Source organism: Misgurnus anguillicaudatus, chromosome 22, assembly GCF_027580225.2.
Source record: "Misgurnus anguillicaudatus chromosome 22, ASM2758022v2, whole genome shotgun sequence".
In the NCBI taxonomy this organism is placed as follows: Eukaryota; Metazoa; Chordata; class Actinopteri; order Cypriniformes; family Cobitidae; genus Misgurnus; species Misgurnus anguillicaudatus.
In genome coordinates this window covers 38,051,973-38,112,920 of record NC_073358.2, presented here as the reverse complement: position 1 = coordinate 38,112,920, position 60,948 = coordinate 38,051,973, and the positions used below count along the sequence as shown (strand labels likewise).

At 36.6% G+C, this 60,948-nt stretch overlaps 7 protein-coding genes across 14 annotated transcripts; 4 read left to right on the top strand and 3 right to left on the bottom strand.

Moving 5' to 3' along the window:
- Positions 1–663: 663 nt before the first annotated feature.
- Positions 664–3,370, bottom strand: LOC129440004 (phospholipid scramblase 1). Its single transcript, XM_073860730.1, has 7 exons — positions 3,255–3,370; positions 2,636–2,715; positions 2,464–2,506; positions 2,154–2,374; positions 1,332–1,493; positions 952–1,110; positions 664–845 (listed from the first exon to the last, which is right to left on the bottom strand). The coding sequence occupies exons 2-7, from the start codon at positions 2,693–2,695 to the stop codon at positions 786–788; spliced, it is 705 nt and encodes a 234-aa protein (XP_073716831.1). The 5' UTR covers positions 2,696–2,715; positions 3,255–3,370; the 3' UTR covers positions 664–785.
- A 1,366-nt stretch (positions 3,371–4,736) lies between these two features.
- phf23a (PHD finger protein 23a) lies at positions 4,737–19,232 on the bottom strand. 3 transcript variants are annotated; one of them, XM_073860729.1, is made up of 6 exons: positions 18,461–19,232; positions 17,854–17,885; positions 17,589–17,681; positions 17,195–17,233; positions 15,781–16,306; positions 4,737–5,057 (listed from the first exon to the last, which is right to left on the bottom strand). In XM_073860729.1, the coding sequence occupies exons 1-6, from the start codon at positions 18,486–18,488 to the stop codon at positions 4,864–4,866; spliced, it is 912 nt and encodes a 303-aa protein (XP_073716830.1). In that variant the 5' UTR covers positions 18,489–19,232; the 3' UTR covers positions 4,737–4,863. The 3 variants fall into 3 exon arrangements, with proteins under 3 accessions (XP_073716830.1, XP_073716829.1, XP_055054998.2); XM_073860728.1 differs by lacking the exon at positions 4,737–5,057 and adding an exon at positions 15,334–15,654 and having other exon boundaries at positions 18,461–19,207; XM_055199023.2 differs by lacking the exons at positions 4,737–5,057; positions 17,195–17,233 and adding an exon at positions 15,334–15,654 and having other exon boundaries at positions 18,461–19,196.
- On the bottom strand, positions 6,550–13,963 carry LOC141348945 (phospholipid scramblase 2-like). Its single transcript, XM_055199027.2, has 7 exons — positions 13,863–13,963; positions 12,994–13,082; positions 12,832–12,865; positions 12,520–12,740; positions 7,295–7,456; positions 6,915–7,073; positions 6,550–6,811 (listed from the first exon to the last, which is right to left on the bottom strand). The coding sequence occupies exons 2-7, from the start codon at positions 13,051–13,053 to the stop codon at positions 6,752–6,754; spliced, it is 696 nt and encodes a 231-aa protein (XP_055055002.2). The 5' UTR covers positions 13,054–13,082; positions 13,863–13,963; the 3' UTR covers positions 6,550–6,751.
- A 153-nt stretch (positions 19,233–19,385) lies between the features above and the next one.
- On the top strand, positions 19,386–29,172 carry atp6v1aa (ATPase H+ transporting V1 subunit Aa). Its single transcript, XM_073860727.1, has 15 exons — positions 19,386–19,541; positions 20,492–20,589; positions 20,802–20,930; positions 21,233–21,447; positions 21,551–21,688; positions 21,944–22,095; positions 22,755–22,917; positions 23,120–23,228; positions 23,319–23,441; positions 23,551–23,665; positions 24,688–24,751; positions 24,877–25,080; positions 25,240–25,334; positions 28,017–28,195; positions 28,429–29,172. Exons 2-15 carry the CDS (start codon positions 20,508–20,510, stop codon positions 28,512–28,514), a joined length of 1,854 nt encoding a protein of 617 aa, XP_073716828.1. The 5' UTR covers positions 19,386–19,541; positions 20,492–20,507; the 3' UTR covers positions 28,515–29,172.
- A 10,474-nt stretch (positions 29,173–39,646) lies between these two features.
- On the top strand, positions 39,647–50,502 carry zdhhc23a (zDHHC palmitoyltransferase 23a). 4 transcript variants are annotated; one of them, XM_055199031.2, is made up of 6 exons: positions 39,647–40,231; positions 40,568–40,802; positions 42,047–42,194; positions 45,075–45,728; positions 48,300–48,467; positions 48,596–48,832. In XM_055199031.2, the coding sequence occupies exons 3-6, from the start codon at positions 42,073–42,075 to the stop codon at positions 48,678–48,680; spliced, it is 1,029 nt and encodes a 342-aa protein (XP_055055006.2). In that variant the 5' UTR covers positions 39,647–40,231; positions 40,568–40,802; positions 42,047–42,072; the 3' UTR covers positions 48,681–48,832. The 4 variants fall into 4 exon arrangements, with proteins under 4 accessions (XP_055055006.2, XP_073716657.1, XP_055055004.2 ...); XM_073860556.1 differs by lacking the exon at positions 40,568–40,802 and adding an exon at positions 41,301–41,655 and having other exon boundaries at positions 39,652–40,231; positions 48,591–50,502; XM_055199029.2 differs by having other exon boundaries at positions 39,652–40,231; positions 48,591–50,502.
- A 178-nt stretch (positions 50,503–50,680) lies between these two features.
- On the top strand, positions 50,681–55,831 carry LOC129440007 (uncharacterized). 2 transcript variants are annotated; one of them, XM_055199032.2, is made up of 4 exons: positions 50,681–51,972; positions 52,383–52,700; positions 54,369–54,466; positions 54,851–55,831. In XM_055199032.2, exons 1-4 carry the CDS (start codon positions 51,894–51,896, stop codon positions 54,989–54,991), a joined length of 636 nt encoding a protein of 211 aa, XP_055055007.2. In that variant the 5' UTR covers positions 50,681–51,893; the 3' UTR covers positions 54,992–55,831. The 2 variants fall into 2 exon arrangements, with proteins under 2 accessions (XP_055055007.2, XP_055055008.2); XM_055199033.2 differs by having other exon boundaries at positions 51,720–51,972; positions 54,905–55,831.
- Positions 55,832–57,444: 1,613 nt separating this feature from the next.
- Positions 57,445–60,096, top strand: ctsll (cathepsin L, like). 2 transcript variants are annotated; one of them, XM_055199034.2, is made up of 8 exons: positions 57,445–57,567; positions 57,779–57,902; positions 58,029–58,151; positions 58,281–58,433; positions 58,522–58,746; positions 58,913–59,081; positions 59,212–59,329; positions 59,409–60,096. In XM_055199034.2, coding segments are annotated over exons 1-8 (1,014 nt in total). In that variant the 5' UTR covers positions 57,445–57,565; the 3' UTR covers positions 59,509–60,096. The 2 variants fall into 2 exon arrangements, with proteins under 2 accessions (XP_055055009.1, XP_073716536.1); XM_073860435.1 differs by lacking the exon at positions 57,445–57,567.
- Positions 60,097–60,948: the final 852 nt, after the last annotated feature.

Genomic DNA, 60,948 nt, shown 5'->3' with positions numbered 1-60,948 from the left:
TGGATAAAATGGACTTTCCCTGCATCTCTTAAAGTGCTGCTTAAGAGCAATAATATGGAATGAGCTGCAGTAAAGAATTTATGTCTACCATCCTTTCAAGCACAATATAAATGTATCAGTATTAAACCTTTTTATTAATTAAACCATATAAGGACTGTGTGGGAATCTTTGGGTTAATTGTTTTGTCTTCTTGATGAAGTATAATGTCTATTAGGGGGAAATTATTATTGAACTCTCTGTTGAGTCCCTATAACTGCTGAGAATAGCGTAGTCTGATTTTAAAAAGATGCTAATAGGCAAAATAATATAGAAAAAGCTATTTTTTATGTATTGTAGTTGATAAGGATGACAAAAGAAAGACTCATGACCAAATTGATACAATTGATTTAATTGATACTATGATCAAAACATACAATTACTGTGGAAGTAAGATCATATGTCCTAAAACTACAAAATACTAAACTTAAATTCACAATCAGAAGGCATTTTCGAGGGCAAAATTAGTCTAGTAATGCTTTATTTAATATATATATATATATATATATATATATATATATATATATATATATATATATATATATATATATATATATATATATATATATATATATATATATATATATATATATATATATAAACATTTGTTGAGACCACTCTGTTGTTGAGACCACTCTGTAAAATACAAATACATACAAGTGCTAACACTTACACACTAGACAAATACACTAGAGTAAATTTAATTTAAATTGTTAAGCAGTTGAATCTTGTGCTTTTTTGCATCACTATCAGCCAAACACACTGCATCGTTGGCCAGAGTCACCGGTGCTCTCAAAGAACATGTAGTCCTGCAGGACAAAACAAAACAACAATAAAATTACATTCATTATGACATTTAAAACAATCTATATGTAATCAGGACTGGATTTATTAATGTACTTATTTCTAACTCACTATAAGGAAACATGCCCCCATCAGAACTGCTTTCATCCTCACATCCAGGTCCATGGGAAAGTTAATGCCGAAATTATCACTATCAGTCAGTCCTTCTTTTATCAGGCCACTCCACTGTTTACTAATACGACCTACAGGATGTCCATCCTTGCCTTGAACCTGCATCAGAGATTAGACAGGTACACATAACCTTTGGTCAAACACTTTTCCATGGAAACCGCAATTTTATGGCTGACTAAGATTTACCTTTTCTTTATAAACACATATATTATTTGTAATCAGTTGCATACTTTCATTGCAAATCGTAATATTATATTATTTAATAATGATATATTAAGCTGTATTTTAAGATTAAATTTTTCAAAAACACAGATACATACTTCAAAATCCACATCCCCACAGCAGCTGATGGCACACAAAGGCCCCTCAATGGACAGCACTTTTGTTTTGGACATGTCATAGATGGAGAATTTGGGCTTAAACATGTGCCAGTCTTGACTGATGTAGCCGATTGTATTGCCTGGTGGAGCCTGCACCTCCAACTCTTCAGTCATCATACCAAGACAAAAAAAAAAAAGACCAGGAGAAAGGTTAGTTTGTGCTTTACAATTATGACCACAATCGCAAGATAATGTATAATGTCTTGAACTATACTTAAAGTGGACATTTTAAAAGACTTAGATCTTTGGTGACCCCAGAGTAAATATGTGCAGTTTTAGCTCAAAATATCATATAAATAATTTATGATAGCATGTTAAAATTGCCACTTTGTAGGTGTGAGCAAAAATGTGCAAAAATTTTTGGGTGTCCTTTTAAATGCAAATGAGCTGATCTCTGCTGTAAATGGCAGTGCCGTGGTTGGATAGTGCAGATTAATGGGCGGTATTCCCCTTCTGACATCACAAGGAGAGCCAAATTTCAATGACCTATTTTTCACATTCTTGCAGAGAATGGTTAACCAAAACAAAGTTACTGGGTTGTTCTTTTTCACATTTTCTAGGTTAATAAAGCACCAGAGAACCAATTATAGCACTTAAACATGGAAAAAGTCAGCAAAAATAAAGTCAATTCATATGTGTCCCAAAGCAATCAGATGAAGTTAATATTTTGCACTTTAAAATGCACTCATCAGTGGATCCCTTTTATTACAAATACTGCAAATGTTTTCCATTCCAAATGTAAAAAACCCCTCAAATGATTACCTCTTGAAGACAACAGGGGAAACAGCAGGAAGTGCAGCGGAAGGGCCTGATCAAATGAATCACTTCTTGATCCATATTATCTTTTATCTTCAGTTCAAAGCTGCGCAGAGCACCACAGCAATTACGTGTGCAGCAGTCATTACTTTCTTTGGCACTGTAGATCTTCTGACCCATACTGTTCTTTATCTCATACTGGTTATTAGTCTCAAAGCCAATAATGGCTGGAAAAGAGAAATGGATGAGATGTGCATTTTAAGTTATATGGGAACATTTAAATAACATTATCTGGAAAAAAAGATTAATATGATACCCTCAAGGAGCTCAATTTTTTGATGAATTAATATCTGGTCAATCTGTAAAAATGGAGGCAAATATTTCCATTCAATTACATACGTTACAATCATACAATAACAACTGTAGTGTACTGACACATTTTCATCAAATTTTTCTATTTACTAGTTGTTTTTAGATAATGTGCTCACCTGTGTCAGGTATTCCAAACCAGGAGGCACAGCCCCAGCATTAGAATAAGGCTGAGACATGGTAAACGGCACAAAGGAGTCTTAAAAAGGGTCAACAAAAAATGAATACTGCTACACCTTTCATAAATAAAGCAACCTAGGCATACAACACTCTGAACAACCGTTTAATGTACAAAGATCGTATAATAAAATGACAAGCAGAATAATGAGTACTATTGGTTTCCTTAAACCATAAAATCTATTAATCATACACTTCAATGGTAGGGCAAATATCTAATTCAGACCATGTTTTTTTTTCACTCCAATCTTTCACTCCAATTTACCTATACCACACCAAGGTATCAAGGCAGTTAGAGTATTGATAATCCTGTATAAAAACCAATTAAGGCTATACACTATATCTCATATATATAACACATTCCTGTATATACCCGTTCAGAGATTTTGTTTTAAAACCACCTGCTTCTACCAACAAGCATTTTCCTATGGCTTATCCTTTTTGTTAAAATTTGCATGAACTCATTTCTAGTTCCAGGAGAATACGTAAACCGGAGTGTTTAAAATTGATAAACTACATGGTTAACCCAAACACATAATTTTATATTGTATGTACACTTACCTCTCAGTAAGTAGCTTGAAGCCTGTGATAAGAATGATGGCAAATACAACCTTATGGCAGCCAATGCGAAGAGCACACCTACACTGAATCATGTGAAAGGGGTAAAGTATGACTTGCCGCACCTTACTCCTCCCTTTGGTCACTGATCTACCACTAAAGGAGCAACAAACTTGGAATAAACAAACTGAAAAAAGTAACATTAATCCCGCATGATATGACTCTAAGAACATTTATTTTTGGATTTTACTTAATTAAATGATCAGAAAAATATAGCATTTCATCATATTTTAAACATATACACCTGTACATTATATACATTAGGATGAGCAGGACACGTAAACAAAGTAAGAGGAATTACAAATAACCTTTATGTTACACTTGAACTTAAATTGCTTGATAAATGCAAAACATTAAAATAAAACATTAAAAATTTACTACAGTCAAAGGTTAATCTAAGAGCTATCTGTAACAATAAGGGTGAACACTCATCATGTGACATTTCTTAGAAAGTAATAAAATTGATTTGAAGAGCGTTTCTTATACTTGGGCCCCCCATTGCACATTAAACTGCTTATCTATTACTAATTCTGTTAAACAGATAATCAATACTGGTTTGTCAGGTTAGTGAGATACTAAATGCACAATACCAATGGGCTCCCAGGAGGAGGATTAAAAAACGCTGGATTGCAAATCATGTAAAGCCCCGAAAGCCTCCAGAGCCCATCATCACTTTTGACGTTTTTAATACATAATGTAACTAATGTATTACACTTATTATCTGAATAAATCTGTAGGCCAACAGAGATGTCATAAGCCATTCATCCACTTATATTATATACACACACACGTGTGGTCATAGTGTCACTCTAAAAATGGCTGGGTTATTTTTGACCCATAATTGGTAAATATTGGACAGAACATGTGCTGGGTTAGAAATTGACCCAATGCTGGGTTATTTTAACCCAACTGGTGGGGTATTATACCACATGGTTGCATGACAACAACCCAACATTGGGTCATTTTAACCCAGCATGTGTTCGGTCCAACATTTACCCATTATGGGCCAAAAAGACCCATAGAGTTTATACAAGTCAAAATAAGAGCACAAATTTTAACTCTTTGAAAACCATTGTTGGTTTTACATCATAAATCACACCACACATCCGTCAACAGATAACTGAAATAAGTAAATGACCACATGCGAGCCCTTTTTCACTGGAAGTAGAATATAATGCATTTAATACATCATGTAACTAATGTACTGTATGAAGAAAGGATAAAGTATAGTTCATTTGACCAAACCAGAATGTAAAAAGAGAACTTAGTTTTTCCACATACATATCATATACACATATATGAGGTCATAGTAATTTGTGTATAGCCAAACAAACTGCTCATACAGTAGTCAAAATAAGTGCATGCTTTTTAGCAAACCTAGTCAAACCCGACATCATAAACACCACACATCCATCAACACCGAACTAAGAGGGGTATCAGATTTAATTTAATAGAAACTATAATTTATAGTGATGAGACAAGTAAAAAGGGACAGGTGAGAACATCTTATATTCATTTACAAACAAAGGATCTGTACACAATACACGATTTCTCAATGTTCCTTTTTGACCGTGACGGGCCGAGTGTCTCTGCATCTGTGGCAGTAGAAAACATCAGGTACGTTGGACTTCTTAATCTTAGCGCAGGACAGATGGACCCATATGGAGCACTCGTCACACTCGATCATCGGGCGTCCCGCAAAAGGTTTTCCGCAAAAACACGTAATCAAATCCCATGAATCGTCTCCTACAACGATAGAACAAAGTAAGATGTTAGGAAACTTTTTAGCAAACTGGAAACTTTATATTTATAGTTTATATTATTATGCACGCTAGCTATACTAGATAAAATAATACGTTTAAGTAAAAATCCTAAACAGAACCAAGTCAGACACATACCAGACTCCACCATGATATTCTCATCCGTCACCACTCCGTCCCTTTCAAGGAAACTCTTACTGCGTCACTGCGGTGACACTTTGGGGACTCCTCTAGGGGTAAGTGCGTCTGAATGTGTATATCAAATTCAACCAATGATGAGGCTTAACAACAAAGACAAGGTGACACGGGAGCCAGGAAGTATGATTCAGTTATTTATGCATTATATTGTTTGCGGTCACCTATTGTTATGCATATCCACCTGCTGCACTAACTGTAAAACGTCCAATCAAGTGGCAAAATCATTTTAATGGTTGAGCTTAAGATATGCTGAGAAGCGCAAAAAGCATGTGACTGCCCTCTGCTAAACAATTAAAAATTTGAGACTTCAGGTTCATTAAGTTGCAGTCAGAAGCCCTCCATAAAAGGCACTTTAGCATTTTGTGAAGGATTAAAGCTGTAAAATGTAAAGGTGGCCAGAATTTCTAACCCTAATCCACACTCTAAAAATAAACGGTACTAAACATCACCAAAAGTGGTTATTGGCTCGCAATCACAGAGGCACCATTTTAAGTGCCACATAGCACAAAGGGAGGAACCTGTGTAGAAGGTGCTATGTAGAACCATATGTGGTGCTATAGTGGTCCTATATGACCCCCGTGTGGTTCTTCATAGGTGCTAGCATATAGCACTAAAAATGGCTCCTCTATGATTATGAGCCAAGAACCACGTTTAGTGCTATTTAGCACTGTTTGTTTTTAGAGTCCAGTGCTTAACTAGCAAAATTTCAACTTATTCTAATATCTCAAGACAATCTCTGTTCTGGAAGGTTCACCTTGCCTGAATAAGATGGACTTTCCCTGCATTTCTAAAAGTGTTTCTTAAAGGACAATAATCTGGGATGAGGTGCAGTAAAGAATTTACGTCTACCATCTGGCACTCTCATTAAACCCTTTTATTAATTAAACCATAAAATGATTGTGTGGAAATCTTTGGGTTAATTTTTTGTCTCCTTGATGAATTATTATGTAAGTCTACTAGGGGGAAAATATTATTGAACACTCTGTTGAGTCCCTATAACTGCTGAGAATAGCATAGTCTGATTTTTAAATAGCAGCTATTTTTGGCAAATGGGCAAAATAATATACAAAAAGCTATTTTTATGTACTGTAGTTGATAAGAATGACAAAAGAAAGACTATTCATGATCAACATGACAGATCCTCTTTACATTTTTTAATTAATACTATGATCAAAACATACAGTTACTGTGGAAGTAAGATCATATGTCCTAAAACTACAAAATACTTAAATTCCAAGGCATTTTTGAAAGCAAAATGAGTCTAGGAAATGCTTGCTTTAATATATATTATACCGTATATGTTTAAATAAAATATAGGACTAATATTAAACATTTGTTGAGAAAAAAATGTGTGACCACTCTGGGTTCCCACATTTGTAAAATACAAATACATACAAGTGCTAACCACACTAGACAAATACACTAGAGTAAATTTAATTTAAATTGTTAAGCAGTTGAATCTCGTGCTTTTTTGCATCACTATCAGCATAACACACAGATTCGTTGACCAGAGCCACTAGTGCCCTCAAATAACATGTAGTCCTGCAGGACAAAACAAAACAACAATTAAATTACATTCATGATGACATTTAAAACAATCTATATGTAAATAGGACTGGATTTATTAATGTACTTTCTAACTCACTATAAGGAAACATGCCCCCATCAGAACTGCTTTCATCCTCACATCCAGGTCCATGGGAAAGTTAATGCCAAAATTATCACTATCAGTCAGTCCCTCCTTTATATGGCCACTCCACTGTTTACTAATACGACCTACAGGATGTCCATCCTTGCCTTGAACCTGCATCAGAGATTAGACAGGTACACATAACCTTTGGTCAATCACTTTTTCATGGAAACCGCAATTTTATGGCTGACTAATATTTATCTTTTCTTTATAAACAAATATAGTATTTGTAATCAGTTGGATACTTTCATTGCAAATCGTAATATTGTATGATTTAATAATGATATATCAAGCTGTACTTTAACATTAAATTTTTCAAAAACACAGATACATACTTCAAAATCCACATCCCCAGAGCATTTGATGGCCCACAAAGGCCCCTCAATGGACAGCACTTTTGTTTTGGACATGTCATAGATGGAGAATTTGGGCTTAAACATGTGCCAGTCTTGACTGATGTAGCCGATTGTATTGCCTGGTGGAGCCTGCACCTCCATCTTCAGTCATCATACCCAGACAAAAAAAAGACCAGGAGAAAGGTTAGTTTGTCCTTTACAATAATGACCACAATCGCAAGATAATGTATAATGGGGCGGTTTCCCGGACAGGGATTAGACTAGTCCAAGAATAAAAAATAAATGTAAGAGTTGTCCAAACTGAAAACAGCTTGCACTGACATATCTTAAAATACATCAGTTTGTTTTTTTCCTCAAAATGCACGCCAGTACTGTTTTTAGTGAGGCATGTTTGTTAAAACTAGTTATATTTCCTAATTAAACTAAGGCCTAGTCCTGGCTTAAGCTAATCCCTGTCCGCGAAACCACCCCAATAAATTTAACAACTAGTCTTGAAATATACTTAAAGGAACAGTATGTAAGAAATTTATATCAATTATTCATAAAATGTCCCTGATATGTCACTAAACATTAAGAAATCATTTTCATTTCAAATACTTATATCACTGACAACAGTGGTCCAGCCAGGATATTGTCATTTAAAAAGTGGAGTTGCAGCCCTCAACTGATGTGTATGTTGTCATGGTGTGTATTGGCCACGGGCCCGTTTCAGAAAGGTGGTTAAGTGAAAACTCTGAGTTTGTTAACCCCGAAATAAGGGAAACTCTGAGTTTTCCGTTTCAAAAAGGGAGGTAGGTTAAACCTGAGACAGCGGGGTAAGTCAAGCCTGTTTCAGAAGAAGAGGTAACTTATACTCGGAGTCTGTTTCCGGAGTAACATACTCTCTGAACCTAACCTGGTCGGGAGCAGGTTTTATCCTGTAAACTCTGAGTTTCTTGTGGTCTCCTCCCCATTTTTAAAGGAGTAGCGGTGTTTAATCTTGTTAGTTGCTTTAGTACATTCATTCATTGTGCACATTTTTTATCATGTACACTGTAAAAATTTTTTAGCTGTCTTTAAGTTATAATTAAATTGCCAGTGCAAACCATTTTAACTTTCTACTTTATATTTTTATATATTACACTAAACTTTCAACTAAAAAAAATTAAAACAGTAAATTGAAATGACTTGTAAAGCTAATATGATATACTTAGGTGCATAGATCGTCTTAGTGACTAAAATATCATGTACTTTTATAGAGAATCCTGTAGATGATGATGTTGCATTCATTTGTAGAAAGTTAGATTGATGTTGCGAGTGGATTTTGAGACCCGAGTGGTTTTTTGTCATATGCACTTACATTTATGTGAGCAAAATTATTCTTTTTTGCAGTCATTTTAGATATATAAATATCCTTATATGACTAATATCACTTTTTGTGGTGCTCTTACATCTATACAGTTGCCTTGACATGTCTTACGCATCTACTCGTCATTACCGCTGGTCTAGTGGGTAGTGCTGTGTGCAGTGGTTATGGTTAGGGCAGACGTACTGTCGGCGATCGGAGTTCGAATCCTGGCTCGTGAACTTTTGTTTTTATTCATGACAAACATTTGTAAAGTTCGTAGCCTTATATAACAAAGTATTATGCTTAATTTCATTTTTAGCTGAGCTGCTGTCATCTTTTTGTCCATGGGATTGCATCTGCATGTAAATGAATATAATAACGTACAGTCCTCAGTTTATTTACTTCGGATATTTTAACTCTGATGAAAAATTAAATGTACGCATTTACTAGAGTAGCAATTTACAAAAAACAACTCTTTTCTTTAAAATATATGCCCGTAGTTGCTGTACACTTGCAGTAACACTTTCAGTTTTAGTAGTTAAAATGATTAAGACCTCTTTGTCACGTGCTGTTGCCATGGTAAATCGTAATATCTGAGCTCCATTGATGATGGCTTTTCATTGTGGCTGTGCACGCGCTTAACTCAGACTCAACCTACTCAGAGTCGATTGAACTAACTCAGATCAGCTTTTCTGTAACCGAAAACTCAGAGTTTTCTATATCAGAGTAAATCAACTCAGAGATCAAGTTTAAACTCAGAGTTGGTTGAACCTCCTTATTGAAACGGGCCCCACCAGTTGTGTGATTGCAGTACCAGTTTTAGCCACAAGTTTTGTGATTGCAATACCAGTTTTGGCCACAATCCTACACACTGTTCCTTTAAACTAAGGAACAGTATGTAAGAAATGTATATCAATTAATCATAAAATGGCCCTGATATGTCACTAGACATTTAGAAAACATTTTTATTTCAAATACTTATATCACTGACAACAGTAGTCTGGCCAATATATTGTCATTTAAAAAGTGGAGTTGCAGCCCACAACTGATGTTTATGTTGTCATGTTGTGTATTGGCCACCAGGGGTGTATTCCAGAAAGCAGGGTTAATTTACCATCAGATTAACCCTGAACTTTGGGTTGATCAACCCCAAACTTGCTTACTCTGGGTATGTGGGTTCCAAAAAACAGTTTAAGAGTTAGTTCAATCAACCCGCTGAAAGTAACCCAGAGTTAATGCGCGCTCAAGGTAGCAACATAAAGGCATTGTCAATGGATCACAGATTTCACGAGTCACCATGGAAACATCAGAGAACTTAAACGTTTTTAAATGAAAAATAACATTATAAACCAATAGTTTCTGTCAAAATCAAAGTTTTATAACCTTATATAAGTGCGTGATTACAAAACAGATTAAATTAATAAATAAATTAATTAATTAATACAAACCTATTTTACCCCATTTAAGTCCAATATTATATGTGTCTCAACGAAAATACACATAATATTATTTAAATATTATTTAAAAGCCTGTAAAATAATCATAGATTTTATATATGATTTTAAATATATTAATTATATCTACTTAGATATAATTTGACATAATTAAGATTATCTTTTCTCTTACAAAAATTAACAATGGTTTCACTACAGTTAAAAAAAAAAAACATGGTTACCACAACTTTAAACCAATAAAATTATGGTTAATTTTCGTAAGGGCTGTGGCACATAAAGTGCATAAATCTGTCATAAGGCTTATTTACAGTTTTTTTAGATATGATTGTATTGTGTATGCATAAAATGCACTATGATTATATTCACTACTTGTACTACTTGTACTTATTTCAATGACCCTGTTTAGTTTTTGGACTTTCCATTGTATGACACTGTATCGCCATCTTTTTTAACATTTACTTATCTGATAAATGCACCCTCTTTTAATTGTAAAGCTTCCTTACAGTCCTTACAGGTTTTCAATAATTTTGTGTAATGCTTTTCAGTACACTACACTAAAAATGATCATTCATTTGCAATAGAAATGTTACATTAGTGTCAATAGTAACATGTTCTAATATATCCTGTATCATCTAATATAACCAAATATCTCAATTTCCTTTTGGCTCAAAAATGATAGCTCAGGAAAGCACAAAAGGCCAATTTTAAAGAAAAAAAAGATGATTTAGAAAAAGACCAACTATAGATCAAATGTAGAGAGGGGGGTAAGTATCTGAAATGCATGTTTAAGAAATAAATATGATACTATGGAATATATATTTATAATTTTATTTCATTGTGTACATGATCTAACTGATAATAGAAAACTCTGACCACTATGCCATGTCTGTGATTAAATGGTGTTTCACCAAATGAAGGCTGTGCTTCACATGTGGGTCAGTGTTAAATCATGCCTGTGCTTCATGGGTGTCATTCTGTGGGTCAGGTTATATGCACATGCCTATCAGAGACGTCTGTCCCTCATTTTGGGGTAACTTCTGTCCCTCAGTAATTATAATTTTGATAGGCATTATGTGTTTCTATTTGTTATACCTATTTACTGTAACATTGGCATATTGTCACTTAAGTAAAATATGTTATGATTTCTGGCTCAATATTGACAATGCATTTGCACACACAATTTATTAGAACTTTAGATTCATCTCAAATTATCTAGTAAGTGAAAGATGAGTTTTTTTATGAATTGACCAATTTTAAATAGAAATGTACTTGTTAACATTAATTAACTGATGGAAATGTGTTTCATACATCCACTGATATTTGGAGATATATTAGTGATGAACATGATTAAATGTACAGTATTTAGTCCGAACACAAATATGATTTTTTTTTTAATTAATAATGGACATAATTTAATGTACAGTAATTAGTCCAATCACAAATATCAATCCATGTTATTAAAAAAATGTTTCTTTAAAGAAAGTATCATAAATGTTTTAAGACAGCAATTAATATTTGCGACTGTAAATGTAATAAAATAAATGCTTTAATATTGTAATATTATGCAAAATATATGCTTCCACGCCCGCTGCACGCTCATCATAAGTACACGCATGCGCAGACATCCTCCGGAGCCTCGTTTTATTAACTAAAATGAACTTACCCTGCAACATAACCTGCTCCGGAGTAGGTTATCTTCAGAGAGTCAGTTGCTATGGTTACTTACATAACCCGAAAGTTACCTCCTGTTTTTGGAACCGAAAGCAGAGGTTATCCGCTTACTTACTCCTAAACATACCCGGGTAAATCACATAACCTGCTTTCTGGAATACACCCCAGTTGTGTGATTGCAGTACCAGTTTTAGCCACAAGTTTTGTTATTGCAATACCAGTTTTGGCCACAATCCTACATACTGTTCCTTTAAAGGGGACATTTTAAAAGACTTAAATCTTTGGTGAACCCAGAGTAAATATGTGCAGTTTTAGCATAAAATATCATATAGATAATTTATAACAGCATTTTTAAATTGCCACTTTGTAGGTGTGAGCAAAATTTTTGGGTGTCCTTTTAAATGCAAAGGGGCGGTATTCCCCTTCTGACATCACAAGGAGAGCCAAATTTCAATGACCTATTTTTCACATGCTTGCAGAGAATGGTTAACCCAAACAAAGTTACTCGGTTGTTCTTTTTCACATTTTCTAGGTTAATAAAACACCGGAGAACCAATTATAGCACTTAAACATGAAAAAAGTTTTATGATATGTCCACTTTAAAACAAAATTTAAAGCAAAAACAAAGTCAATTTAAATGTGTCCCAAAGCAATCAGACATAGTTAATATTTTGCACTTTTAAATAAACTCATCAGGACCTTTTTTATTACAAATACTGCAAATGTTTTCCATTCCAAATGTAAATGAGTACCTCTTGAAGATAACAGGGGCAACAGCAGGAAGTGCAGCGGAAGGGCCTGATCAAATGCATCACTTCTCGATCCATATTATTTTTTATCTTCAGTTCAAAGCTGCGCAGAGAACCATAGCAATCACGTGCGCAGCAGTCATTAATTTCTTTGGCATTGTAGATGATCTGACCCATGCTGTTCTTTATCTCATACTGGTTATTAGTCTCAAAGCCAATAATAGCTGGAAAAGAGAAATGGATGAGATGTGCATTTTAAGTTATATGGGAACATTATCTGAAAAAAAAAATTATATGTTGACTGATGAACTTTACCCTCAATTTTTTGATGAATTAATATCTGGTCAATCTGTAAAAATTGAGGCAAATATTTCCATTCCATTATATACTTTAACTGCAGTGTACTGATACATTGATTTTACACACATTTTTATCAAAATTTTATATTTAATAGTTGTTTTTGGATGATGTGCTCACCTGTGTCAGGTATTCCAAACCAGGAGGCACAGCCCCAGGATTAGAATAAGGCTGAGACATGGTAAGCTCAGTAAACGGCACAGATGAGTCTTAAAAAGGGTCAACAAAAAATTATAATGCTAAACCTTTCATAAATAAAGCAACCATAGTAGCTATACAACACTCTATACAACAGTTTAATGTACAAAGATCAAATAATAAAATGACAAGCAGCATATATGAGTACTGTTGGTTTCAATTAACCATAAAATCTATTAATCATACACTTCAATGGTAGGGCAAATATCTAATTCAGGTCATGTTTTTATTTAATCCAATCTTATTCACTTTAACTATACCACACCAAGGTATCAAGGCAGTTAGAGTATTGATAATCCTGTATAAAAAACAATTAAGGCTATACACTATGGGGCAGTTTCCCAGACAGGGCTTAAGCCTAGTCCCAGTCTAACTTAAATGTTAGTGTTGTCTTGATCGAAAACTACTTGCTTTGACTTATCTTAATATATCAACGCGAGTGTTGTGTCTCAAGATGCACACCAGTAGTGTTTATTTATAAATTATGATTTTAAAAATGACTTAGAAATATCCTAATTTAACTAAGGCCTAGTCCTGGTTTAAGCTAATCCCTGTCTGGGAAACCACCCCTATATTTCTTTTATATACCACATTCCTGTATATACCTGTTCAGAGATTTTGTTTTAAAACCCCCTGCGATACCAAAAAGCATTTTCCTATGGCTTAACCTTTTTTGTTAAAATTCGCAGGAACTAATTTCTAGTTCCAGGAGAATACATAAACCGGAGAGTTTAAAATTGATATACTACATGGTTAACCCAAACACAATTTTATATTGTATGTACACTTACCTCTCAGTAAGTGGATTGAGGCCTGTGATAAGAATGATGGCAAATACAACCTTATGGCAACGAATGCATAGAGCACACCCACACTGAATCGTGAAAGGGGTAAAGTATGACTTGCCGCACCTTACTCCTCCCTTTGGTCACTGATCTACCACTAAAGGAGCAACAAACTTGAACTAAAAAAGTAACATTAATCCCACATGATATGAATCTAAGAACATTTATTTTCAGGTTTTGCTTAAGTAAATGATCAGAAAAATATAGCATTTCATCATATTTCAAACATATACACCTGTACATTATATACATTAGGATGAGCAAGACACAAAGTATACAAAGTAAGAGGAATTAACCTTTATGTTGCACTTTAACTTGAATTGCAACTTAATAAAAGCAAAACATTAAAATAAACATTAAAAATGAGTATGTTTTACTACAGTCAAAGGTTAATCTAAGAGCTATCTGTAACAATAAGGGTGAACACTCATCATGTGACATTTCTTAGAAAGTAATAAATTGATTTGAAGAGCGGCCCAAAGGTATTGCACATTAAACTGCTTATCTATTACTAATTCTGTTAAACAGATAATCAATACTGGTTTGTCAGGTTAGTGAAATACTAAAAATGCACAATACCAATGGGCTCCCAGTAGGAGGATTAAAAAACGCTGGATTGCAAATCATGTAAAGCCCCAATAGCCTACAGAGCCCATCATCACTTTTGACGTTTTTAATACATAATGTAACTAATGTATTACACTTATTATCTGAATAAATCTGTAGGCCAACAGAGACGTCATAAGCCATTCATCCACTTATATTATATATACACACACATGTGGTCATAGTGTCACTCTAAAAATGGCTGGGTTATTTTTGACCCATAATTGGTAAATATTGGACAGAACACGTGCTGGGCCAGAAATTGACCCAATGCTGGGTTATTTTAACCCAACTGGTGGGGTATTATACCCCATGGTTGCATGACAACAACCCAACATTGGGTCATTTCAACCCAGCATGTGTTCTGTCCAATATTTACCCATTATGGGTCAAAAAGACCCGTTGAGTTTATACAAGTCAAAATAAGAGCACAAATTTTAACTCTTTGAAAACCATTGTTGGTTTTACATTATAAATCACACCACACATCCGTCAACAGAAAACTGAAATAAGTAAATGACCACGTGCGAGCCCTTTTTCACTGGAAGTAGAATATAATGCATTTAATACATCATGTAACTAATGTACTGTATGAAGAAAGGATAAAGTATAGTTCATTTGACCAAACCAGAATGTAAAAAGAGAACTTAGTTTTTCCACATACATATCATATACACATATATGAGGTCATAGTAATTTGTGTATAGCCAAACAAACTGCTCATACAGTAGTCAAAATAAGTGCATGCTTTTTAGCAAACCTAGTCAAACCCGACATCATGAACCACACCACACATCCATCAACACAGAACTATGAGGGGTATCAGATTTAATTTAATAGAAACTATAATTTATAGTGATGAGACAAGTAAAAAGGGACAGGTGAGAACATCTTATATTCATTTACAAACAAAGAATCTGTACACAATACACGATTTCTCAATGTTCCTTTTTGACTGTGGTGGGCCGAGTGTCTCTGCATCTGTGGCAGTAGAAAACATCAGGTACGTTGGACTTCTTAATCTTAGCGCAGGACAGATGGACCCATATGGAGCACTCGTCACACTCGATCATCGGGCGTCCCGCAAAAGGTTTTCCGCAAAAACACGTAATCAAATCCCATGAATCGTCACCTACAACGATAAAACAAAATAAGATGTTTTGGACTTATTAACAGTTTATGTTATTATGCATGCTTGCTATACTAGATAAAATAAGTTTAAATAAAAATCCTAAATATAACTTAGTCAGACACATACCAGACTCCACCATGATATCCTCATCCGTCACCAATGTGTCAGTTTCACAGGAACTCAGGTCTGTTTCTTGATTGGACTCCAGTTTAAGACCCGCCCCCTCCATGTGAACGGACCGTTCGGCTAGCTCCTCCTCCATCCGAAGCCCCTCACTCAAAGGACTTGTGTACATAGTGTGTCTCTCAGCCTTAACCGATCTCTTCGTTTTCTTTAGCCCGGCTTTGTATTGTTTATGTGCTTTTGCCTCTGAGCCACCACATAAGCTTTTTCTCCCCCCACTCAAAGATAAGCGGCTAAGTTTCCTCATTTTCTTTCTTTCAGCTTTGCTGTGAAAACTGATCTGGTTCAGAGAATCCTTCAGTGTCATCTTGTCTAAGGAGTCGTCTGATTCACGATTGCAAAAATCTGTACTGCTGCTGTCATTCTGAGCTTTGTAGAGGTTGTGGATGTTGGAGTGACTTTCTGTCCAGCTGTCCTTTACGGTCCCTTCAACAGAACACGGAGAAGAGGACGGGGACCATGAACTCTCCTGGAAACACATATCAATACAGTTAATTTAACACAAAAGCTAAAATAAAGTCTGTCGGTTTAAAATTGATTAACTGAATGAGCACAGGGTTCCCACACCTTAGTTGACTTCAAATTCAAGGACCTTTCCAGATCCAATACCCTCAAATTTAAGGACTTAATGTGGGGACATATTTCAAGTGTGAGCAAGGTTACATTGAGTTACCTTTTAAGATACATTCTTACAGTTCCCTTTCAAGGGAACTCACGCTGTGTCACTGCGGTGACACTTTAGGACGCCTCCAGAGGTAAGTGCATCTGAATGTGTATATCAAATTCAACCAATGATGAGGCTTCATGACAAATACAGGGTGACGCAGGAGCCAGGAAGTATATCGCTATCTGAAATATTGCCAGAGACTGCCTTACAGAGACGCAGGAAGTATGGCAAGGAAGACGCAGCGTCTCGTTCCCTTTTCAGGGAACAACAATTACATGCATATCCCGAGATGTTTTGTGTCAAACACAACTATGCAAAAAAGCATTTTGTATAAATCAACATTCACATACAGAAGATATAAGCATTTATGCGAAGAGTTTAGCACGTGTGCTTAAAAAGTCTAACATTTTTATGATATTATCCTACACTACACAGGAAATAATATGGATTGTTTTCCAGAACTTCTTGCATAAAATAGATTCAAGCACTTTCAATGACCTGTATTTATATATGTATATTTTTAACAACTTCCCAGGGCCTTGCTTTCTCCCAGATTCACTAACTTTTAAGGACCCGTGGGAACCCTGTGAGCAGTAGGCGACTGACAAAATGATGATATAAATTCATGTTACCACTAAATTTCAAATCTAACATTGAACTTTACAGCCTTGACAATGAAAATTTACTCACCCTCAGGCTATCCAAGATGTCTTCTACACCCTGCATGGCCTGATGGTGAGTAAATGAACAGCCAAACTTAATTTTTATGTGAACTACCCCTTTAAAGGGGTAAATTCTGTTATCATTTACTTACTCTCATGTTGTTACAAAACTGTATACATTTCGTTGTTCTGATGAACATGAAGGAAGATATTTTTTGGAATGACCACAAGTAGAAAAAGAGAATACTATGGAAGTGAGTAGGGCTCATGAACGCTTTGGTTACAAACATTCCTCAAAATATCTACCGTCGTGTTTATCAGAACGAAGACATTTATAAAAGTTTGTAACAACATAAGCGTGAGTAAATCATTTTATGGTGAAGTACCCCTTTAAGAACATTGAATGAAGAAGTAAAACTTACTTCTTTCTGGGGTGGGATGTACCCAGCATAGGCCAAAACGAAGCTGCAAAAATTGTTAAAATCCTCCACAGTCCTCTTCCTACCTTCCGGAGGCTGTAACAAAGAACAATAATAACAGTGAAACAATTTTAGATGGCGACAAGCAGTTTTTATTCGAAACCCATCCCCCCCTTAACGTTCAGCCACATGTGGCCTAAGCTATAAATAAGTAACGACACTGTCATCATCTAAAACCATAACAGAACATAACTGCCAAGGCACTTACCAAAGTCTCCGACGTACATTTTCGGACCGTGTCTGCAAAATAAACAAGAGGACACACGTTTATGCATATTTGTGGTAAACGCTAATTACCAATGAACTGTCAAGTTAGCCTTGTGTTCATTTAGCATGGGCAGTCTGAATACTGGTTAAGTAACAACATAGTCATTCATTTCCAAGCGTAATTATTACTAAGCTGCATAAATGTAACACCTCACGTAAGGAAGAGATCCGTTGGCTGTTGTCTCGTCTGTTGAGTAATAATCTTAGCATCTTAACACTAGCTGCTTATGCTAAAGGCTAGAGAAGAGCTGTTGAAATCTTGACCAGTCGGCAAACCGAGGAAGCACATTGTTGTCAGACCTTTTTAGTCATGCACAGCGTGCCTCAAAATTATGTCTATGTATACAGATATCTAGTTAAATGCACTTAACTAACGAGAATATCTTACTGCTTACTGTACAGGAGTAACGTTAGTTAATCTATTCAGAAGCTCTTTGTTAAATGGGTGTGTGGCACGAGGCTCGTGTAAAACATCGAGTAAAAGTTACTGTCTAAATGCTTAAATAAATCGAGAAAACACACGTATCTATCACATAAAGAACATTTACCTTGATGATGATCCATAATTCCCAACATGGTGTATTACCAAAAAGTATGGTCCTTCGTATTGTTGGCTCTTTGATTTCCAATGATAGTGACCTTATAGAGTCACTTTGTTGAGGGGTGAAATGTCTTGAACAGGTCGAAAGGAAACAAATCAAGATGCCTTTCGTTTAAATCTACAGACAAACGACGAGTTAACGTCACCGAACAACCGAAGGGTGGAATGCTAACAAAATACGATCAAAGAGGTCTTGTGGTCAAACGCCTTTTAAGCAAAGGCTCGATTTTTCGACGATTAAATCATCGCGCCATGCGACAAAAACAAAGATTTAACATCCTGAGAGACCGTTGTGCTATTCTTATCGAGTAAACTTCAACGACAGATGAAGATAATTTCTCTTCGCGTAGCTCGTTGATCACCAGCGCATTAAGGTGCAGCTTTTCAAATTAACAAAACTAACGACGCCACGGTGACATCAACCAGCGTAGTAAGTCAAAACAAATGCCAAAATATATTTCGCAAACTATTCTTTTTCGAGTAACGACAAACCAAGAAAACCTTTCTGCAACGGCATTCAACAAAGTCTAAATGCGAGCGCGCGGTCTCGACAGGAATCACCGTGTGACGTGAAGTTGTGACGCAACGACGCAAAAGGCGCCAGATTATGTGAATCTCATGAATATGCATGAAAGATCCGTGAAGGTGATTTAAATTCTACAAAATATTCAACGTAAAAATGCATTTATAATAAACTAGTCCAGGGTTGTTGGGTAAATGGCAAAATATGACACACTACGGTGTGATTACATGGAGTGGTGTTTGATTCGCATGATACGCTATGCTATGTCACTAGATCGCAAACACAGGAAATAAAGAAACTGTGGTTCATTGGACGCCATGTTGGAGCCGCAGAGCTATACTTTTCGACCAACAAAGTCGCCGGTAGCGGAGCCAAAATGGCGAAGTTTCTTCGGTACTGTTTACCTTGACTTCCTTAATCCGGCCAGGTCAGCTGATCTACGTCGTGACCATTTTTATTCCTTCGCTGATATTCCAAGGATTGTCGTTCATTTCACACTAATACAGTAAGATTTCCGTTTTCGTTATTTCTGCATTTCATTTTTAATGCTAGTAAACTTGGCAATTTGATCATATTTTATTTTCTACACGGGTGATAGAGTATTTGCTGATCAGAGGCTTTGCTAGCAACCATCTGTCACCTGACTTTAAATGGTTCCCTTTGCCAGCCAGCTACATCTTGTTATTCAATAGTTTTGGTCATGTTAAAGGGTTTATTTTAGTTCTAGTACGTTATGTACAGCATTAAATTTTATTTTAAATGTACTGTTAGTCTAAATGGATACCGATCTGCCATAGTGGTGCTATCTGTCATTGCTGTCTCGCAGTGTGGTCAACAATTTAATCTAGCAATGATATTGTAGGTTTAAGGGAATGTAAGTGAATGTAAAGTAGTCTGTGTGTGAATGTTATCTTAAAATTTTGTGCTCATTACCATCACAAGGTTAAAGGGATAGTTCACCCAAAAATAAAAATTCTGTCATCATTTACTCACTATCATGTTGTAACAAACCGGTATAAATTTATTTCCTCTGATTAACATAACGGAACATATTTTGAGAAAATGCTTGCAACCAAACCGTTCATAAGCCCCATTCACTTCCATCGTATTCCTTTTATCTACTATGGAAGTGAATGGGTCCCATGATTGGTTTGGTAACAAACATTCCTCAAAATATCTTTCTTCGTGGTTATTGGAATAAAGAAATGTATACAGATTTGTAACAACATTAGAGTCAGAAAATTATAACAGAATTTTAATTTTTGGGTGAACTATCCCTTTAAGTAACATTTCCCTAAAGTATGTAATGTATTGGCACAAAAAGTAGACATTGTGATTCTGTTGCTTCTCATTAAATGGAACAACTTGTAATATTAATATTAGGTCTTGGAAAACATAAACTCAAATGCAGTGTTACAGTTTTAGATTGAATCACTCGTGCAGTTCCTCTCTCAGGTTTCACATACACAAGATGGACTTTTCCAAGCTGCCTAAGATCCGAGATGAGGAGCGTGAGAGTCAGTTCGGATATGTGCATGGAGTGTCAGGCCCAGGTAAAACAGAAATATCTTAATTTCGAAAATTGAAGTTTTAAAAATCTTATTTTGTATTATTTTATCTTGTATATCCTAACCATACCACAGATTTGAGGAAACCAAGCTTCTAAATAAATATACAGTTTATACTGACTGTGGGTCACAAATGTAACAATTAAAAACATTTGTCATGTGACAGCCTGGTTAAATTATGCTTCTTTTTCTTACAGTTGTGACCGCCACTTGCATGGCAGGTGCAGCCATGTATGAATTGGTGCGTGTCGGCCACAGTGAGCTGGTGGGAGAAATTATCCGATTGGAGGGTGACATGGCAACCATCCAGGTGTACGAAGAGACCTGTATCCTTTATCATTGACTAGTGATTTTCTTGCTCTACATCTGCACAATAACAACAATTCTCACAATCATAGAGAGATTGTTCTCTTTTTTTTTTTACACTTTTTTTATACTAACAACAACAGAACTCTGGTATTGCCATGTGTTTGTGCATGTGTCTTGATATCTTTCCATGATGCATTGACTAGTGAATATTCAAGGTCATACTGTTATTATCTCATAATTCCATACATAATTCCTAGATCATATCAGTATGTTCTATTGTTGTTTGTCTATGATTCATGTTTTCCTGAGCAAACTATAGCCGGAGTATCTGTCGGTGATCCTGTTCTCCGTACAGGAAAACCCCTGTCTGTTGAGCTTGGACCCGGGATCATGGGTTCCATCTTTGATGGTATTCAGCGTCCCCTTAGAGACATTAATGACCTCACCAAAAGCATCTATATCCCTAGAGGAGTTAACATTGGAGCTCTTAACAGGGACCTCAAATGGGAGTTTTCTCCCTTTCATAACCTGAGGGTAAGGAGAATGTGTAGGTCTTTGTATGTACAGTACTAAGCATGAATTTGTGCATTGCATGCTTAAAGTTTAAGGAATAAAACCTTTCGTTCTGGTGTTTCAGGTTGGCAGTCACATTACAGGAGGTGATATCTACGGACTGGTGCTTGAGAACTCTCTCATTAAACACAAGATCATGCTGCCGCCCCGCAGCAGGGGAACGGTCACCTACCTCGCACCACCAGGAAATTATGATGTCTCTGTGAGTCACACACATCCATTCATTCTCACATGTCTTTAAATAGTACCGCACATTCATAGACATGGATGTGAGTCTTACTTAGTTCAGTGCTTTTCACAATACAAATAATTTCAAAGCAAGAAAAGGTGCCTGTCAAGCAACCTAAAGGTGACAGTTGCAGGAAAAATCCTAGATGTTATGTTATATAAGAAAGAAATCACAAATGACTTAAACACTGGAACATTGCTTTTCATTGTGTGTATGTTTATGTGTCAGGATGTGGTGCTGGAACTAGAGTTTGAAGGAGTAAAGGAGAAGTTCACAATGGTGCAGGTGTGGCCAGTGCGACAGGTGAGGCCTGTTACAGAGAAGCTACCTGCCAACCACCCTCTGCTGACGGGACAAAGAGTACTGGACGCCCTCTTTCCGTAAGCATCCAACGCAGTCATTTCTTATTGTCTTTCAACATAGTCAAAGAAGTGTACAATTTATAGTGGTCAGTAACAAAAACGGTTTGGCAAGATGAGAAATTCAAAAGTCTTTGTTTTAAAAGCACGCATCAGGTTTATTTCAATGCACATAGTTTATTTATGTTAATTTTATGCAATAAAAAAAATTACATTTGCTCCATTTTTATGAAGGTTAAGAGTGAACGGATCTGAAAATGTCAAATGGTGTAAACGCCAATTGCGCCAAAGAATGAGAAATATTAAATATTTTATCCACCTTGATGGCATGTAATGCGTTTTTGTAATATTTGTCCTGAAAACAGCTTTGTTTTCTAAATAATCTTTGACAAATGATGTAAAAATGTATGTAAAAAAATCATATTACACTGACAAGATGATTATATTTTATTCCACATTTCTTATGAATATATTTATACTTTCATTAAAAAAAGGTCCTCAAAAAAGAGAATGTATGCAAGTAATCTGCTAAATTATTTTGAAATTTTAACCTTTTTACATTCAATTGAACCATGCAGGCACAAAATAATTATTTTCTACGTCATTGACCCATAGACAAAAGCATTGGAACACCCCTCAAAATCAATTTTCTTGATTTTGTGCTTATGTGTGTTTTACAGGTGTGTTCAGGGAGGAACCACTGCTATCCCAGGAGCCTTCGGCTGTGGCAAAACTGTGATCTCTCAGTCTCTCTCAAAGTACTCCAACAGTGATGTCATCATTTACGTAGGTTGCGGTGAGCGTGGAAACGAGATGTCGGAAGTATTACGAGATTTTCCAGAGGTAAGTATGTGAAGTTTGGTCACTTAATATGATTTAGCTAGCAATGTGGTTGCACTCACAAAAAGAAAAGGAAAGATAATTTTCTAATTTCATAATGTTGCTATCGGTCCTCATTTGAGACTTGTGAATGTGATTTTAAATTTAAATGCACGTAAAATCTTTAGGTGATTTTAAGATGATTGACAGTAGTTTTGCACAATAGTTGACCATGGAGGTGGATGGAAAGGTGGAGAGCATTATGAAGAGAACAGCATTGGTGGCCAACACCTCCAACATGCCTGTGGCTGCCAGAGAAGCCTCCATCTACACTGGTAAAGCCAATGTTCATAAACAATGTTATGAAAAACAAAAAGTGTCATGTGTATTTACTAAAACTTCTTTATGTGATTGCGTGTGAACAGGTATCACATTGTCTGAGTACTTCAGAGACATGGGATATAACGTCAGCATGATGGCAGACTCCACCTCCCGTTGGGCTGAGGCTCTTAGAGAAATCTCCGGGCGATTGGCTGAGATGCCTGCTGGTATGCAATTCTCACCAGTCTCTGTTTTATGTTTGTTATTTAATAGGCAACAAAAACAATTTTCTGTGCTTTTTTTGGTTAATCATACCCTTCTGTTTTCATCCCACAGACAGTGGGTATCCAGCATACCTTGGGGCCCGTCTGGCATCGTTCTATGAGAGAGCGGGTCGAGTGAAATGTCTGGGTAACCCAGAGAGAGAGGGCAGTGTCAGCATTGTAGGAGCGTAAGTACATGTGTATAATAAACTGAAACTAATGCCAAAGGCAGATAGTGGTTTTTGCACGGCTCTCTGGAATACTCAGCTCTGATTGGCCAATTGCACCATCCAGTGGCCTGGCCATATATTACTTGATAAACACTACGTATGTAGGGATGTGAAATCGGACTGCTCATCCAAGCTACTTCACCGGATTTGCTTCTGCTTGTAAAATAAAATATTAAATTACAAAAGTGATCTTATATCAATATTTTGTGTCCAGTTAAATGCACAGTCTTGTGGTTGTTTTTACAACAGTGGCGGCCATCATGTGTGTGGTTCGTAATTTCAAACTATGTGTTCTGTGCGTCAAGTGATCCTATGTGCATCACGTGTCTTGTCAAAATAAGTGCCTGTTGCAGACGTGTCTAAAGGGTTTATGATAAAAGAGATGCTCGCGTTTGCCAGATACTCGCATAATCTCACGTGTAATCAAAGTTTACTGTTAAGGGAGTGTCTTGCATGTATTTTGTGAACGTGAGCGTCTCTTTTATTATAAACGGTTTTGATGCGTGTGCAGCAGGCACTTATTTTGACAAAACACGTGATGCACATGGTTCACATGACACAACAAACACATATTTTAAAAACACAAGCAATACACAAGACACGCCGAACACTTATTTTGAATTTGCGCCCCTCGGATGAGCAGTCACGAGCCGCCACCGTTTTACAAAATAAACCCAAAAAGTGTGATCAGGACCTAGTTATATATAGTTATATATGGGTAATAATCTGTAACCCTGTCTGTTTAATCCAGGCTAAAGTTTGATAATCTGATTATGAGATTTGTACATCAAAGTTAGATAAATTGCCTTCACATTGCTTTCAATCTATCCTGGACTTAGTTAGTCAATAATAATGATATCAGTGTTGTATTGTAACAGAACGTTCTTTATATTATGCAGGATGATTTTATGTAGAAAAAAAATACATTTGGTGAGTTTTTAAAGATTGGTTGACTCTTTTGAATGAATATTTCCTTGTAGTGTGTCTCCCCCTGGTGGTGACTTCTCAGATCCTGTGACTTCAGCCACTCTTGGCATTGTGCAGGTGGGCGGACCTTCTATAAATATCTGTTAATTACAGTTACGTTTGGCTATGATATCATTTTATAAACTCTTTCAGTGTATTAATATTTAATATATTTTTCTCATTAATGCTGATTCTCTCCTCAGGTCTTTTGGGGTCTAGATAAAAAGCTCGCCCAGAGGAAACACTTCCCATCTGTTAACTGGCTCATCAGTTACAGTAAATATACACGAGCCCTGGACGAATACTACGACAAACACTTCCCTGAATTTGTCCCGCTTCGTACCAAAGCCAAAGAGATTCTGCAGGAGGAAGAAGACCTGGCTGAAATTGTGCAGCTTGTTGGAAAGGTGAAGTGGAGTTTGTTTGTGCTCTGTAAATAAAATCTGTGGTTGCTTGGGAGCGATGCACAATTTTGATAAATCAATGAATGTAAGGATGTATGTGTGTAGATTATATATTGTGTTTACAGTATGCTGATTCATTGTAGATTTTATTTTCGTCTACAGGGCTCTCTGGCTGAGACGGATAAGATCACTTTGGAAGTGGCCAAGCTCATTAAAGATGATTTTCTACAACAGAACGGTTACACACCCTATGACAGGTTTTGTATCTGTGAAACCATCATTGTATTAAAGGAAAACACCACCGTTTTTCAATATTTTACTATGTTCTTGCCTGAACTTAGACAAATTAACACATATTTATCTTTGTTCAATGTGTGCACTTTTAGTCATTGTGCGGCGAGTCGTGATTGTGTTGGCATTTGGCCTGGCCCCATTCATTTCTATGGCTCCAAACAGGGATGAATTTAGAAGCCACCAAACACTTCCATGTTTTCCCTATTTAACTCTTTCACCGCTATTGACGAGATATCTCGTCAATTAAGAGAAAACGCTTCCCCGCCAATGACGAGATTTTCCGTCTTTCCGCAGTACCGCTATTATCCGCAACTTTTTAAACCCGGAAGTATTGCCCTATGGCAGGGGTAGGCAAGTTCGGTCCTAGAGAGCCGCAGTCCTGCATATTTTAGCCTAAGCACTGATAATCTAAAGTGATGTCTAAATCCTAAAGACATTGATTAGCTTGTTAAGGTGTGTTTGATTAGGGTTGGAACTAAACTCTGCAGGACTGCGGCTCTGTAGGACCGAACTTGCCTACACCCGCCCTATGGCAAGCGGCTGCATGTCCGTGTCTGTTTTAAAGATCGCTCTGAATGGGATCTCTATGAAAAGTCCGTCACAAAAATTGAATTATCTCTGCTTTTTGCTCAAAATGTGGTGTTTTTGCAGAAACCTACCCATATTCAAAAGCTGATTACAAAAGAACCACTGAAGGTAGGATGAAACGTTTTTTTTTTTTTTTGAAAGCAGAGGGTCTGTTATATATTTAAAGAAGAACATTTTCTGGAAGGCATTAAACTTTGGTGAAAATCATGAAAAACGATGGCGCTGGCTGGCGCTGGCTGGCAACTTTTTTTAAAAACGCTGGTGGGGAAAGAGTTAAAGACTGTTAAATGAGTAGTTAGGGATGTCACAATGATTAAATAATCTTCTCATTTCAATTTTTTGACCTCATCGCGAAGATTTCAGATCCCCACGATGATTGCACACCTCTCTAAAAAACACAAGAGGGAGCTGCAGCGCCTGTATAAACGAGACAGTATGATATTATTTTTCAAAAGGTGTATAAATATTTACTGCCAGATAAACCTTGCAAAAGATTTAATTTAAATAATCACAACAATCTGTGAAAATTATTTCATAAACAAAAAAAATGTATGAGAATTTAACTCTTTCACCGCCAGCATTTTTCATGATCTTCACAAAAGTTTAATGCCTTCCAGAAAATGCTCCTTTTTAAATATATAAACATACAATATATGAAATAAAAGAACAGACCCTCTGCTTTCAAACAAAAAAATCCGTTTTATCCTACCTTCATGTGTTTTGTTTTTATATGTGTAGGTTTCATCAAAAACACAAAATTTTGAGCAAAAAGCTGAGATAATTCCATTTTTGTGAAGGACTTTTGATAGAGATCAGATGCAGAGCGATCTTTAAAACATACACAGACATACAGCTGTTTGCCCTGTTTTTATAAGTTGCGGAAGAGCGCCACCTGATGGATAATAGCGGTATTGCAGATTGACGAGATAACTCGTCAATGGCGGGGAAAGAGCAATATACAGGTAATTAAGTCACAATTTTTTAATCAATTAACCGTCAGACAAATTTCATAATCGTGACAGCCCTATGAGTAGTTACACGAGTAAGTATGGTGGCACAAAATAAAACTTTTGTTTGGAGCCATAGAAATGAATGGGGCTAGGCTAAATGCAAACACATTCACGAAGCGCTGTACAAAAATTAAAAGTGCATGGATTGAAAAAAGATAGGTATAAAATTAATCTAAATTGAGGTAAAAACATAGTAAAATATTGAAAAACTCTGGTGTTTTCCTTTAAAGGAATAGTCTACTCATTTTCAATATTAAAATATGTTATTACCTTAACTAAGAATTGTTGATACATCCCTCTATCATCTGTGTGCGTGCACGTAAGCGCTGGAGCGCGCTGCGACGCTTCGATAGCATTTAGCTTAGCCCCATTCATTCAATGGTACCAAACAGAGATAAAGTTAGAAGTGACCAAACACATCAACGCTCCTCGTATTCAAGACGAGTAGCCACACGAGCAAGTCCGGTGGTACAAAACAAAACGCAGCACTCTTCCAAGCGGATTCAAAAGAGGAACTGTGTTTTGTGGCGTGGTAGCACTTTTGGGAGTACTTCGACTTGCCTGAAAAGTCTGCTCCCCTTCTCACTCTCATAATGGGAGAGGGAGGGTGTTACTGCGCCGAGTCGAAGTACTCCCAAAAGTGCTACCACGCCACAAAATATAGTTCCTCTTTTAAATCCGCTTAGAAAAGCGCTACGTTTTAATTTGTGCCACCAAACTTGCTCGTATAACTACTCGTCTTAAATAGGAAAAACGTTGATGTGTTTGGTCACTTCTAACTTTATCTCTGTTTGGTACCGTTGAATGAATGGGGCTAAGCTAAATGCTATCGAAGCGTCGCAGCGCGCTCCAGCGCTTACGTGCACGCACACAGATGATAGAGGGATGTATCAACAATTCTTAGTTAAGGTTATAACATATTTTAATATTGAAAATTAGTAGACTATTCCTTTAAAGGCAAGACATTTCCAAAGCCCTCCTTCAATATTCTTGCTCTTTATCAGTCATTTAAATCTTCTGTCTCACTCCCCTTTTTCTTTTATTCAGGTTTTGTCCATTTTATAAGACTGTGGGGATCCTGTCCAACACGATAGCTTTTTATGACATGTCACGGCACGCTGTCGAGACCACGGCTCAGAGCGACAACAAGATCACCTGGGCGCAGATCCGTGAACACATGGGAGAAATTCTTTACAGGCTCAGCTCCATGAAGTTTAAGGATCCGGCTGTTGGATTGCTGTAGTGATTTATGATATATAATATGGTAGATTAAGTAAAACTCGGGGGAAATATTTTAAACGCAACAAAATTACATGCTTCAGCTTTCAAAAGGGTTCATTTAAAGGATTTTTAATACATAGGATCCGTATGGTGCGCGCTTAGATATATTGTCTGTGACGACTGATTACGCCTCCGATTCGACATCACTTCATGTGTTTTTGTTTGTTGTAGGATCCGGTCAAAGAGGGTGAGGCAAAAATTAAAGCCGACTACGCCCAGCTGCTAGAAGACATGCAGAATGCTTTCCGTACTCTCGAGGACTAAATTCAACCTCTGACCTCACATCTTTCCTCCCCTGTGCTGTGCAGTGGATTTCCCAGTGCTCCTGTGTGCATGTGTCCCTATAGTCTTAATATACACCACTGCTGATCTAAACAAGACAAGTGAAAGTCTTTAAAACAGTGTGTTTTCACACTAGCTGACAGGAAAACTTGGTGTTTGAACTGTAAGATTGTATTTGAACATCTTAAGCAAATGCCTCTGTATCTCTCTGTGCTGAGACCAAACACTTTAAGCACAACGACAGAAAACGTTCATCATCTTTTCCGCATCACCTGCTTTCCCATGAGTCTTCATTGCTTGTGTTTGGAGCACAGGGGAGCGCAGTGTTTATTCCCACCCCCTTTTCTCTGTGACCAATAGAAATGTGTTATACAAAAACGGGGAACAACGGAAGTCAAAATGGAATCATGGAGGCTTCCTATATATTTATTTGATTCTTGTTTTGTCCCTAATGTGATTTCTGCTCTGTGTGTTCCTTTACTGTCATCATATTCACGTGAGTGTGTTAACATGAGTGTCTGTGATTTGGAGTGTGCATGAGCGTGCGGTTAGGTAATTGTGACCTCTGTAGTGGTACGTTAACAGTGTGTTGTAGTGTTTTCAGTTTCAAAGAATAAAAATATCGGAAACTCTGGAAAAACTGTGTCTTTTAATGGAGATGGAGTCATCCTGTGAAGTTCATCTCTCGTTCTTATTAAAGTGCACCTATTTTATTGCTAAAAAACAACAATATAGTTTATATTTGGTATAATACAATGTAAAAAAACATAATAAAAAACCCAAGAAATGAGCTGTTGGAAACTTTTCACACTGTACATGCTCAAGTTAGTACATGATACAGAACTCACCAGAGACCGTGAATAACACAACTTGTTTATTTGTGTCAGCAGGATAGAGAACGAGTTTCACAGGAAACAAACTTAAGCTCATGAGACAGCAGCATACAGTCACAAATCTGTAAACAACCGGCTATATTTGAGGTGTTAAGAAAAGTCCAGGTGGGTGTTACAGAGGGCACAGTGGTGAAAATGGAGAATTTGGCAATTGCATTTAAGTCAAAGTAAGTTTCTAAAGCACTGAATTATTATTAGTGTGTCGAGAAAAACAGATCATATCACATTAAGTATCTAAAGGGGACATATTATGAAAATTTGACTTTTTCCATGTTTAAAGGATTAGTCCATTTTCTCAAAAGAAATCCAGATAATTTACTCACTACCATGTCATTCAAAATGTTGATGTTTTTCTTTGTTCAGTCGAGAATAAATTATGTTTTTTGAGGAAAACATTCCAGGATTTTTCTCATTTTAATGGATTTTTTGCCTTTATTGATAGACAGTAGTTTGAGAGACGACAGGGAAGTAGAGGGTGGAGAGAGGGGTATGGGATCGGCAAAGGACCTCGAGCCAGGATTTGAACTCGGGTCGCCGAAAGTGCATTTGCACCATATGTCGGAGCGATACCCACTAACACCATCGGCTCCGACATTTTAATGGACTATAATGGACCCCAACACTTAACAGCCTTAATGCAGTCCAAAATTGCAGTTTTAACGGAGCTTCAAAGGACTCTAAATGATCCCAAACGAGGCACAAGGGACTTATCTAGCAAAATGATTGTCATTTTTGGCAAAAAATAAAATAAAAAATATGCACTTTTAATCCACAACTTCTCTTCTTCCACCGGCTGTGTGACGGGCCAGCGCGACCTCACGTCATGGGACCGGAGAAAGCTGAGAAATCGTAGTTTATAAGTGCATATTTTTCTTGTCAAAAATGACAATCGTTTCGCCAGATAAGACTCTCATGTGTCGTTTGAGATCGTTTAGAGTCCTTTAAAACTGCAATTTCAAACTGCATCAAAACTGCCAAGTGTTGGGGTCCATCAAAGTCCATCAAAACGAGAAAAATCCTGGAATGTTTTCCTCAAAAAACATTATTTCTTCTCGACTGAACAAAGAAAGACATCAACATTTTGGATGACATGGTGGTGAGTAAATTCTTTTTTTTTTTTTTTTTAAGAAAATCGACTAATCATTTAAGTGTTAGAATTGGGTCCCCAGTGCTTCTATCAACATAGAAAATGTGAAAAAGAACAACCCAATAACTTAGCTTTGGTAAACTATTCTCTGCAAGCATGTGAAAAAATAGATCATTGAAATTGGGCTCCCCTTGTGATGTCAGAAGGGGATAATACCTCCCCTTAATCTGCACTATCCAACCACGGCACTGCCATTTAGTACAGAGCTGATCTCTGCTTTCAGTGGCAGTGCAGTGGTTGGATAGTGCAGAATAAGGGGATGTATTACCCCTTCTGACATCACAGGGGGAGCCAAATGAAATAAAATGATCTGGAATACAAACACACAGCTGACAAAAAAATAGTAGAAATTTTAATTTAGAAATCCTGAATTAGAAATCTTACTTCAGCCGGACTGGAATGCTGTGCCCTGAACTGAACTGAACTGAACTAAGTAATTCAGGCAAAACACCCCAAACACATTCATGAACTAAGAGGCCATTCATGCAGAAATCCAAATATTTTCGCATGGTTCACATGATCCTTTTCTTACAATGAAAGACTTATGCGTTTAAATGAGTTTAGGTTGACAAAAGCAAGACGGTTCATATATCAGGGTGAGATAAATGTCTCATCAATCACCAATCTCATTCTGTCATGTACTGTGGTTAATTCAGACCTTGGCTTATGTTCTGCTCTACCATTGGCCTTTTCAACATTTGTAGCTCATACAGTCACCTCCCATCACTTTAGGCAGTTCAGTTTGTCCTTGAACTGAGTCAGTACCACAGCAACCAGCCCTAATGCCACGGCACCGGCTGCCACAACAATCCTAATAACAGTGCCCAACCATACCTAAGCAGGGATATAAAGCCAAAAGTTACAACTAAAACATCTCACTGGTATGTTTTGTTGGGTAAGATGAATGTAATGGGTGTCATGACATTTACTGTACATTTATGCATTTGGCAGGCACTTTAACAGTGCATTAAAACATATACATTTTCTATCAGTATGTGAGTTTCCTGAACCCATGACCTTTTGCACTACTAACGCAATCCTCTACTCCTGAGCTTTAATGGAACACCATAATAATTATATGTGCAAGGTCTTTACTGTGATTTTCCTTGAACTGAAATGTTGAAACTATGGCCAGACTATGGTCTGTGTATTCTGGGTGTCTGCATGTTGATTGGCTGATTTCACGGACAAAAGGCACTAAAAATAGGCTGACTGGTGCAGAAGAACGATACTCCAGAATAAGATTTGGACTTAAGTGGTCTGCAATTTATCCTTTGCTATTGAAGTGGTCTGCCATCTTAAATGGTTTGAGAACCACTGCCATATAGCAGGATAATTTAATTCATATGCATTTGGCAGACACTTGAAAGCAATTTACAGTGCATTTAACATCTACATTTCAAACCCACAACTTTAGCATCAGTGTCGTGCTGTAGCCTACTTGAGATACAGGAACACACGAATTAGATGCAAGTATGCATCGTATCATTATTTTGTAGACCCTCCCGATTCTTTACGGTTGCTGAGTTTGGAACAGGTGTTACACCGGCCCCCTGAAGAACAGTTGAGTGAGTTTGTTGATAGGAAGACATACACATACAGGCCATGATCCTCCACAGTGACGTTGGGGTTATTGACAAACGGATCACCAGATGGAAACACGTGGCCTGCCAATGCATCCTTTACTATCTCGTATGCTTGTAGAAGATTTATTCTTCCTTTTGAACCCTCCACTTACCACCTCACCTTCCCCACAGTTTGCTCTTCATCCACATGGCTCTTTAGTAAACCCTCCTCTATAGTGCCCCCTGTTGGCTGGGAGGAGTGTCAGCAGGTGAAGTCTCTAGCGCTGCCGCTGAGGTCGCTGAGGTGATCAGTGTGGATTGAGTAATTACAGTAGCATTGACAAGTATCCAAAAATAAAGAAACACACCTGTTCGAAGAAGAAGAATTTATTATGCATTTAATGCATATGTATACAAAACACTGATAACACCTTTCAACAAGGACTACTGAAACAATGTTACATCAAACAACACCCTAAAGCCCCCCCCACACACACATTACATACACACTTTAGATCACTGATACGCCATCGGATCACAGAAAGTCAACTACTAAAATTAGAGCCACAAGTCGCAGGGATTAAGATGTGGTATCATATTGCAGAGCAAACCCTTTCCAGTTTTACATCAATAAAAAAATCCTCAGATTTTCAACAATAAATTTCCAAAAATTTATTTAAATGTCGTCATGCAGTGAACGTTTTAAACTGAAATGCCTAATGTATTGTACACAGTAATGCTCATTGTTTGCTTTAGGTAGATTGTTCATTCCTTAAATTTCTCTTTCATGTTAATGTCTCTGTAAGTGCTGCCTTCATGAGCAGTTTGAATTAGACTGAAGTACATTTACTGTGAGAAGCAGATCTGTAAATGTTGCGTTAATGGCAAAACAACATTTCAGGAGGTTCTAGTTAATAGGTGGCGACTGAGAATGAGTTCAGATGAGAATATAATGCCTGTAATAGACGATGACACAGCCTGTTTATTATAAAAGATGTATGCCCCACAATAGGAAGATAGTTCAGTCGGTACAAGACATTTATATACATTTATGAGAATGTGTGTTTGTACGTTTAACTGCTAAATGTCTCTTTTGGGATATCATTAGGAAAGTCTGCTCAAACAAGATGTTTTTGGGGGAGCCTTGTTAATGTATTAGTGTAGGTGCAAAGAGACATGAAGAATAGATCATTTACTCTTACCTGTGACCGTAATGTGAGTAAAGGTCTAAAAGGCAATACACTGAGGAAAGACATTTCTGTTTCTGTTGTGTCACAATCTGATACAAAGGATCACTATATCTTCCTCTCCTACACACAAACATGCATGCGCACACACACATAGAGAAGCTATATTAGTAAGGACCTTTCATTGATGCTATGAAAATAAAAATATATTAACCTGTAAGGACCTGACTTGAAAACAGTGGGAACTGTACCGAATAATGTGAAAACACGCTCTCAGAAGAAAGGTACAAAGCTGTCACTGGGGTGGTACTCTCGCAAAAACAAGATGTATATAAAACGTACACATTTGTACATAAAGCATGCATATTAGTACATTGCAGGTACATTTTTATAGGCTTTAGGATTATTGTAGAAAATTAGCTCTGTGATCAACCAAACTTTCATGTTTTATCCAGCAAGAAAATCTTCTCAAATAAACACAACTTTAAAAAAATATAAATTAAAGTCCCCCTGAAATCAAAATCATTATTTCATTATTTCAGAGTCATTTTTTTTTTATTCATTGGCCCTCATGAACTTTAATCAAAATCTGAAAATATACTTCCACTCTCTTGTGGCGATCCTTATCTGATGATGTCAGCTTGATGGCTTGGGTGGAGCATCTGTTAACTCCGCCTCCTCCAATTGCCAGTCTGCTGCCAGTTACATTTCTGAATGAAGCAGCTACTTTTCTATATCTAGTCAAATCACAGTGTGATATTCAGTTTCAATCGTAAATAAATCACAATACAGAAGTAAAGTCGATAGCGACTTCCTTTTCCTCTGGACCAGTGGCGGCTCGTGACTGCTCTTTCGAGGGGCGCAAATTCCAAATATGTGTTCGGAGTGTGTTGCTCGTGTTTTCAAAATATGTGTTTGTTGCGTCATGTTAACCATGTGCATCACGTGTTTTGTCAAAATAAGTGCCTGCTGCACACGCGTCAAAACCGTTTATTATAAAATACACATAATAAGACACTCCCTTAACAGTAAACTCTGATTACGCATGAGATTATGCGAGTATCTGGCAAACCCGAGCGTCTTTTTTTATCATAAACCCTTAAGACGTGTCTGCAGCAGGCCCTTATTTTGACAAGACACGTGATGCACATAGGTTTACTTGACGATGTTGTGACGAACTTCGCATCGAGCGCTCTTGAAAAAATAAGTCACCGGCCGCCTGGACTTTAAACGCTAACTTTATAATATAAGCAAACTACACTACGGCTGCTCGACTTCAATGTCATTACCACCAAGTAACTCTTCGAAAACATGTTCCCTGATACTCTGTGAATAATATTTTTTTGGGAAATTGTGCCCATGTATTGTTTTCATGGGATTTTTATGACATTTAAAGCCCCCGACAACATTAAAAAAAAATCAAGAGTGTGGTTATTACTTGTGTGTTTTATGTTGTAAAATACAAAATGAACATATTTTGAGCTTTTAAAATATTTTTTAAATCGTTTAACCAAAACCCTGTTCAAAAAACCCACTGACCTCGCGACAAGAGATCCAGAAGTGCTAAAATGCTAACTGCAGCTCTCTATATGAAAGCATTTGTTTACCACCATTATCTATCACAATGTTATTGTTGCACTCCCATCATTTCACTGCATGGCAGGCTATTTAAACAATTCTATGTGTGTATTATTCAGGATGCATTTTAAGACGTTTAAATTGTTTACAAATATGTGCCTCTTAGGACCTGGACTTAAACCATTATGAACCTGAATATGTATGGATCATTCTATTTTAATGGGATAGATAGATTTAATAAGACCTTTGCCGAATCCTTACAAAGGATCAAATGCCACACCCAGGATCTATCTGTCTGTGCCCCTTTTAAAACAAATCAGCTTAGTCATGCTTTCAATACAGTTGTACAGTGTAGCTGCAAAAATAGGTGCAAACAATTTGTCTCTCTGGCTGTGTCTCCCAGACATGAAATGCATAATGGTGATGGATAAACTGAGTTTCCGGATCATTATAAGTCACTCAGATGGAGAAAGACAACAGGCTACACCCATAAATGCATTAGACCAAGTGCATTAAGCCTAAAGGTCGTCTGCATTGTGCGTATGCGTGGGCTTTAATCATACGCAGGCTTTTAACACACTCCTCTACTTGGTTCCGGTTCACTTTTAGTCTGCGCCACTGAGATGCTCGATAGCAAATGCATTACTGTAAGGCATTACAGTAAGAGCTGCAGTATCATTACGGGCGCTAGATAAGATATTTTTACACACTGATTTTTTAGTTTAGTTGATCGTTTCTTTTTAAAGGCGGTTTATGCTTCTGCTTGTTTTCTTCCTCTTGTCTTTTTTTGTGATCATATCACTGATGCATTGTAGTATAACCATGCTGTGTGATTAATTGTCTTAGATAAAATACTCACTAGCACAAACATAAACACACCTGAGGTCCTGCTACCAACCAAGTCAATTGAGCCCAAATCAGCACATTATAAAAATTAGTAGAGAGATAAATGCATTATATTTTGCTTGTGTAGTCTGTTTACTTTGGTTGAAATGATGATGTCACGGCAAAGAAGCACCTGTTGCATATCTGCATTGGTGAAACCGTAGTAGCAGTGTCCAGCCTGTGCTATGGGTCTGTTCACTACTAGGTATCTGTCCCCTGTACACTGTTATAAGGGAACGCTGTGTCCTCATATCGGGAATGCAGTAGAGATCAGGACACCACTTAGAGGAAATCTGATATAGGCAGGTGTGGCCACATCAAACAAAATCACATCTGTCTGAACTGTTGCATGAGGAGGTCAAATATCATGTTTAATGTGACCATAGTTTGACCCTAAATTCTAAATGTTGCTAAAGTTTGGTATGTAAACTAGAAACCACAAACATCCAGGTTTGGAAAGGAAGAGAGTTATAAGCAATGTAAGCAATATGAGAACATAGCTACTCTTAAGAAGGACAGTGTCAGTCTTGGCAGTATCTCATGTGTAAGGCTGGGACTCCAAACACCATCAAGACAGAGCAATAAATCTCCCATCATATAACACCTGCTGATTACATAAAGAGAACATTAATGGCTGACTTGCAAGAATTGCGCTAGATGAGCAGTAGCACACCTGGTCTATGGAATAGGATTCTGCTACAGATCAGCTAAAAAAAGTTGCAGATGTTTTAGTAGGTCTAAAAAAGACATGTCCATTCAAAGGCAGATGCCAAGTCATTTAAAAATAAAAGTGGAAGAAAAACTACAGTTTATGTAAAATATCAAGGATAACCATGACTGTAAACCACAGTTTTAAGGAAAACATCACTGTTTTTTAATATTTTACTATGTTCTTACCTCAACTTGGACAAATTAATACATACCTATCTTTTTTCAATGCGTACACTTAATCTTTGTAAAGCGCCTCGTGAATGTGTTAGCATTTAGCCTAGCCCAATTCATTCCTTAGGATCCAAACAGGGATGAATTTAGAAGCCAGCAAACACTTCCATGTGCTAGGCTAAATGCTAACACATTCACGACACGCTGTACAAAGATTAAGTGTACGCATTGAAAAAAGATAGTGTCAGGATCCTTCCCGAATCTGGTTTTGTATTATATCTAGTCTTGTTGGCAGGGTTCTGACAGTACAATGTTTTGTGTGGGAAATGTGTGTCCTCAGTATTAGTTATATTAGACCATGTATTTCCCGTGTCTCGTCCCTTTTTACCCGGTCCCTTGCTTGTTATTACTTTCACCTGTTCCCCTCTTAGTTCTCCCTATTTATAGTCCTTGTGTTTGGTGTTTCTTCACTGGTTCGTTTTGTCCCGTTACTGTGAGTTCCTGTGTGAAGATTTAGAATAGTCAAAGTCTAGTTTCTTGTATGTTATTTGTAGTCTAGTCTGGTTTAGTTTTTATTAAGTCTTGTGTTTACCTGTCTCCAGTTTATTGTTTGCCCCATCATGGGTTTTTGTTTTCTTGTTTTCCTGAGTTTGTTGATAAAAGTTTCATTGTTTCATCTACGTCTGCGTTTGGGTTCATCTCCGTTGAATTCCTGAAAGATATTTTCAAATGTCTGCATATACAAACAACAACTTTTTAACTGGGCACAATAAATTTTATTTTTAAAGAACATACAACATGTGAAGAGTTTCGTTGCAAAATGAGATAAATCCATTTTTTTAACATTTTTGTCAAAACATGTTTATTATCATGTTATTATTTTGTTTTATAGTGCAACTTAGCTGTATTTTTTAAGTTATGAAGGTTTAAATCAAAACAAACCAACTGCAGTTGAATTGATATTAATTAGAATGCACAACCAAAAAACGAGATTTTGGAACAATTAAAAAAACAGATTTATCCAACCCAGTCTCACCCCATGGCGCCAATACTTGACGACACCTGACCATGCGTCAACATGTTGACGCGGAGGGTATACCTTTCGCGTCATTTTTTGACGAACTGGGGACTTCAATACTATTAAGTCCGTTGCATTCTCTTTTTTCGCGTCGGTTTAGGGTTAGATTTACATAATGACATCCCTACCCAATCCTTTCCCTAACCCCAATGCCAGGCGACAACTGTTTAATTTCGCGTACCCAATAGTATTGAAGTCCCCAGTTCGTCAAAAAACGACGCGAAAGGTATACCCTCCGCGCCAACACACCGACGCATGGTCAAGCGCCGTCAAACACCGACGCCATGGGTGTGAGACCGTGTTAATTTATCTAGTTTTGCAACAAAACTCTTCATGTATGCCAGGCAAAAATAACGCCTTAAGTTATAATATTCTTTCAAAAAATTATAAAATTAAAATGTATTAATATTGATAATATTAAATGTAAACATCAAATCAATTACATGACTTAATTATTTAATTTAATTTTGTGTAAACACAGCTGATACCTTGAAAATGGTAATTAATCTGCATGGTAAAACATGGTTAGTACACATTTGTATAATAAGTCATTTTTAACCAAGCATTGGGTCAATTTTAACCCAGCAGGTGTTCTGTCCAACATTTACAATATTTAAAAATGACCCAGCCATTTTTAGAGTGCTCTTGTCTCTTCTTTCATGCCAAATTTGAATTAGTTAAAAATTATTGCAAATAAAATATTTCAAATAAATATTTTGTGTCCAATTATTTGCTTATGTGGCATGTAAAAAGTGGTATAATGTACACCCATCCTATTATTGTGAAATAACGAAAAATAAACATGTATTTGGATTATTGATCACCATTGGCAAAACCATGAGTACCTTTGGTACATTTTCGTTAGGGTAGTCATCAAAGCCTTAAAATATCACAAATGTAACTGTGGCCCCTGCTGAAAAAAACAGCATCCCAGCAAGACCAGCATACGTTGTGTTTTGGTGCTGGTTTGCTGGTGACTACCAGCATAGACCAGCATAATTCCCATGCTGGTTCATGCTGGTTTGTTGCTGATTTAGCTGGTGGACATCAGCAGCACCAGCATCCCATGCTGGCCATACCAGCAATACCAGCATACCTGTATGTTGTGTTTTGGTGCTGGTGACCACCAGCTAAACCAGCATGGAAATTATGCTGGTTTATGCTGTTTTTTCAGCAGTGGGAATAAAGTAGTGACTAAAAAAGTCATTGGATTTTTGCTTTATCAAAAATTATGTGATGCCTAATATCTACCCTAAACAATAGACACCATCACAGAAATTATATTGGTTTTATTGGGAATTTTATTGGTTCTAATGAAATATGGCCCAAAACACACTACAGTGTAGTGGTTTTAATGGTAAAAGCTAATGGTTCCTATTGGTATTTTAATGGAAACCATTCAAATTTTCTGTAATGGTTTTATTGTTTTTTTAGCATGGTACACTTTTAAAAATAGAGGTGCTTAAATGGTTTTTCACAGAAATGCCATAGAAACAAAAAATTCAAAAATTTAGTCAAAGGTTCTTAGAAGAACCAAAATTTCTTTCACTTTTTATAATCGAAATAACATTTTCTCCACTACAGAGAACCTTTTTAAGGTTCTTTAGGCGTTAAAGGTTCTTTATGGAACCATACAGACAAAACTGGTTCTTCTATGGCATCGTGTTGCAGCTTTATTTTTACGAGTTGTATAGCCTACATGTTTTAAGCACAAATCTTATAGAGTCAGCGTGACAAAAACATATGTCCCCATGAATCCTTATATTCCATCTTTATATATTTCATATGTATATTTATAAAAAAACAGGTAGCCTAACACCCGGTTCGGGTCACAATTTGTCCAAACCCCCCCCCCCCAGTATGTGAGAAATGCGTGTGACACTCTCTGTTCACGTTATCGCTGTCACGGTAACACCTGCCAAACTTCCATTTCCAACGCCGCCACCCACCAGTAATCTTTAACAACACTGATAAACAGATCCGTGTCACGCGCCTGCCCTGACAGAACGCGGAGGAGCGCGAGCGCTGAGAGTTATCACCGCCTTCTGGACAGTCCCGACAATCCGCACCATCTCCGGTAAATTCGAATCACCTGTCTCTTTATTGGACGAATTATTACGGAATAAAGCAAAGACATTTAACAGACTTCTGTGCATTTATCAACATACATTTCATCCACATTGTTTTAAACGAATTAAAATGAGTCCGGACCTCTACACTGGTTTAAGACGGGAAGTCTTCATCTGACAGAAAAGACACGATTCATAGGAAAATGAAAGTTGCTGGTGGATTTCCTTGGGTGTCATCTTAGTTTACGGACGTTGACATTAGCTTACAAGGCGTTTGGACCACGAGGAGCTAAAAGATGAAAGATGGAGTTCATCGCAAAACTGCTGCGAGTGCCAAAAGTGCATCACTGATCATCCAAGAGATCACTGAAGATTGACAAGAGAAACGTCCCGTGCTGCTGCTGTTAAATCATAGGTAACAAAAAGAGACGATTATCTTCATATAAATACTGTTTATTTTCAAGCACAGGGTAAAAAGTTCAGGGTCACTGAGGCTATTCTTATATAAAATAATAGTGTACCAAAAGTTTTCATATATTGGCTGTGTTTTTTTTTGTTCACGGTTATCTTTATATTTATATAAATCTTTTGTTTGGTTGCCACATTTACATTAAATTTGTCTAGAAAAATAATCTCAAACATTCAAGCACACACCTTCAGATCAAACGATTTTTAAGATCATGAGAAACATTTTAGTGAAATGACCCTAAACTTTTAAACAGTTGTGTATATTTTATTTGTTTGTCTTCAGGTCTTCAGAAAAGAGCAGGATAATCTTTCTACTGTGCGGTTAATTTTGAATCACATTACACTCAAGGGCAAACCTATTGCTTTCTCAAGGGAGCAAGTGTAATTTGGAACATGTCAAACAAGTCACTCAATTATTTTTTTCTATATAACAACTGGAATGGAGAGCAGCCTCTCTGGGACAAGTTTTGACGGCCCAATTATAGCATCCAAATGACCTTAATTCAAGACACAAAGAAGTGAGTTCAGGGGTTTATGAGCTGAATAGTCATGAAGCTTGAACATTTTAATAATTTGGAGATAATTATAGATCATACATCATTTGTTGGTGTTCTGCCCCCCAGTGTCAGTTCCCATGTAGGCAAGACATGGGCTGGGTCACATACTGTAGATGCCTCGGCTCAGTCAGCATTAAGACACCTGACTATGCCCCTTTATGACCTGAAATCTAATAAGCAGACATAGACCACAAGTTTGTATGGCATTTATAAAAGATATTCACTTCCCTTTTTTGTATTATTATGATTTATTTTATAACATTATAATATTATTATTAAACATTAAAGACATTTTGCTAAATAATTGAGAAGAATTGAATGCAGTGAAATAAATCTGAAATAATTAACTCTCAATCACAAAATTTAAAAACTGGATTATATTTTAGATGAAATAATAGCTTTTTTACTAAAAAAAAAATTGTTCCTCAAAATTTCAGTGCAATCTTTTTTGATCCGTAGTTGGATTGGTCTTGTGAGCATGCCCGGATTGGCCATAGAGAGGACCGGGAGAATTCCCGGTGGGCCGGTCTGTTTTTTTTTGGCCACGAGGGCCGGTGTTGTCATGCCACTGGGTTGAAGGTTGTTGTCCCTATAGGCTGCCAGCACTCACAGCTGCCCCATTTGCGGAATTTGGGGGTGGGAGAAGTTGATTGTGTCCTGAGTCCCGACCACTTATTGGAATAATTCTTGCATTAGGGTCCATAAATCTAAAACGCAGGACACGCTGCTTTCTTTTGCTTTTTAAAGCTTGTGAACACGAGTTTTGTTTCAGACGCACTATATCAGGGGTTTCCAAAGTTTTTCAACCCAACAGGTAAGACCCAACATTTTTAAAAAATAGAAATATAAGGGAAAAACACAAACACATTTGTTCCCTTTAGGTAGTTTTTTAAATAAATTTAACTGAATAATATTAAAATACTTTATGGCAGGGAGTTAAGTTATCAGAGTACTCAGAGATAGGAGACTTTAGTCTTTATTGCTTACTGTGACTTGATAACAATTTACAATAGTATTTCAGTAAGTGTTTAGTAATAGCATGAGATGATCTTATGTTGTCCCCCCAAATGATTCTGCAGTCACCTGAATCTGAATCACTTGAAGCAGTCACCTCTTGAAACTTAGTTTCTAAGTTCATTTATCCATTTCCATCCAATTGAATTAATGTGATTTAATGTAATCCTGAAAAAAAACTGATCTCTCAGTGGAAGGTTATCTCTGACACAAGGAGATGAAACGAGAACGTTTTAAGCCCCCAGAACCAGATGACCCTCTGTGCTGCTGTGGAGACATCGACCAGCAAAGAGAATACTGTTGCTGTGACTGTGAAGAACTTGATGATGCCTGTGAAAGGTCAGAATCCAACTATTTAATGTTATGCCACGTGGAATTTTTTTTTATTTGTTAGTTTAGGAATAGTTCACTCAAAATAATTCAGTGGATTTTGTTATGCATCTAGTCTCATTTTGTTTCAAACACAAAATAATTTGTTTCTTCGAGCACCAAAACATTTCTTTGAAGCTGCCTTTTCCGTACAACAAAACTGGATATTGACATCATGGCAGGTTTGATATCAGTGATGTTAAACATCCGTTATCGAGCAACTGGTGCAAGTGTCAAGTTTTGGCTGGTTAGCATGGCCTAGTTAGCCCCTGCTGTTAGATGTCGTAACTACACCATCTGGCTACATGAACTATCTTCATACAAAGGTTTTTGTGTAATAAAATAAAGTATTTAGAAAGAACATAAAAAATTTCTCAGAGATCCACAAACGATTCGTGTGAAGATGTTCAACGACTCAGTCTGCCTAAACCCCAACTTTTCTGTAGCCGTCTCTGCTCTGATTGGTTGACTGACACAGTCTCCGCACAGACCACAGATCAGTGGCACAGACCAACAATAGTGCAACACGTATTAACCTAGTGCTAACATGATTTACTGATATTATCGACATCAATACATATCATTCATCATTAATCCAAGCAATAAAAACGACGATAGAAACTAACATTTAACACTCATTTAAGCACTTATGTAAGCTAACCGGGTCATAGCAAAACCGTAAGTGAGCATGCGCTAGCCGCTTGCTAACGTGACTCTCTGACAATATATTAAAGGTGCAGTGTGTAAATTTTAGCGGAATCTAGTGGTGAGGTTGCAACCAACTGCTCAGTCCACTGCCGAACCCTCGCTTTTGAAATGCATAAAGAAGCTACAATAGCCACCACCGGAAAAACATTTCACCGTCTGAGACAACTTAGTAAAAAAGTTTGTCCGTTAAGGGCTTCTGTAGAAACATGGCGGCACAAAATGGCGACTTCCATGTAATAGTCATAGTTTTCGTTTTTCCCGCGGGCAAGGCTGTAGGCGGAGATTATTATGCAAAGTGTTGGTATTACTTGAATAAAGTCAGGCAGGAGATTCAATCCATATGATGACTCATTTCAGCGATTCAGAGTCGACTCCCTACTAAAGCCAATAACTTTATTAATAGTGCACTTTTTGCTTCAACTATATGCACATTGTTTACATTGATGGACAGCTACATGACACACTGCAATACAGGTAATTTTCGCTTTTGGATCTGTGTGGCTCTTTGATTATGTTTAATATTTAAATATTAAAAATATTTTATTATAATAGATAATTTAACAGTGTCCAAACATTTTTGTTGATCACTTTCACCTATGCTCATGATAGCGGTTCATGTTATCTTTATGGTGCCATCAACCAATCACCATTCACTATATAATTTCCTGATTTTAAATTGTGTGAAAGAAAATAATTGAGTTGAGCAGGAAAGCTAACAGAGCACTATTCTCAAATAGGCATCAGAAGAATTGAATGTAACATCTAAGAAACTTGATATACGATGATCTCAGATGGAAAAGTTGCTAAACGACACCTCCATTAAAAATGAGATCATGATATTGAGCGAATGCTCTCGGTATGTATTATACGTTCATCAAATACCTTTGCTTTAAATCTGCTTAACCACAGAATTAAGGGCTTGGTATACTTTTTTTCTGAGCAGCTTTCAAAGTATACTCAACAGCAGCTATGTGCAGATGGTCGCGTTCGACACGTACGCAATACAAATGATTTTTTATTCAAATTATTACTCTACCAGGCCGTCAGGGCAGCACTGATTCACAACATTACAGTACATTTAAAAAAAAAAAATTGGGATAGATGACGAAAAGTAGATGATCCACCATTGCAAACAAAGTTTAGAACAAACAATAAGAAAACAAACAGGAATCAAACATTATGGTGACGAAAATGCTCCACAGCTTTCTGTTTTGGAAGAAGTAAAAATAAATGAGAAAAAACTATGGTGTGTGTGCAAACACTTTCTATTGCCTTTGTGTAATTGTTTGTAGTGGAATGTCCTGTCTTAATATTTCCTCGCACATGCTGTTATGTGCGTACTGTCCTCTTGATGATGAAAATGCGGATGGCGCGCATACGGCCCTAGACTTTCGGCTTTAAGCCATTTAGAAATACTGGTTTGCTCAGAATTCGCTAAAAAAACGCCACACCGATTTTTAGCAAAGTTCTCAAAGTGCACAAAAGATTAATGTAATATGACCCTGGATCAAATTTAAACTTGGGTCCGTTATGAGTTCTTGGCCTGAATACAACCCAAATGTGGCAGCATCGTGCACTACAGCGCCCCCCAGTGTTTGGTTCAGTTTCTTCATTTTACCTTTTGATTTCTGACTTTCAGTATTTGGTGATTTTGCAACTGTCTTGTCCAATGAAGTGGATTTTTGTGAGTGTAAGCTTTTGCCAAAAACAGCTTTAATGCACTTGGGGGTTTTGGAGGGTTTTCAGGTTAAAGACAGTCATATTTAAAAAAAAATAAAAAATTGTTAAATACAAATAACATGACTAAAAGTGACTTTTGTAAACTGACTCTTTAATTGCAATTAGACTGTAATTATTGAACCTGAACATACAAGCCTGATAAAAAAGGCTAATTTACAAGATAACATGTCAAACGCACTTAGAGGGTTTTGCATCTGAACATATTTTTATTTTGCATGTTGTGCTTTTAAGAAAAAAAATGAAAAGAGCAACCAGCTAGTTCTTGAAATGATAAAAAAAATCTTTTTTGGGTGAACTATTTCTTTAAGTATTACCTCACCTCGTTCCTCATACTGTTCATTGTATTGTTCTTTTTCTTAGTGATATTAAATTCATCTAATTTCTTTCATCCCCTTTCATGAGATTACTCAGAGGAGAGCCAGACAAACCAGACGTCATCTCTCGTTTCGTCTCTCGTATTGCTGATCGCTTGGGATTGCCTTGTTGTGCCATAGGTCCCATTCGACTGGAGCTCTCAGCTTTACCTCCCATGGTATTTCTTCCTGGACTGTTGCGGGTAGCGGCAATAAATTGTTTGTTGGGAGTCGTAATCTTGACCGCCATACCAGTACTGGTGCTTTGGTATTACTACGTAACTCACAGAAGGAAAAGACGCACGCAATTTTTTCTTAGTTTGGCACTTTTCTCCCTTGCCTATATGTATTACCTTTTCCTCACTGAGATTCTTCCCAGAGGAGATGTAAGTAATCTGCAGCTGGTTACCGCGACGACGGGCATGGTGTTAACGCTCATCTCACTTGTGCGCACCAAACGGGGGCCAGGCTTTGTCACGTCCCAAACATTAGCTCTGGGACTCAACGGTACCTCAACAGTAGCCAATCTGAGCAAATACTCTCACCAGGACTCTGCCCCTTGCAATAACCTCAGCCAGTCAAATGGACAGATTGAAGGGAAGAAAAAGTGGTGTCCTGTGTGCCGACTGCTGCGTCCACCAAGGGCAGGACACTGCAGGATCTGTGGAGCATGTGTCCTTCGGATGGACCATCACTGTGTTTGGTGGGTTTAACATTGGTTTTTCCATGTATTTAAAGGGGATATATCATGTATTATCATATATAATTGGGTCCCCAGTGCTTCTTTAAACCTAGAAAATGTGATAAAGATCAACCCAGTAACTTCGTTTTGGTAAACCATTTTCTGTAAGCATGTTAAAAATAGGTCATTGAAATCTGGCTCCCCTTGTGATGTCATAAGGGGATAATACCGCCCTTTAATCTGCAGCATCCAACCACGGCAATGCCATTTAGTGCAGAGATCAGCTCATTTGCATTTTAAAGGACACACCCAAAACCGGCACAATTTTGCTCACACAAAGTGCCATTTTTAACATTCTATAATAAATTATCTATATGATATTTTGAGCTAGAACTTTTCATATGTACTCTGGGGACACCAATTAAAACATCTTTAAAAAGTCTTGTGAAATGTCCCCTTTAAACAAACAAATGTTTTTGACTGTCAAGCTCAAAACGGAAAAATATTATATTATATTATATTATATTATATTATATTATATTATATTATATTATATTATATTATATTATATTATATTATATTATATTAGATTAGATTAGATTATTTATCATAAAAGTCATCCATGTAACTTGCATATGATAGGAACAGGTTTTAAATGAAATAGTTAAAAATTTTGACATACACCTTTTTTTTGAGCCTTCATTTTTGTGAACAAATAATTTGTTTGAGTTTAATCGAATCAAATGATTCATTTGCAAAACTAATCTGAATGATTTCATTTATCAGCCAAAATAAATTTGCTCTTGATTTTAAAGGGATAGTTCACCCAAAATTAAAAATTCTGTCATTTACTCACCCTCGTGTTGTTACAAACCTGAATAATTTTTTTTTTGTTCTGCTGGAACACAAAGGAAGATATTTTGAGCAATGTTTGTAACCAACCCGCTTTTGAGCACCATTGACTTATATAGTATATATTTTTCCTACTATGGAAGTCAATGGTGCTTCTGTTTCCTGTTTGATTACAAATATCTTCCTTTGTATTTATACAGGTTTGTAACAGCGTGAGGGTGAGTAAATGATGACATAATTCTTATTTTTGGGTGAACTATCCAATTAACTTAAAATATCAGTGTGATAACATGTTAAAGGGATAGTTCACTTTAAAATTAAAATACTGTCATCATTTATTCATCCTCATGTTGTTCTAAACCTGTATGAATTTCTTTTTTCTGATGAACACAAAATAAGATATTTTGAGAAATGATACTAAACACACAGCAGATAGTGACCATTGACTTCTATAGTAGGAATTAAAAAATATAACGGAATTTAATGGGTATCGTCAACTATGTGCTTACCATCAATTATTACAATATTTTATTCATCATTTATCACAATACTTCCAAAATATTTTTTCCTACTATGGAAGTCAATGGCCACCATCTGCTGCGCGTCTACCATCATTTCTCAAAATATTTTTGAGAAAAATATTTTAAAAGTTATTTTGACAACTATATCTTGCTATTTTGAAAGGCCAAGACCACCACAAGTGAAAGACTTTGGGTTTTGGGTGAACTACTCCAGCTACACACAGCAGATAGTGACCATTGACTTATAGTAGGAATTAAAAAATTTAACGGAATTTAATGTGTACCGTCAACTGTGTGCTTACCATCATTTATCAAAATATTTTCTTTATCATTTATTACAATACTTCCAAAATTTTTACTATGGAAGTCAATGGTCTGCTGTGTGTTTACCATAACCTCTCAAAATATATTATGAAAACATATACAGAAACTGTGGCACCAAAACATTTCTTATGATGATACATATTCATTTTTTCTGATACTCTTTTCACACATTTATGCATGATAGATACAGACACACATATACTCAAGCTGATTCTCACAAGACGTCAGTGAATCAGGACAGGCTGGTGAGACATGTGCAAGGGCCACAGGAACGCAACCCTTCAACCCCATAAAGAGAGATCTCACCAGGCCAATCTGTTTCCATGCTGCACAACACACAAAATACAGACTTTACTATCATTGTGGGGACCCCACAATGTATAAAAACACACACACACGCACACACACGCACGCACGCACGCACGCACGCACGCACGCACGCACGCACACACACACACACACACACACACACACACACACACACACACACAGCTCTAGGTGGCATTATAGCGTGTGTGTGTGTGTGTGTGTGTGTCTGTGTGTGAAATTGACACAGAAAAATATTGTGGCACCATTCAAAATATTGGGTTGTTTTAACCCATGGTTGAGTAAATATTGGTGAACCAACCGCTGGGTTATAAACTGGGTTTCAACCTAAAAGCAACCAAGGTTTCAACTTAAATGCTAGGTTGTTTCAACCCATGATTTCAACCCAACGGCTGGATCTGTTAAAAATGTATCCAACCATGGGTTTAACTTAACATTTTTAGAGTGTATGCTTCACTTAAAGGAATGTTTTGTTTGAATATATATGTCTGCATTTGCATAGTTTTTTTTTGATCCAACAACACCAGACTTACATTTACCTGTATGTGTGTCTGTCCCCACATGACAGGATAAACAGCTGTGTAGGGCAAGCAAATCACAGGCAGTTCCTATTGACGCTCCTTCTCTTCTTGGTGACATCGTTTTATGGGATCAGTTTGGTGTTGCGGAGTATATGTCCACGACAGAGTCTATTTACAGCTATGTTATATTGTCCTGGAGTTTACAACCAATACAGGTGCACTCTCTGACTTTTACATTTTTCTTATAAAACTTTTTTAACTGTTCGCATATAGATGGATATTTTGAATTTAATATTATTAAAATTTTTATGTGTGTGTGTATGTTTTCGTGTGTTTAGCACAGCACTGTGCTTTACATGTGTGTGGTACAGTGTTGTCATAACAGGTGGTCTGCTCCACCTGTTCATCCTTCAGGTCATCAATGTTAGTTATAACATAACGGAACGGGAAGCTCAGATCGCCTTGCACAACAAAACCGGCCGACGGCGTTACTGTGGACTGGTGGTGGAGACTGGGATCTACACACGAGGTTTCCGCCAGAATTGGATTCAGTTCCTCACCATGAACACCGATGAGAATGAATCCTCCCTCGCCTTTACAGACATGGTATGACCCAAAGGGAGTATTACGCGTATATACTGAATCTGACATGTGAAAAACACCTGAATGTTTGGTTGGCCTCAAAGAGGAACTCGGTCAAAACACTGAGACCTCGTTTGATCATGTGTGAAATGTCATTTGACACATTTCACCTAGTTTGCATCAAGCAGAATGCTAGTGTTGTTAATAATGAGTACTGTAGTATGAAAGTACAACTGTCCATGCAGTCTAAGCAAAATCTAGTTTAATACTTCTTGATCTATCTTTTTAGTATTTTTATTCTGTAAAGTAGTAGTAGTCATACTGAATCAAGCCAAAAGTAACACCATCACTGTGTGTAACCACAGCAGGGTTTTCATGAAATGAAACTACACATTAAACACATAACTCTGTAGAGTTATTTAAAGGGACACTCCACTTAAAAAAATATGCTCATTTTCCAGCTCCCCTAGAGTTAAACAGTTTATTTTTGCAGTTTTGTAGTCCATTCGGCTGATCTCCGGGTCTGGCGCTGCCACTTTTGGCATGGCTTGGCACGGTCCATTGAATCTGATTGGACCATTGGCATCACGCTGAAAATAACCGAAGAGTTTTTATATTTTTCCTGTTTGGGGCTGGGCTCTTCTGTGGTGGCATCGTGTACTAAGACAGACGAAAAATTAAAATGGCTAGGAACTATACTCTCATTCTGGCGTAATAATCAAGGACTTTACTGCCGTAACATGGCTGCAGCAGGCGTAGTGATATTACACACTGCCAGAAAATAGTCCCCTAAAGTTACTAAGGGGACAATTTTCGGCTACTGCGTGGTATCATTGCGCCTGCAGCCATGTTGCATCAGCACTGATTATTGCGCCAGAATGAGAGTGTGGTTCCTAGCCATGTCTGCCTTTTTCAGTCTGTCTTGGTGCACGATGTGGCTGCGGAGGAGTCAGGTTTTAAGTGGGAGAAATGTTGCAACTCTTTGATTGTTTTTTGGCCTGATGCTGGTGGTCTGGTCGGATTCAGTGGATTGTGCTGAGCTGTGCTGGGGGTGGTGCCGCCGGACCTGGAGATCAGTTGAATGGATTCCAAAAAGGTAGAAATCTAGTGTTTAACTCTAGGGGAGCGGGAAATCAAAAAAAGTGGAGTGTCCCTTTAAGCATAACTTCTACAAAGGTTGCAACTTTGGAGGAATAGTCTACTCATTTTCAATGTTGGAATATGTTGTTGTCCTGGCTGGGAGTTGTTGATGCATCCCTCTGTCATCTGTGTGCGTGCACGTGGGCGCTGGAGCGCGCTGCGACGCTTCGGTGGCGTTCGGCTTGGCCCCATTCATTCAATGGTGCCATTTGGGGATGGAGTTGGAGGTGACCAAACACATCAACGTTTTTCCTATTTGGGACGAGTGGTTGTGCGAGCAAGTTTGGTGGTACAAAATAAAACGTAGCGCTTTTCTGGGCGGATTTGGAGGGGGAGCTATATTTTGTGGCGTGGTGGCACTTTTGGGAGGACTTCGACTCGCCTGAAAAGTCCGCTCCCCTTCTCCCTCTCATAATGGGAGAGGGAGGATGTTACTGCACCGAGTCGAAGTACTCCCAAAAGTGCTGTTGCGCCGTGGAGTGTAGCTCCTCTTTTGGGTCCGCTTGGAAGGGCGCTACGTTTTGTTTTGTGCCACCAAACTTGCTCGTATAACTACTCGTCTTAAATAGGAAAAACTTTGATGTGTTTGGTCACTTCTGACTTTGTCTCTAAATGGTACCATTGAATGAATGGGGCTAAGCTAAATGCTATCGAAGCGTCGCGGCGCGCTCCGGCGCTTGCGTGCGCGCACACAGATGATAGAGGGATGTATCAACAATTCTTAGTTGGGGTAGTAGCATGTTTTGGTGTTGAAAATGAGTAGACTATTCCTTTAAGGCCAATTATAAAACTACACAGAATGAAACATGTTGATAAGCCATCAATGAGGTATTTTGTAATCTAAGTACATTGTAAAAAGTGTAAAGTTGGACCAACTTAAAAAATACTTCAATTGGTAACACACAAAAAAATTGTTTTAGTTCTTTAGTTTCACTTTAGGTGAAAATTTCTATTTGGAAAAAAATGGCGTTAGCAATTGAAGTCATTTTAAGTAAAGTTGATCCAACTTTTCACTTTTTACAATGTAAAGAATCTGAATTCTTATACATTGATTTATACGTCAGCCAAATAAGTGCTGAACACACAAAATGCATTTGAGAGTAAATTCACAATTCTTGTTTTTTAAAATATGCTGCTAAGCTCAGGAAACAACACAAATTTTGTTGTACCTTTTTAAGTAATTCCTGTTTTGTGAACAAAAATGGACTAAATATACTATTCTGTATGATCTTCTATCATTAAAGTTTACACATCATTTCATTTGTGTTTTCTGTTTTATGTCTTCTCTGCTACACATTAATACAGTAATACAGTAATGCACTGTTTTGAGTTTACTGTGATGTCATAAGTGACCCGAAAGAGAAGAGGATGATGGCTGCAAAGGAAGTGGTTTTAAAACAGTGCTGGCCTTATCTCCTATGTGCAACCACAAGCCTGAATGCAAGGCACAGACAAAACATGAGCGTGTGTTTATGTGAGACATTTAGTGCTTACTTCCTCTAACAATTATAAAAAATGAAGTGATATTATGGCATGGTTTTCTCAGTTGAGATGTTAATGAAGTTCTTGTTTCAGTTGTGTATGTTTCTTAGTGATATCACGAATAGAGCCAAACGTGAAGAAAGTCAAATAAATCTTTATTTAAACGTTTTACTTTAGACGCTTTATTAAAAGTCCCGCATTTTGTAAAACATTCTGCATAGACTGCCTAAAGCAAAACCACTTCTTATATACAAATAAAAACACACCTACTGTAATGTACCATTTTTTGACATTTCAACGCTTTACAGGAAGTTGTCTTTTGTTTGAACAGATCACATCTGACCCTGCCCCCACCTATAGAGCAGGGTGTTTTGGTTGATAGTTTCTTTCTGTGCTGAGAAAATGCATTAGACGCCATTATACTTATTATTAACAGCATGAGGATCGAACGAATCAACTCACATCTTTTATCTGAGCAACACTGGATACTAATAATCTTCGTATCACTTCTTACAGGTAATGTGAGTGTATTAGATAGAAGGTTTGATTTGACTAGTTAGATATCAGACACAGAAATAGTGCAGAGGTTTGTTTATCTGACTCTTAAACATTTTTAAGCTAAATTTGTCATATAATGTATATCTTAATGACAATTCAACTTTATCTGCACTGCTAAACAAATTTATTTGATAAACGTAAAACAAAGTATATCAATTCTATATTAGTATATCAATTCTATATAAAAATATTCTACTTTATTGCAAACTGTTTTATTTAAGTAAATCCCCAATTTAAAATCATACTTTCTAGTGTTATTTATTAGTATTATATACTCACACACTGTGTTTTCTATTGTTATCTGTTAGATTAGTAAAGCATTTATGTACTAGTATACTTTTATTTATGTATTTGTTATGTTTTTCCAGTTGTTTTGACAGATGAGTCTGTGATCAACGCTTTTTTGGGTGATAAAGCTACAATTAGGTTTAATGTTACAGGAAGCACGAAAATTACCCAGATAGAATTGAACAGGTGTACAGAACAGAAGATTTTTGTATTCAGCCCTGAACATGGACTAAATATACAGGACCAGAATTATGATGGGCGTGTTTCTGTCGAAAAAACCCACATTATTTTGGAGAGATTACAAGAGAGTGACTTTGGGACATATTGCTATAAACTTACAACTTTCCCACTTGGAAGTCTGGAAGAGAAAATTAAGCTAGTGAGAGAGACAACAAATGGTGAGGATCTTTAACAATATTCTCCAAATAACACCAGGCATAGTGTTGGTTAGTAAATAAACAATTCATCAAATAATTAACTAAATGACTTTTGAATTAAATAATTATATACACTATATACAGTGGACTATATATGATTATCGCACTTTCTTCATATACAGTTGCCTACTGTGCAAAAGTGTTAGGCCGCCACCACCAGCTTTAGCAACATTTTAATGTCCACCCATATTTATTTTTCACTCTTTTTATTAAGACACAAACAGAAAATACATGAAAAATTCAGAACTAAATGTCTTCTTCAGGAACCAGTCAGTATTTAGTGTGACATCTTTTGGTATAAACACATCTTGAGCTTTTTTTAGGAGACTGAAGCCCTGAAGTCATTCGATTAGAATTAAAAATTTGGATTTAATTTCATTTAAGTTTAAGAGATCCTGCAGTTGCCTGCTATTGCTCAAGTGGAAGGGGAGTTTAACATACATTTTTGACACTTCAGCTTATACTTTTATACTGTTTTAAGTACCATACAATTGTTCTGTATTTACTAAAAGACGGAGAAATAATTATATATGATCTCTATACCATTGCAAAAACAACAAATCTAATGGTGGCCTGGACCTTTGCACAGTACTGTAGTTTTTATTTTTTTTCTCAGGAAATTGCATTTAGGTTTTGTTTTCCAGTAAAATACCTACACTCTAAAAATTCTGGGTTATTTGCAACCCAGTTTTGAGTAAAAAAAAAGGACAAACCCAACCCGTTGGGTTAAATTAACCAATTTTAGGTTGAAATAACCCACACTGTAAAGAAATTCCGTAGAAATTGCAGCTGGGTTGCCGGTAACTTACTGTAGATTTAAATTTATGTTATTTACTGCCAAAAGTTTGTTCAAAGTTAAATAAATTTTGAATATTAATCGCCTTTATCTTTACAGAATAAAACAATAACAGCCTCAAGCAAAGCATTCTGGGAACCAGAAATCATCATCAACCTTTTTCTGTTTTTTGCTTCAGATTTTGTTTCCCAGAATGTTTTGGTTGTTTTTTTTAGTTTTACTCTGTAAAGACAAAGACTTGTAAATGTTTAATGTTCATTTAACTTTGAACAAAATGTTGCCAGTAAATAACATAAATTTAAATCTACGGTAAATTACCGGCAACCCAGTTGCAATAACACTGTAATTTCTACGGATTTTTTTTACAGTGATATGTTAAATTATAGCTCTGCAGGTTGGTTTCGTCCCTTTTTGACCCAACGCAATTGAAAATAACCCAGTTCAAAATAACCCAGTAATGTTTAGTATTGCTTTTTTTACAATTTGATAGATTTACAATTAAATACAATACAATATGTCATAAGCACACATACTGTTTTTGTTATAGAACTTTACTTGCATTAACCACATAGTAAACCATTTAGAAACCAAATAATAATAATTGTAAAACAAATATATCAGGGACAGTCTCAAAAACATATCTGATGCACATTAAAGTACAATTTAACATTTACCATAAATGAATAGATTTTAATATGAAATTGTATTATTAGTTTTATTTACACAATGCATTCTTAATTAGGCTTAAATGTAAAGATATCTAAAGAAATTCAAAAGATAGATAGGAACATCCACATATGTGCAAATGATGCATTATGTTTATTTCCTCTCAGATACATCCGGTCCTCCCATCATAATGATAATCGGCTTGACTTGTGGCATAGGTTTAGCTGTATTATGTGGAGTCATCGGTGGAGTTGTTTGCCATAAGGTAAGGAAATCCTCCACATGGTAAGAAAATGTCAAGAGAGTCTACTTACCTAACTGGCAGAACCTTTAAGTTTAGATTAGAGAGAAGCTCAAAATTGCCTATATCAAAAAAATTATACTTATAATAAAAGTTATTTCTGTATAAAATTCTTACATTTTAAAGAGCAAAAAATCTAAACATTGCACTGTCACAGATTATGTCCAGACAGATAACAAATATGATTATGTGATTATGGAGGCAGAAGACAAAATATTTGCTACAGTATTATTGTTTAGAAAACGTTCTCACTATTTGGATATTCAAGTTTGGATGTTTATTGTTATCATCCAATACAGTAGCTAAGAATGAGAAACATCCAGCTGTTTACATTTTTCTCTTTATAAGAAGAGACATGTGGTGCACATTGTACTGGATCCTAAAAGTCTTCCTGTCCTGCAGAAAGATCGAGAACGACCCAACGGCACACCCACACAGAGAGACGAAGAGGAGGACCATAATGATGGCAATTACCTGAATGTTATGTAACTTCATTCAGTACATCTGTAATGTACACTACAGCATTCAGGTGCACATCAATTCTATGCATGTGACATTGAGGAAAGAAAGAAAGAAAGAAAGGGTCACATATAACTTGTATTGCCTCGTGGTGTTCCGATGGTGGCATTGTACGAGAAAAATAGAAGATTATAAGTGAATCTATATTTGATTTCCCCATTGACAGCGTTGCACAGAAATAACTAAAAATGATAATACTGTCATTCTATTGTCAGCCCACAGTATTTGTTAACATAACGAATGCATTTGCATTATTATTTATTTTTCATTTGTATCTTTCAGGTTTCCATTAATACATCAGTACATAAAATCTTTTTAACTATAAAATAAACATACAGTGGAGATTACATTTTGATACATACAACAGAGGTGATTATATATTTTTTTGAAAGGATTTTTTTATGAAATATATTGTTCATCTTCATCTCTCAGAATTTTACAAAAATAAATATTTTTACAAAATAACCAAGGCATTTCAAGCCTTTATTTTGTGGAAAACACAGTGACTGAGCTGTATCCACTTTAGCACGACACAAGACTAAAATGTTTGTGGCTTAACTGCCAAAAAATAGTTGAAAGTGCAGAGGCCATTGCTTTAAATGACTTCTGCACATCTGCAGCCACAGGACATCACATGTTTTTCATACTTCTCTGGTGTGATCTTGTCCACTCCCCAGACTCTTTTACAGTTCATTAACGGTAGTGGGTTTCTATTACCTATAAGTTTGATTCATTCAAGTCCCCATATTAAGGCTGTTTGTCCACATAAGAAAAATGCATGATAAAGGAAGAAAAATGCAGAGACAATTTTTTTTTAGAAAAATTTGTGCTTTACAAAACACACTGTGATAATAATAATAAAACAAATGTACTCTGCTTATTAGTCAGAAGAACCCTGAAAGGTTTTAACTTTTTAAACTTATCAACATGGATGTCTCTTCCTCTTTGTAAAGCATGTAATTGCTAAACTTGTAACCAGTTACTGATCAAAGAAACGTTTATCTTTCGATGATCATTTTTATCTTGCTCCTTTTATGTTTTAATAACATCATGTGCTGATCAGTCACATTAATCATGACACACAACAGTATGAACACAGATAAACTTCCTATTGAAACATCTGATACATTTACTGTAAAAAGCCACAGAATTAATATTGTTAAAGAAGATGATAGCTAAAACTAAAAACATCCAGCTTTGCTGTTTGGTCCCTGTCAGCATATTTTGCCCCAGTATAGGCTAAATGTGTTAAATAAAAACTATGTAATGGATTGAGTTTACTCTTCTGTGTTGCATGCTGAAAAATATTAGTGGTTATTTGGGTGCTGTTAAGTCATTTCCTATAAAGACCAATGTGACAACTAATCGAACACTGATAATGCTCCAAAACACTTATGTGGTACATTTTCTCTTTCATTACTCAATGTGTTTCACTTTGAATGCCATATGTCTGAGCATGTTTTAATTGTTTAGCATATACTTTACATACATGAAAAATATAAATAATAATAGTAGAAGTTTAATAAAAAAATGTAAAACAGTAATAATAAGACTTTTTTTAAATGCATTAGAAGGCAAAAAACATTATATAGGAAATAAAGACTCTTAGTTTTGTTGCGTGTAAAATATTAGTGGTCATCAGGGGTTATATTAAGTAATTTCCTGTATTAAACAAATGTTTTTGTATAAATCATCATCATGACAATGTATTTAATATCTGATATATAAAATAAGAATTTGTATTAAACTGTTACGAGTATTTATTTCTTCTGAATTAAAAGTTTTTTAAAACTATGAAACTAAAACACCAAAGTCAGCTTGGCCAACGCCAGAAGTCATGTATCTGGTACATTTACTTGTTCAAAGAGTCATACAAACACTATAATGCTTAGCTAGTGAATTTTCTCTCTCATTACTCAATGTTTTTACTTTGATTCCCAAATGTCTGAGCATGTTTGACATATGTTCACAGTTTTCCTAAAAAGGATAAGAAAAGACATAAGAAACAGAAAGCATAAGAGAAGTGTCGCATTAAATTGCTATTAAATGTTTGTTTTTATTGTTTCAAAATAAAAGCACTAAATAAATTGCACACATTTTACAGCAGGGCAAATAATTAAGTTAAAATAAGGTTATTTATTCATCTGCTCTCTTTCTACTCTCTTTCAAACACTCTTTATACTATTTCACGTTTCATTGAGTGAAAAGTTGAAATGATGAACAAATAAAAAATAAACAAATAAAAAATAATTTCTAAACGCATTAAAAGATTCACCGCACAGTTAGTGATGAGATACTGGATCACATGCGTTGATAAGATCAGTCGACTTTATGCAGCGCTGCGCAGTACGATCGGCAGATGACATCAAAGTGCCGCGAGAGCGAATCGACACGCCTTCTGTTTCAACCCCAAGAGACGATTCGCTAAAAACACGTGTTCCTTCATCACCTTCATCCAATGAGAGTGCGCCTCTGCCGTCAGCCACGCTTTAAAAAGCCGCTGAGTTGTAAACAATAAAAGTGTGTTAACCATCTGCCGGTTGAATGTAAGTAAATTATTTGTTTAGATTTTTGTGTGTGGCAGCGGTGTTCAATTGCTTTAGTATTTTCTGTTGTGGGGAACTATAGTAAAAAGTAACCTTTTAAACCATTTAAAACAGTCTGTCTTAACATTTTAAAAAGTAACTCTCTTATATAACAGTGTAACAAATTCACGTGTAAATTGTGTTTTCTTGTCATGTGTGTCTTGATCAACAGGATGTTGTTTGTCTCAGTCCTCGTGCTTTGTATGAGTGCAGTGTTTACTGCACCAACTTTAGACCAGCAGTTAAATGACCACTGGCACCTTTGGAAGAGCTGGCACGAAAAAAGTTATCATGAGGTTTGTGATAATAGTTTGTAACACTATGATTAAAAATGCATGCTTTATAGGCTGCAGAATGATAAACTGGTGATTTTGTACAAATGTCTGTCTTTCTGTAATGGCTTCAATGTCTGTTTTCTTCAGAAAGAAGAGGGCTGGAGGAGAATGGTATGGGAGAAGAACTTCAGAAAAATTGAGCTACATAACCTTGAACATTCTATGGGCAAACACAGCTATCGACTTGGCATGAACCAGTTTGGGGACATGGTAAAACCTTTACTGATACAATTATGATGTGCTAAACAATACAGCACCCTACTGTACTTATTTGCTTTTTGGCATTTAATGGCACTTTAGAAGCCGTTTTTAATTTTTAAATTTTGGTTGTTCATTCAGACAAACGAGGAGTTCAGGCAGGTGGTGAATGGTTACAATCAGAACCCCAGCCGGAAATCACAAGGCTCTTTGTTCATGGAGCCCAGCTATTTTGAGGCCCCCAAACAGGTTGACTGGAGAGAGAAGGGCTATGTCACTCCTGTCAAAGACCAGGTGAGACCAGAGTTTGTCTTTTTGTAGTGTTCTTTGCTACAAAAATCTTAATCCTAAAGTGTAAATGGACTCGAGCTTTTTTTTATAGGGGAGGTGTGGATCTTGCTGGGCTTTCAGCTCTACAGGGGCCTTGGAGGGTCAGCTGTTCCGTAAAACTGGTAAACTGGTTTCTCTGAGCGAGCAAAATTTGATGGACTGTTCCAGGCCGGAGGGCAATCAAGGCTGCAATGGAGGACTCATGGACCAGGCCTTCCAATATGTTAAGGACAATAATGGGATTGATTCTGAGGAGTCATATCCATACCTTGCAACAGTAAGTTTTTGCCATAATGCTACATGGATTTATGTAATTCACTAATGGATTTAATGGTCTGGCCATAAATTGTGTTTTTGTTTTGTGCATAAGCCCTTAAATCTGGCCTTATTGTCTCCAAATATTAATTGTTTAACTGTTAACTAGTTATTTTCTGTACTTTTAGGATAATCCACAATGCCACTATGACCCCCGTTACAATGCTGCTAATGACACTGGTTTTGTGGACATTCCCAGTGGTAAAGAGCATGCACTGATGAAAGCTGTTGCTTCTGTTGGTCCAGTTGCCGTTGCTATTGATGCTGCTCATCAATCATTTCAATTCTACCAGTCTGGTAAGTAACTGCATTGGGATGCAAAATTGATTTGTTGCAGTCTTCATCACATTTTCACAAACGTTTCTATGCACATAGAAAGTGCACATTGCTGGTTTCTCTGTAACATGTTTCTACCCCTCAACTTTAGGCATCTATTATGAGAAGGAGTGCAGCAGTGAAGAGCTTGACCATGGAGTGTTGGTAGTTGGTTATGGATATGAAGGTGCTGATGTGCCTGGGAAGAGATATTGGATTGTGAAGAACAGGTATGATCCCACTTTAAATCGAATAAGCTTGAGACTCTGAGGGTGCAGCCTTGTAACAGTATATCTCTTTTTCATTTAGCTGGACTGAGAAGTGGGGAAACAAAGGCTACATCTACATGGCTAGAGATAGAAAGAATCATTGTGGTATTGCAACATCTGCCAGCTATCCACTCATGTAATGCCACTGAAATGTTCTCCGCATTCTGGATGCACTACAGGACTTTTTTATCCTATCCTACTTGAATTGTTTTAATTGTTTTAACTTTGCTTTTATTACCGTTTTAATTCTATTTTGTTGACCGAGTCTTTCAGAAAGGCTTCGGGTTTAGACAGTGCCTTGTTTGTAGGCAGTTTCTCAAAGATTTATTTAAACTGATCAGTAAACACTACAGCCTGGTTTCACAGACAAGGCTTGGCTAAAGCCAGGACTAAGCATCTTTTGTAAACACGACTTACAAAGACGTTACTGGTGTGTATCTTGAGACAAATCAGTGGCATATTTTAAGATGCGTCTGTGCAACTTATCAGTTGAGACACCTCAAATGTGTTAGTCTTGGACTAGCCTTAAGCCTTGTCTGTGAAACCCAGGAGTGCATTGCACTGAATAAGTTGAAACCCTTTTCTATTGTAGTGCAGTTATGTTTGTATTGAGGTTTTAAACTGAGCTGTTTTCCAGTTGTCTCAAATGCAAGACCCATGTTTACTAAAAGTGTGGTCTTCTGTGAGTTGTTTGACCTGTAACTGGATTATTAAAATATTTAAACCTATTGAATCTTGTGTACATTTTCACTGAAAGAATTGTCTACATGATTAAAACTATCACTAATGATTTAATTTTTCTATTTTGAGGCACTGAACTTTCAAACACGAAGTTTGAGTAAAGGCAATTTTACTGTACATTTAAAAATGGGCAGACAGGATTATCTTGTCATCCGATGGCTAAAGTCATTACATTAACCTGTGTTGGGATATTGCTGCAGGTTAACTTTTGATTAATCCCCACACGTTTTCAAATTTATTGGAGCATGCAGGTATGCTACAAATAAGTTTATTTAGAATAAATTTGTTCCCAATCTTTTATTTTAACATCTTTAAGTGAAACTCAAATAAAGCTGACATTAATTCTGTGGTGTGGTTTGCAAAAGGTTTTATTGAGTGGAAACAAACTATACAAATTTAATATGAACATTTGCCTCTACATCTAGGCCATATCATATTTACCCCTTTAATAGACATTGCAGCATTATTCTCAATAGCAGTGCTCTCCAACATGGTTGGCACTAGGTTGCCTGCACAGCTGTGAGTTGCCTGCCAATGCACATTGTATTAATGGCCTCAATTATAATATTACTTTTATATTAGTTTGGCTTATATTATGTGTTAATGATAAGACCTTAGTAAAATCAAGTAAAACGTTTTGAGTAGACTATCAAAAAAGTAGCCCCCATATTGTTTTATGCTTGGTGGTAGCCCTTGCTCACAAAAAGTTTGCTTTAGTCTACTATGTCATGGTCCCCTTGAGTCATAATTTTTAATACATTCGGCCTGCCTTTGAAAGCTCATCTTATTGGATGACAAAACTATGCTTTAAAATCTTTTTTATTTGTATCCTTAAAATA

Coding starts and splice junctions, on each gene's coding strand:
- LOC141348945 (XM_055199027.2), bottom strand. CDS start 13,053: ATGTCTCAGCCTTATTCTAATCCTGGGGCTGTGCCTCCTGGTTTGGAA. Junction 7,457..12,519: donor GCCCCTGTTATCTTCAAGAG/GTACTCATTTAC, acceptor TGATGACTGAAG/ATGGAGGTGCAGGCTCCACC. Junction 7,074..7,294: donor CTGGGGATGTGGATTTTGAA/GTATGTATCTGT, acceptor TCTCTGATGCAG/GTTCAAGGCAAGGATGGACA.
- ctsll (XM_055199034.2), top strand. Junction 57,903..58,028: donor ACGAAAAAAGTTATCATGAG/GTTTGTGATAAT, acceptor TGTTTTCTTCAG/AAAGAAGAGGGCTGGAGGAG. Junction 59,330..59,408: donor TATTGGATTGTGAAGAACAG/GTATGATCCCAC, acceptor TTTTTCATTTAG/CTGGACTGAGAAGTGGGGAA.
- phf23a (XM_073860729.1), bottom strand. CDS start 18,488: ATGTTGGGAATTATGGATCATCATCAAG. Junction 17,682..17,853: donor AATGTACGTCGGAGACTTTG/GTAAGTGCCTTG, acceptor TCTTTGTTACAG/CCTCCGGAAGGTAGGAAGAG. Junction 16,307..17,194: donor ACATCTTGGATAGCCTGAGG/GTGAGTAAATTT, acceptor ATGTGTTTCCAG/GAGAGTTCATGGTCCCCGTC.
- LOC129440004 (XM_073860730.1), bottom strand. CDS start 2,695: ATGTCTCAGCCTTATTCTAATGCTGGGGCTGTGCCTCCTGGTTTGGAA. Junction 2,375..2,463: donor AAAAATTGAGCTCCTTGAGG/GTATCATATTAA, acceptor TCTCTTTTCCAG/CCATTATTGGCTTTGAGACT. Junction 1,111..1,331: donor GTGGGGATGTGGATTTTGAA/GTATGTATCTGT, acceptor TCTCTGATGCAG/GTTCAAGGCAAGGATGGACA.
- zdhhc23a (XM_055199030.2), top strand. CDS start 42,073: ATGAAACGAGAACGTTTTAAGCCCCCAGAACCAGATGACCCTCTGTGC. Junction 42,195..45,074: donor CTTGATGATGCCTGTGAAAG/GTCAGAATCCAA, acceptor CCCTTTCATGAG/ATTACTCAGAGGAGAGCCAG. Junction 48,468..48,590: donor GGAGTTTACAACCAATACAG/GTGCACTCTCTG, acceptor TCGTGTGTTTAG/CACAGCACTGTGCTTTACAT.
- LOC129440007 (XM_055199032.2), top strand. CDS start 51,894: ATGAGGATCGAACGAATCAACTCACATCTTTTATCTGAGCAACACTGG. Junction 52,701..54,368: donor AGTGAGAGAGACAACAAATG/GTGAGGATCTTT, acceptor ATTTCCTCTCAG/ATACATCCGGTCCTCCCATC. Junction 54,467..54,850: donor GTGGAGTTGTTTGCCATAAG/GTAAGGAAATCC, acceptor TCTCTTTATAAG/AAGAGACATGTGGTGCACAT.
- atp6v1aa (XM_073860727.1), top strand. CDS start 20,508: ATGGACTTTTCCAAGCTGCCTAAGATCCGAGATGAGGAGCGTGAGAGT. Junction 23,229..23,318: donor AGAAGCCTCCATCTACACTG/GTAAAGCCAATG, acceptor GCGTGTGAACAG/GTATCACATTGTCTGAGTAC. Junction 23,442..23,550: donor ATTGGCTGAGATGCCTGCTG/GTATGCAATTCT, acceptor TTCATCCCACAG/ACAGTGGGTATCCAGCATAC.